Raw genomic sequence first — 72,089 nt, forward strand, 5'->3', positions numbered from 1 at the left:
AACAGTTAATAACACTGAATTTTCGGATATTTTTCAAAAGCACAAGATTTTATGATGGAGAGAAATCTAATTTTATCATTGAAAAAAAAATTAGTTAAACAACTTCATGGGCCGGGTATGGGTCTAATATCATATTTTCTAGCGGGCCTGGATGTTAAAAAAATTTTCTTAATGGGCTTGGGCTGGGTTTTGGTCTAAAATTATTAAATTTAGGTTATTTAAAACAGTTGCTATGTTATTAAGCAAAACAATAAGATCAAGTAATTTTTTGACTGTCAAAAAGCGAGCACCACGCAGGGTTGGGCAAATTTTCAGAAAATTGTATTCGGATACAGATACAGATACTTTATAAAATTTTGTATTTAAGATACAAGATACTAGATACTTTAGAAAAGTTTCAATAAGATATAAGATACAAGATACTTGTTTTTTTTTAAAAAAAGTATCTAAGATACAAGATACTTTTAAAAAACTTTAAATAGTCAAAATCAAAATGTATAAAGCTTTATTTTCTTATCTATAATATAAATTTATAAAAAAATATTTAAAATAAATTGTAGAAAATAACAAATTTATTATAAAAGATAATGCGATATTCCATTTAATAATTATATAATTAGTAAATAATAATAAATCAGCATCATAAATCAGCATTATTTTTTAATATTATTAATTTTTCGTTCAATCTTTAGACGATTTGGTTTATTATCCATATTAGCAAAGCTAAATAATCTTTCAACGGGGGCTGAGGATGGTAATATTGTGTTATATTTAATAAATATTTCTTTTATATATTTATAACTATTTAACATATTTATACTCCGCCTGTCATCTTTCATATAATTTAGGACCTCTATTTCAATATCATTTATTGAATTATTAGAATTGGATGTGGTACTTTTAAGGCAAAAGTAATCATCATCTTCATCAATTGAAGATTTTGTTGAAGTATTAATTTCAATGTTATTTTTAAAAACAATTAAAACTTCATGTAATAACAAATCCTGAAGGTATTTTTTTTCTTTTTCACCATCAATCCAACGATTTTTAAAATAGGGATGAGAAATAGTTGCCAAAAATGCACTTTTAAAATTGTTATCAAAATCATATATATTTTTAAATCTTTTATTCAAATAATTTTCTATGGCAACAGCTAATGGTTTGCAAAATTGTAGATTGGTTTGAATTAAATTTGTAATTTTTTTTAACGACATTTAAAATTGGAGCTGATTCTTCATAATAGCAGTTGATTTCACTCTGTATTTTGTCAATCGCTATAGCCAATGGGGCCATTATATTGCAATATTCTTCTAAATATTGAATTTCAATATCTCTTAATTTAGGAAATTCTAATTTTTGACATAATTTAGGAAGTTCGCCTTTAAATTTTAATAAACTATGAAGACTATCATACAAACTATTCCATCTAGTGCAACAAGGTGTAACTAATTGTTTTCCTAAAACTGCTTTGATAAGTTCTGCAGTTTTAGGCCTATTATTTGCATTCCATAGCTTAGTACATTTAGTTATTGCAGGATGATGAATTTTAGAAATGTTAGGATAATAGCTCTCTCGACATCTGTTGTGGCAATTAGACTTATCGTATGGCCCAAACAACGAATGTGTTGAGGCAATGTTATTGAGGCTTCTTTAGACCCTTAAATAAACAAAAAAAATTTTTTATTTGAATAAAATTTTTTTACTAAATTTACAATATCATAATAAATTTTAAAGAAGTATTAAATAATACTTTCAATGATTTCGAATTCTATACATTCATCATCATTGATGTCAAAGTCATTCTCTACAGCTTCCACAGAATATCCAAACTCCTTGAAAGCTTTCTTAAAGTTAGAGCCGTTATCTGTAACAGTTGCTATAATTTTTTCTTCAATACCAAAGTCACGATGAATTTCTTTATTATGATCATCTTGAACTACTTCAAAAAATTTGCCATTAAGTATGTTTAGTTTTTAAATTTATTGTTATAATTTTCGGTTGAAGAATCATCTGAAGACGAAGATAAACATATTATTCTATTTTCTTCTTCTATATTAAAATAGACAGATATAAAACGATTCAAATATGGTAGTTCTAATTGTTAGCAAATTTCTATATGACATTGGACGTCATATATCAAAAATTATCTTAAAATATCTAAATTTTGATTAAATTTTTCATTTAAATCTTAAAACAATATCATTTTAAATTTTAATACTATTTAAATTAACCAATATAAATTTTTTTTAAAGTATCTGTATCTTTTTGAATACAAAGTGGGTTAAGATACAAAAACTTTTAAATAATATGTATCTTAGATACTGGATACAAGATACTTTCCAAAATTTTAAAAAAGATACAGATACAAAAGTATCTTGTATCTTAGATACAAATATCCGCGATACTGCCCAACCCTGGCATCACGAGGTATTCTTGAGATTGTAGGCATGAATGGATTCGTCATGATGTTCTGGATCCAAAGGGGTTGAGAAACATTAGTGGGTAAATGTTTATTATCATCAAGGTCATTATTGCTTATTGGGTCGTTATTACTTAAGGTTGGCAGAACAGGATTAGAGAATAAGGCTGGGAAGCTAGAAGGTGGTAAAGATGGATTAAGGAAGAGAAATCCAAATGCAGGACATCTTGAAGATCTGGGACCATGAAATAAAAGTTTACCTGATTTAGTAAGGAATGATAATTTGCCACAAGAGGGGCATGAAACATAATTAGAATATGTTTTACCAGGATAATACTTTATAAATAAAATTTTTATCTTTAATTATGTATGTAGACTTATAATCCTATAATGATAATAATAATTATCAGCTGATTTTAAATTCATAGTTAAACGCTCCTAAAATGATAATATACATTATCAACTGATTTTGAATTTATAGCTATACAAAGGCAAATACCTTTATCAAAATATGAAAGTATTAATGTGGCTTTAGAAGAAATTTTTGTTACTTATCTATATTTAACAAGTGCTTTAAATAAAATGTACTTAAATTAAAAATTTAATATTTGCGTTCCATGAGATGAAATTATTTACATTCATTCACCCCATATTATGTGGGGTCCGGAAAAAATAGGCTTTACTTCTAAAAAGGCCAGATTTTTGTCGAGGATGATTGTAAAATGTTTTCACTTTTATCAAAATTTTTATTTATTTCCATAAAAAAAATCTCAATCAAATATAAAATTTTTTATCTTTCCATTTATTTTTAGTTTTTTTTCTTCTAAACAACAGGGAATTAGATTTGTCCATATTTTCTAGGTTTTCTATTTTTAAATTTCCCAATACGATAATATCATTTATGTATAAACGAAAATAAAACGCTCAAATTGATGTTAATGTATAGTATTAACCACGATTTTCCTATCTTAGGTGAGTTTTTCCGCTATAAATTTTATTAGGTCTTTAGACCCACTTAATGTAGACCTTTGACTATGTCCTTCACTTTTTTATATATAAAATGTTGTTTTCTAAAAAATTTGAATTGTAGTCGTTACTTTTAAAAATTACTAACTATTACTTTTTTTCTAAATTTTTATTTATAGTGGTATATTGTAGTGATCTGCATCGGGCTTAATTTTTCAAGCCTGTCCCGGCCCAAAATTTTTTTAAAAATATTTTGCCGGCCCGACCCGAACCCCAAATATTTTTAAAAAAGTTTTGCCGGCCCGGCCCGAATTAATTTAAATATAGAAATTTAATTTTATAATTACTCAAAATAAATGATATATGTTATATGGCGTTTAGTTTCTATAAATAAAATCAAATACTTTTATTTTACACTAAAAATTTAACATAAAATTGATAAATTTAGATATAAAAAAAAATTTCTAAAGACAAACCCGATTCAGCCCGAATTTTTAAAAAATATTAAGCCCAGCCCAGCCCGAACCCAATATATTTTTTAAAAAACTACTTTTGCAGATCCCTAGTATATTGTTTACATTTGAGGGTGGGTGTATTGGGGATAAATTTTATTAGCTTATAATGATATTTATGAAAACAGGCAAATTTCGAATTGGGAGGAGGATAATTTCCCGCTTTCCTCCCTCTTGGTTATGCGCCTGAAAAATTTATTTAAAATATCATCCATAATTAAAAATTTAATCTTTTTTGTGATTTCCCCAATGTTTTAATATTTTGTAGATATATTTTTATTCTCCATAATGAAGAAAAGATCCTCTCATTTGAAGGCGCGTACGCAGAAATTTGGTCTTGGGGGGTGGGGGGCTAATCAATTTTTTAAAAAAATATTATTTTTTTTTAAAAATTATCAGTATCACGCATAAATTTATTAGAACTAATAACTATTTCTAATACACAATTTTAAATTTATGTGAATTATAAAAAAATTATATGTATAAACCGTCATCATATAAAAAACTATAAAATAAATGTGAATTAAAAAATATTAAACGGATATAACTGGCGGTATAGAAAAACTATAAAATAAATGTGAATTATAAAATATAAAGTGAATATAACCACTATATGAATCACCTAAATGACCCAAAATAGAAAATTGAATTTTTTGAGCCTTTAAAATTTATATACATAAAAAATTTAAATGTTGGAAATTTAAATTAATACACAAAAAGTTTCTTAGGAATAATTGTATTTTTTATGTTATATATTTACATGTAAAATCCAATATTCGTTGGGATTGAGCTAATTTTTCAATTATCTCATCCTTGCTTGTCGTCAAATGCCTATGAATATTCAAAAGATTCAAACCTATCAATCTACTTTCAGAAGTTGTACTTCTTGATATGTTTTTCAGAAACCTGCAGACCTGGCCCCCGGGCCGGACCGTATTTTAATTTTTTAAATATACCAGGGCCGGAGGCCTGAAATTTGGGCTGGGTTGTGTATTTTAAAACAGCCTATATTTGAAATCGTTATTATTAGCTATAAAAATCAAAAAGAAAGATTTTCTTATTTTAAAAAATCTGGGCCGGGCCTGAAAATTTTTTTAAAAATCCCGAACCGGGCCGTAAAAATTTTTTAAAAAAAATCCGGGCCATGCCCTGCTAATGGTACCTCTGCAGGGCTCTGTTATAAATAAAAATGAGAATGTTCTCTCATTAGTTTACTAATGGGAAGAGTTGCTAATATATATAAACCCTTTTAAAACATTGGGAATATAATTTAAATGTGTTTAAAATGCAAAGCATCCATAGCATTTTTTGGGACTATATCAACCATAGCATAGTTAATTTTATAAATATAGTTATTCAGCTAATAAGGCATCATAAGATACTTTAACATTTTCATGATAAAAATCTAACAAATATTTTTTTTCTATCACCATCTGAAAAAGGTTGGTAAGGCTTTTGTGGAATTAATATCTGCAGATAAGTGCTACATGATGAATTAAAAACCATTCATTTATTTGGGTTATAAATGTATCTAAGAGAGGAAACATTTGTTATATAATACTCTTCTACTCATCCTATATTAATGTTTTAACGATGAGCTTGCCTTGATGCAAGTATAAGGAGACAAATATTAAACACATATAGCTCTGCTTTTGACTCAACAATAACATATAATATGAAATTCTTTATCAATATTAGCCCTAATTTCCTTGAGTTTTAATAAAATGCTCTCCGCTATTCTCATCTTCTTAATCAAGTCAATGTCATGTTTTTGAAAAGTATTACATAAAGTTGTATAATTAAATAATACATTCGATTGAGAAAAAAAATAAGGAATAAGCATTGTATCCAATAATTTTCTTGCTTTTGAGGAAATATTTCCTTCAGGCCATTGTGATATTTAAGTAATAGTAAATAATCTCTCCTAACTCCATAAAAGATGTTACTGCTTGATGGCGAAGACTATCTTGTTGGACAAGCTTGCAATTTCTTTCTCCCTGTTGGACAAGGAGTTTCAGAAATAATTATTATTTGACTAGAAATTTGAAAATGGTAGATAAATATTACACCACTAAAAATTTGAAAATAATAAATAAATAACACGCCGGAAAACTTGAAATCGAAATTAATCTATAAAATAACTTAGTAAATGAATATGATAAATAAATGTAATTAAATATTTAATATGAAATAGGAATAAATTAACAAATATAAATTATTATAAACAATAATATTTTTGAAAAATATATCCGGCATCTGCATTTTTTGGCTTTAGGAGGGGGGGGGGAGGATTTGTCTCCCTGCTCCCCCTGCTGCGTACGCGCCTGCTTATTTGTGTATGTACCAATTGGCATTGTTCCCAAATTACGTAATTTTAATATATTTGGAAAGAAGTCCAAGATATATTTAAAATATGTAATACTTCCATGACGTTTCTTGGAGGATTAGCTACCAAATCTTTCATAACAAAATTTGAATTCTGATATTAATTTGCCCATTTAGAAAATGGTTATAAGACGCAATTAGAATTATAATTTACAAGATTCTCTTCTGTCAAATTATATCTATAAGGATAAAAATAAATTCTATGGTAAATAACCCTTCTATAGACTAGTTTAAATAGCTATCAGTATATATGCAATATAAAAAAAATTAAAAAATAGTCAGTGATACTTATCAATCTAAAAAGAATTAGGATATCAAGAGGTTCAAATATCTTTTCAAAAATTAGGTGCAGATTGGGTACTCTATTCGTGGATTTTAAGGATGTAGTTGGGGTTCCTTATAAGAATCATAATTAGTTTCTAGCTACTCTAAATGTATAAAGGTTAAAACCTGTAGTTGCACCAGCAATAAAATAAGATGTCCTTGCCAGTCGAGGTGGAATAGGCATCGATATTGATATGATAAGAATGTTTGCATAGAATAGGGGGGGGGGCGGGATAAAAGAATTGTATTTTCTATTAGTAAATTCCTTTTAAAAAATGATATAGATCTGAGTGATTTTAATTTTATAAGAAAAATTAAAAGAAATTCTGAGTAGTAGAGACCGGGGAGTATGCGAGTCCTAAAAGGTAAACGTTAAAAAAATGAAAACGAATTGATAATATCTCATTTTATTTCATTTATTTACTTTTATGCTATACCTATATAATAATATTTTAAAAAATTATACAGTTTTAACAATATTAATTTTTCCGAAAAAAGTATTTGGGAGAGGATAAGCTATATCCGGTGAGGAGCTTTCCCGTGAGGAGCTTTTGAGCTTCTAATATTGATTATTTTTATATAAAAATGATATATATTATTGCAACTACTATATTTATAAAAATAAGCCACAATGTAAAATAATTATAAAAATTGTTAAATATATTAACAATGAACAAATAAAATTGCAAAAGGATCCATGCGAAAACAGAGCATATACGTAAGACAAATACCCATAAACATTTTAGATGTTATTAGATATGTGTTTAATATAGTTTCTTGATATTTCTTAAATAGGCTTGACGTAGACAATTTAAAATCCCCTAAATTTGCTTTCTCCATAATGGCTTGCAGTTGCAAGGATGGATTTTAATGTTAGTGATTTCCTCATTTGTTACTTGTTTTTTTAAAATATAATTTCTTACCATATTCAAACTTCAATAGGTAAAAATAAATTTTAAAAATAAGGTTCACAATGGTCATATGAACCTTTGAAAAGCAACCCCAGATCCTCAATATCTTTAAAATTTATTTTATGGTATTGTTAATATATTTTTTGTTCAAATATAATTTTATATAGAATAGGGTTTAATCTTTTATATAAGATAGTTATTGGATATTTAAAATCTTTATTATTTTTTATTTTTGATAAATTGCAGCATTTAAAAAATTACTTTTGATGGTATGAATAATATATTTTGTTATAAAAATTTTATGTGATATCCGATATTTAAAAAAATAGCCGTATATGCATAATTTAGTTATACATATTGATTAAATCAAAATCAACCAATAAAGTTGAGTCTAGAAGAAAACCCCAAGGCTCGCAAGAACATCGGGTTCATAAGATTCCCGGTCTCCTTAATTTTACTTGCTTTAATAAAAAATTAAATAGATTTTAATACGAAATTAATTTATTCCAAATTATGGCATTTTTTCTATGTATGATAATTAAGATATTATACAACTATTATTTTTCTAATGATAACAATAGTTTTTGATATAAAATTAATTTATCCCCTTTATAATTTATTTAATTAATTAAACGCATATACTATATATAATTTATAATATAAAAATAGAAACAATGGTAATATAATGAAGACGACCTTGAAATTTATGATTTCAAGAGTAAAAAATATATATTATATAACCAAATTTGTATTTAATTATTTATATTTATTTTAAACTTTTATAATATTTATTTTTTAAAGATTCCATTATTTAAATGACTCCAACCAGTCCTTATAGAATAACTGTATTGATATTGTTGGCTTCTTTAACATGGGAAGTAGTAATAGCTGAATCCCGAACTGGATGCCAAAAAGGTTAATTACATATCAATAACTCGAATTCTACAATATAAAGAACAATTTTATTATCGGGTCCAGACAGGCTAACTTTTTATAAGGCTCTAATTAATACATATCAAAATTAACAATAAATTTGTTATAAATTTCGATTATGACTAAATTCGAAGCTTGGGAAATATATGTTTGGCTAAAATATTGTATAGCAGTTTTAAATAGGCTAAATTGAAGTTTTTAACAACCCTCTAAGGATTGCCATTTTCAATGAAAATTAACCACTATTCAAAAATAGTTATCTTACTAGCAAATATAATTTTTTGATCCTTGAATTATCCTAATAAAATATAAAATTAATCTTTTTACGAATTCTCTCCCTCTAGAGATTAATTGCCTTTAAATAATCAATTAAGTCTAAGTTTGATTAATCTCATATTATTTGAGAATTATTAATTTAGTCTTTAAATTTATTTCCATTAAATAGATGTGGTATACCATAGTTTTTTGGATATATCTTGTATGTGCCCATCTGGTGTGTATAAAATTGGAACAGGGAGCCAACACAAATCAATTTATTTCGAAATTTCTAAAGATGAATTTATCAAAATCAGGTTAGGTCAACATTTTAAACCTAATTTCAACTTAAAAGATGAAAATATGATAGAATTAAACTTAACTATCTTATCTATGGACGAAATCACTATTCTAAATAATTGGTTAGATCTCAACATAAATCTTTACGAAGTCGACATTGATACAGATTTAAAATTAGAAATCAACTCTCAGAGAAGTGTTAATCCATCATATCTTACAGTAAAGTAAAACAATTTTTAATATACTTATAAATTAAACTTTATTGTTGGTTACCTCAATCTTTAATTATTTAACCCAATATAAATTAAATCAATATTTTTACATGACAATATTTAATTTTTAATTTTACTTATCAAGAAAAATCAAAACTGGTTCTAAAACCTTTAGCAACATTTCACTAGAACTGCATTCCACATATGAAAATCAAGGTTTTATTTATAAAATAAGGACGTACTTATCTAAAGGAGGAAATCTAATGATTAAGTGTGAAACCATACCAATTATGGGTGGCATGGGTTATAATTTGGGCAAGATATCTCCTTGTAATATTAAAAACGTGGCAAATAGTGCGAAGAATAATATGGAAGAAGATTTAATTTCGAGAGTCAACAAAAATAATAATGAAATAAGGGGAGAAGTTGTTGATTTACTCAATTCCGATGGTAAAATAATTCTCCTAAGCCTAAATTTGAACCCAAGAGGTCATGGTGCCATGGCCCAAAACAATCGATGGAAATACAATAAATATAGCCTTAGTTTATCTTACTATTATATCAATATTTATGTAAAGAGTTGCAAATATTACAGTATACATTCATTTATTATTAAAATAGTTTTTTAAATTATGTTTATAATTCTTTTTACACTGAATTTAAATATTCAGATAATTTTTTCCATTTATCTAAAAATATTTATATAGCAAAGTTAAGTAATATATTAATTTATAGTTATAATTCATAAATATATTTAAACATCATTATAGATATTCATCCGGTCATTAGTCAAGTATCAGATTCGCGTAATAATAACCCACAATTTAAAATCTCGCGTAAAACTTTGTTAAAAACCGAAAGAACAAAATTATTTCTCAAAGCGACCTATTCTCCTAAAATTTCTAAAAAAAACCTCGAAGGTGTATGTGGAAGAGTCTCAATCACTGAAAATGATAAGGAAAATTACGCAAAATTGAACAAATTTTTAACCACAAATTTTCCACAAGGAAATAATGGTAATATATCTTTTAACAAAATTGCGGAAGGAAGATCCTTATTTAAATTGACATCTTCAAATTCAAACGTAGAAGAAACCAAAGATTTTGATAGTAATGAGAGCAATATCTATTATGAAAGAGCTTCTTCTAATTCAAATAGATACGACATTGTGAAAGATGATGAACTAGCTTCTGACATAGAGGAATATAGTGAGAAGTCTAATAAAGAAATATTTGATTATCTTTGGTATTACAATATTTCCAAAAGTCGATACGATACAATTAATAGTCAGAGAATAGTAGGAGGAATGCCCTCTCCTCCTGGAGCCTGGCCCTGGCAAGTAAGTATTAGAATGAGAGGCAGACACGGATGTGGAGGTTCGCTGATAAATGAGATTTGGATTATATCGGCTCAACATTGTTTTAACAGAGAAGATAAAATCAATCATGCAAGCATAAACAGAAAAAAGAGGTAGAAAAATACTTTGAATTACATTATGATATTTTATTGTTATATTCTAAAATTGATGGGATTTCAGGTTTGGAAAACAATCAGCACTGGTCAAGTATAGTAAATACTATAATAGTGTTATTTATAAATAATTCGGCTATTTATGAATATTAAGAGCTTTGAAAAATAAATTTTATTTTTGGCCCGATTCAGCTCAAGCTATTTTTTATCACGATCCTGGCTAAGTTAAAAAATTTTATTCTTATAGGCCGGAACTCTACTGGAAATTTTTAATTGAATAATGTAAATTAAATGTATTTTGATAAAATAAAAACTATGTCGATTTTTTTAAAAATTTGACCTTGGTCTAAAAAATTTTATAAGCTTGAACTCGGACTAAATTTTATATTTTTACGTAGAGTTCTACTTTTGGCCCAAACGAAAGACATATTTTTACTTATAGTTATCTTTACATTTATCAGAAACCAGCAGAGGTACTAATTGTATAGGCCGATCCTAAGTTTTTCTTTCTTTCTTTCTTTCTTTCTTTCTTTCTTTCTTTCTTTCTTTCTTTCTTTCTTTCTTTCTTTCTTTCTTTCTTTCTTTCTTTCTTTCTTTCTTTCTTTCTTTCTTTCTTTCTTTCTTTCTTTCTTTCTTTCTTTCTTTCTTTCTTTCTTTTTTCTTTCTTTCTTTATTTTTCTGCCCAGGTTATAATTTTAAGTCTGACCCTTATAATTTTTTGAAAAAAAATTTCCGACCCGGGTTAAAAATTTTCTTTTTTTAACTTAAAACAAAGAAATTTCGGTCTGGACTTTAAAAAAATAAGTCAGGAATATTCACAGACCATTCAAATATTATAATATTATTATCTAATATAAATATTTAGTTAATTTTGATGAATGATGTTATTGTTTTGCTGTAAGATAAATTCCGCTTGCGGATCACACATTTTGTATATGGCTGTAGCGTAACTTCAAAAAAATAACGGAAGTTACCTTTTCATTTATTTTTTTTGAGTGACGGTGATGCAAAACTTTACCCGCTACTTCTTTTTTTAAAAAATATGGAAAAAACATATTTTATTGCATTATAAAATTATTTTATTTATATTTTAAATTTTAAAAATAAACAAGTCGAGTTTTTAATTCATATCAACCACAAAAGTCCTTCATTTTCATTTTAAATTTTCATTGTTAAATTTTCAGTCAAGATTGTAAATCTAATTAATATTGCATCAATCAAAGTATATGTTAATTTAAATTATTATTCACTAATTATAATTTATTTTATTATGTCAGTTGTACATTTTCTTCAGATGAAGATGAGTTTAGCCTGCCCTGGTTCCAATGTGAAACATTTTTAACACTAATAAAGAAAACGAAGGGTACAAAGTTTACATTCTGAAAGTGTAAATTACCCACAAATTTGAATAATCATGCGATAAATCCAAATTACAAAGATTTTTTATGAATATTATATGGCTACATATATGATTTTATAAGTTATGGAACCTGTTTCTACGGCTCTCTCGATTTTAGAGAGAGAAGAAAAAATGCATTGGAATATCTCACTCCCACACAGGGTTGCCAGGTCAAAATTTTCAAATTGTGGGAGAAATTCGGTATTTTGTGGGAGTAATATAAAAATTATGGGAGAAATTTAAAAATTGCTAACCGGGATTTAGAATTGACTTAGTTATCCGCTTATTATTTTTTATAAATATAAAATCGAATCTATTTTCCAAAATAAAATAGGTAATTATTTTTCAAAATAAAATAGCCAACTATTTTTCAAAATAAAATAGCCAACTATTTTTCAAAATAAAATAGCCAACTATTTTTCAAAATAAAATAGCCAACTATTTTTCAAAATAAAATAGCCAACTATTTTTCAATTTTCAAAATAGGTAATTATAGTACGATACAAAATTTCTTAAATACTATCTTTATTATTAAAATAACATTGATTTATTATAATATATTAATTTTGTTTAAAAATAATAACCAACGATCTTTTTTAAATACAAAAGAATGTAAACAAGATAAAATTTTATAAAAAAATTGTAATTTTACAATGTAAAAAAATATATTTTATGCTAATATATAAATAAGATTTCATAAAAAAACAAACAATTTTAAATTTACAATGTAAAAAATAATTATAATCAGTGCGGGGAAGTTGTTCTATAGTATTTAGTTAATACAATGGGGGAAGGGAATATGATATTTTGAGGCATCAAAAATCTTCAAAGCATAAATCAGTACAGGGCAGTTTATCAACATCTATTGCAAAACAAAAATATTCTTCAAAAATAAGAAATAATACAGATGCAATTACAGTTGCGGAAATGGTAAATATCTATCATGCAGTACAACATTCAGAGAGCTACTTAATATCACAATGTTGGTAGAATCTTTCCCCATAATATTTAACGACTAATATAAATGAAAAGTATACTTTGTAGAACACAAATGAGCAAGGCTATCATCAATGTTTTAGGATATAAATCCAGAAGGTCAATTCTTGACGATTTGAAAGATGTGCAAACATATGCAATTCTAACAGATGCATCTAATAAGGAGATATCAAAACATTTCCCTTGATCCTCCCCTATTTCAACAAAATTAATGTCATTTCAATAAAACTATTAAAAATTTTTTCTCCAGATATGAAATATCCAAAGACATAGCTAACCATATATAATGGTAAATATGGCAGATTTGGCATTACCAATGTATTGCATGGCAGCTTTCTGATCTGATAATTCCTCAGTGAATTTGGCAAAAACCAGAGTGTATTTACAGAATTGAGTCAGCATAATGTTGGTTGACAGGTTCCTCCTAATACGCGCCATCGTAGAATTTTAAAATTTTACAAACCTTTAAAAAATAAATAGATTATAAAAGCTGTCCTAATATTTTGAAAAAAATTTTCAAAAATAAATTGCAAAAGTTTATTTAGGAATTTTACATATAGGAAATCTACTATATACTGTTAATATGCAGTTGCAATCAGAAGAATATAATTTAATAAAGGTTCACTAAATTATGCTGCAGAAATACCAAAGTAAGAATATTATTACTATTATCGGATAATTATTAAGATTTAATATGATGTCATGTTTGAGGAGATTGTAATGCTTCTTTATTTTTATGATTTGCCAAAATATTCAAAATACGTTCCTACATTCAACTTGCTTCCATTTCCCAGCTTATACCAAATTTCTTTTCTCTTGCTACCAATCACCAACAATCTTACAATTCAACAAAGAAAAGATACTTTCTGTTGAGGGTATCCAACAAGGTGACCCTCTCGGATCCCTTCTCTTTAGTCTTGGAATCAATGACATGATAAAATCAATAAACTCTTCATGTACTCTATCGCTCCACGCTTGGTATATTGATGATGGAATCTTGAGTGGTGCCAGTAGTGAAATTGCCAAAGCAGTCACCATAATTAAAGAAATGGGCACAGCCATTGGACTTTCGCTTAACCAGAGCAAATCTGAATTCTCACTTTTAAATTCTAATGCTCCCAACACTCACGATTTCAAATTCACATCAAGCGTTGAATTAACACATCTAGGATCGCCTGTTGGAGGACACGAGGCAATAAGCACCTTTCTTCATTCCTCACTTGACATACTCCTTAAACTGGAGGACATCTTTACACTTCTTCCATCACACAAGTCCTTTTTTTTGCTAAAAAATTTCTTTTTTATACCAAGGATTCTTTACGCACTTCGGTCAACTCCAATTTTTAAATATCCTATTCCTCTCCAAACTTACGAAAAAGGAATAAAGGACTTAACCGAAAAAATAGTAAATATCAGATTCAACGAAACTGCTTGGGCCCAAGCAACTCTTCCAACCAAATTTGGTGGTCTCGGCATCAGATCTCCACTTGACTTAGCAACAACTACTTTCATATCGAGTAGTCTCTTGACAAAGCCAATAACATCCGCCCATAATTCTAAAGAAGACCTTTCCTTAATCGTGGCTATGGATATTTGGAAAACAAGGATCAATGCTGATTCTCATCCCCCCACAACCCATAAACAGAAAGACTGGGATGCACCAGTGGTTGCTCGCTGCGTTGAAACTCTCTTATCTAGCATGCAATCTACCGACCCCACCCTATTCTCTTCCTTGCTCAATGGTACGCGACATGAGTTTCTTGAGGCCATCCCATCTACCAATCTTCAGCTTCAACTATCCAACAATGAATTTACCCATGCCATCGGCATTCGTCTAAATTGTTCCATCACTCACCCCCACATCTGCTCAGGGTGCAACTCGCCAGTTGACTCGAAGGGTAGACATAGTTTACATTGTCGATCCTGCAATGGACGATTCATCAGACACAAGCAATGTAATACAATCATCCAACATGCTCTGAAATCCGCCCAAATTCCTTCCACGTTAGAACCACAGGGTCTTTTTAGATCTGACGGTAAACGTCCTGATGGGATCTCTCAAATCCCATGGAGGAGAGGCCAACTTTTGGTATGGGACTATTCCTGTATTGACCCCTTGGCCCCATCCAACCACGCCATCAACATCCTTGACCAGAAGGAACAACTTAAAATTTCTAAATACACAGAAATAATAAACGATCATTGCTTCATCCCAATCATATCAACCACTCTTGGCACCTTCGGCAAACTCGCCTTAGCATTTTTCAAAAAATTAGGATCACAAATCAGCAAACTCTCAGAAGAACCCCGAGAGGGTTTTTTTCTTCGTCAACGATTATCCATAGCGATTCACAAAGCTAATTATATCAGTTTCTATGGTAGCCTTCTAGCCAAAGAGCTATCATAGACAACGCTTACGTCCCTTTTTCATTTTTGTTTCCCTGCATCACACCATCTCCGTTCTTTTTTTTAATAGTATTATTATATATTTTTCAAACATTTTTAAATATATTAAATTTATTATAAAAAAAAATTTTACAATGTAAAAAATAAATTTATTTGATTTTATGCAAATGTATAAATAAGATTTTATAAAATATAGAAAGTCAAATAGTTATAGTTAATTATATTTTATTTGAGATTTAAATAATGGAACTAAACGTTTACCGTCGTTATTAAGATATTTATAAAATTCCTGGCATGACATTTATTAATTTTGTTTAACCATTAACTCAGCCTCTAATGTTGTTAAAGCAATTCGATTTCTCTCCTTTCTCCAGGCAGTCCTCATCAGGCTAAAAATGCGCTCCGATGAGGCATTAGAATGAGGTAAGGAGAAAACATACTCGCAAATTTTTTCCAAGCATGGGGATTTATCGTTATTACGAAAAAATTCCACCCATTTCTCCTCTGCTTTTAGACCATCTAATATTCTGGCGAATCATAAAAATGGAAAAAATTACAATCTCTTCAAACAAGGCTTCAATGTCTATCGGTAATTTTAATATCTGTTCCAAGTTCATAATATTTATACACTTGTAAATAGAGTTATTAAAATCAAATCTTGATTGTAAATATTCCAAAATTGTCTTAATAAAAATATTTGCTTCATTTAAAAATACGTTAATTATAGTAATATTTGAATATTTTAATATGATATTTTTAGCAATAGCGCCATAAAATTTATTATCTATTTTTAACTGTAGAGATGAACAGAGCTGTAGCATGATTTTGTGAATCTTTATCAATAAAGAATCTTCTGATTGCAACTGAATATTAAGTACATGAAGTAGATTTCCTTCATGTGAAACTAATCCCAAATATGCTTCTGACATTTCATCCTCGAAATTTTTTTTTAGCAAAATAGAACATTTTATTACTTAAATCTGTTTGGTATATGGGATATAATATCCACTTCTAAAAGTTCTATTCTTCTAATACAAAAATTTTGAAAATGTCGAGTGGAGCACTGCAATTCTAGATAACGATATAAAATATATTAAGTAATTTAAAATATATTTATAATAATTATACATACTGTTCTAACTTCTATTCTTTCTAACACAAAAATTTTGAAAATGTCGAGTGGAGAATTGGAGAATTTTATAAAAAATATATTTTAGAGCGGAAAAATAAAATAAAAGAAGAAGAACTAGACATATTATATTTAAAATTTATTTTAAAAATATAAAAATAATCAAATACTGTCTCTCAAAATTATTATTTATATATTAAAAACATTAAAATGCTAAAAAAAAATTGTGGGAGAAATTAAAAAATTGTGGGAGCTTTTTGTGGGAGCTTTTTGTGGGAGATTTCTAATTGTGGGAGTTTTGTGGGAGTGAGATGTATGTGGGTAAACAAAAAAATTGTGGGAGACTCCCACTGATGGGGGGAGACATGGCAACCCTGCTCCCACATGATAACTATTATAATATTAAAAATTAAAAAAATGGTTTTGAATAATTTCATTTTTTACAATATATATTTTGATGATTATTTATTTCAATAGATGAGGACACATCTATAAAGATATATATATATTATCAGCAATAATTCACTCGCTATTTAAATCAGATTGACCCTGGTAAAATTAGATGTCAACGAAGGAAGGAAGCTTGAACTTATTTCCTGTTTGAGAGAAGATTTTGATAAAAAAGGCAGACTTGATTCCTTTAAAAAAAAAACACACACACACAGTTTATTTTATGATAAAGATAAAAAAAATTGAATGAGGATCTGAATGAAGATTCTTTTGAAGAAACTTTTTTCAAAATAAAGATTATTCTTTAATTTTTATTTATTTATTAAATATAATACACCCTCCCAACCTCTGCGTGAGTTTAACTTGTGTAAGCACAGCGAAATTTAAAATTTGAAAATCAATTGTTGTTAAAAATAAATAAAAATTTATTACAAACATAGCTTATCTTATAATTAGTGTTATTAAAAGTTACTTTTGAAACGCTAGTTGCAGTTACTAGTTACATTCATAAAAAGTAACTGGTTACAGTTACTAGTTATATTTTTATAGTGTAACTAGTTACTAGTTATGGTTTTATTTCAAAAGTATATAAGTCTTTATAAATCATTTATCTAACGATTCATTTTTTTATTTAATACAAAAATATCTAAGATTTACAAATCTTAATCAAAGGTATTTAAAAGTAAATATACAATTTATTTATATAAAAATATAATTATAACTGAAAAAAAATGAGGAGAGTAGAATATTTTTGCACCGAAATAAAATAAAAGAATATTATGTATATTTGCACTAATTGTAAATTTTATTTATTTGCCTTTAGCAATAAATTATTTTCAAAATTTCTTTCCAAAAGGACGCGCTTATTGTTCCTCTTCAAATAGAAGCCTCTCTAGACAGAGAAAAAGTCCTACGGGAGGACTTGGTGAAAAGACAACATTATATTTAATAAAAAGTAATAATTCCTCTTTTAATTAGTTAAGATGATGGCGCAGATTTATTTTGTAAATTCCACATAGGTTAGCATTTTGATATGGCAATGTTATATGATTTTTTATAATAATCATTTTCTAGAAGGATCTTGTTGGTATTTTGTGTTCCTATTAAATTTAATGCATGACAAAAACATATTCAGTGTCTAGAAAGGTAGTCAAAGTTATTTAGTTAAGTTAGTTTAATTTAAGTGATAATTCTATATAACATTTAGCTAAACAAAAATCTTGTTACATGTACATCTAACTAATTTTGTACAATTATTAAAGAGAAGTTATGTTAAAATAATCTTACAGAGATGTGTTTCCAAAGCTTGGCTGTGGAAGACTTAGATGCTGAAATATAAAGTTTCTTCTTGAAGGCATAGTGTTATTAAACAAACGGCATTTTTTAAATAACAACTATAATTCACAATTTAAAAAAAAAGACTGAAAACCCAAAATTATTTTTATAAAAATACAACATAGCCAAAGGCTTACAATAGATGGACCTACCACTAAAATTTATGGGGCTAATACCACATAATAGTGCTTACCCGCTCTCAAAATCCAGGCTACGGCTTAATTCTGTATCTGTCTGATTCAATATTAACTATATAAAAAGACCCGTATACAGAATCATATATTTAAATCAAAATTTTTAATTAATAATTTTAATTTAAAATTAATTCACTATAAAATTAATTATATATTTGAATATATATATAACAATATATATATTATTATTTTAAAAAACTAGTTACTTTTAGCAGTTACATACCAAAAAATATAACTAGTTATAGTTATTATTTATAAATTTTCAATGTAACTAGTTAAAGTTATTTTTTTTGTAAAAATGTAACCAGTTGTCAGTAACTAGTTACTTTAACACTACTTTTAATAAATTATTTTTATATTATAGGAAAACAAATTATAAAATGATCTTATTTTATAATATATTATTTTTTGCATAATTTTATATTTTATTTATATTATATGTAGGAGAAAAATTTATTTTTTTTGTATTTGTATATAAAATTAAATTTTTTAAGTGAGTAACGCCTAACGCGTTACTTTTTTGAATAGCCAATAATGCGCGTTCCTATTTTCACAAGGTAGCGAGCAATGGTAAGGCATTCTTTCGTTTCTTGTTTGAAGTAACATTTACAGCACCAATTTTGAATGATTTAATTAATAATAAAATCTGATATTCTAATTAATTTATAATTTCATTGATTTTACAGATATTTCCTTAGAATTTTTTTTCTCACCCTCCAAGCTATGAAGTTTGATGGGAATTTAAAAAATAAAATTCAAATTAGGGTTTTTTTTTTCTTTCATATCAAAGATTTTGCCTTTGAACATTCCAAAACAAATAATGATTCATCGCTGAAAAACGTTAGACCAGAGTAATACATCACAGATTTTATCCTTTTTCCATATTAGTCTTTTTTTGCTTTTGGAGGCTTGATAGCGGTTTTATTGGTCTTAAGAAATAAAAATAAGTAACCTATAAAAGATATTATAAATATGCATACTTTATAGAGAACTAATATTGATAAATTGCATGCAATTCTTTATTGCACTTTTGAAACAGTTCTGCCAATTCTAGAGTTTTACTTAGATTCTATTTCATTAAGGTTTAACAGTTTATATTCACCCACTAAGCAATCTACCATCTATCTTAATTGTCACTAAATGCCGACCATTTTTTGTAAGTAGATGTAGAATCGTTTTTTCTTGAGAACTTTTTAACCTTTTTATATAATTTCGTGAACCGTTTTCCATACTAATTGATATTTTTCAAATGTTCTTATAGTGAAAATGTCTTTATCATGTTATATCAGAATCAGTGGCGTCTGGAGGGAGAGAGCACACTGGGTCTCGAGCTTGTAGAAAATTTGAAGAGCTCCCTTAAAATTTGGGAATTTTTTTATACATACAAAGAGTCATAATCTAAAAAAAGAATCTAATTTTTTTAAAAAGTTGAGTCCCCTGAGATATTAAAGGCTAGTGATGCCACTGTTTAGAATTAGCTACAGGAGGAGTATTCATCCTTATATAGTTCAATTCAATTTGAAAAAATTTAATGACACGTGATTTAGGCACATTTCCTTCTAATGTTGTATACAAAAGAGGAATGATAAGTCCAGCAAATTAGATAAAAAATAGGTAGTACCCCATACGAGGAGCTTCACAGTAAGTTAGTTTAGTGTTTGAAAATCCACAAGTTGGTATAGAGGGCCATATGTACAAAGAAAACACATATAACTTAGAAATAACGTAAATAAAATTTTATAAGAATTGAGCTTGGAAATTTTAATTTAGTGATTAACCAATATGATTAGTACTATTACCACTAAATTTTCACAACCGAAACCAATTGAATTAAATATGTTTTTAAATATGTTTTTAAGCTTACCACTTAAAAAAATATTAATAATAATTATAGAATAGCAGATGAATGCTTTTAGCAATTAAATGTGATAGAACTTTAAACCCTTTATCATAAACTGGCAGACTTTGTAAATGTTAAAATTTATCTATGGGTTATAATATTTCTTTTCGATATTCATTCAAAATTAATAAAATATACTTTTTAACAAATATTATATACAATAAGACTTTCTAACATACTTATATTTACCAAAATCCTGGATTATTGTAAAAATATTGACAATATTTTTAACCTTTTAAAGGTATATTTATTTCAAATAAATATATATTTTTCAAGATCATTTGACTATACACGATTTACGATTCATTTGGGAACGACAGTAGTGGAAAGACAAAAACATGAAAATGAACAAATTAGAAGAATAGAGGATGTTATTTATCACAAAGATTATAGCTTAAGTAAAAACAGAGGCATCACTGGCCTATTTATTTAGGGATACAAAAGATTTATTTTTATATATGGGGTGTTGACAAAAGTGTTGAAAAGACTAAATTACATTTTTTATTTAGTTATAAGTGATATTAAATAGTTTAGTAACTTTAGATTCATCCAAATTTTTTTAAATCAAATTTAGGAAGCATGAAAATATAAAATTTAAAAGTTGCCAATTTTTCAATGTGAAGATGCTAGGCACTTCGCCCCCACCCATTTTGGCGCTTTTAAAATGATTAATAAGAGATCTATCACAACCTTTAAATAATATTATTAATCAGTTAAGTAGATAGGAATAGGAATCAAGGTATAACATTATTATATGTATTAGATAGGTTGTTAATTTAATTTTTAATAAATATGAGGGGAAGGTTTTGGATAACATTTGCCTCAAGATTTTTTTGCAGGTCCAAACCGATCTTAGATTTTTTTTGTTTCGTTTTCCAAACAATTGTAAGTTAAAATATTAAATAAGGCAGATTCCTTTCTAATCTGTGTTAAAAAGTTTGACCTGGTCTAATCTTACTTTTGATGGACCAAACTTAGACTTATCTCAGAAATGGACAGGTTCTTACATGGCTCTAATCTATATATCTAGTTAATATCTTGTAATTATGAAAACAAATGATTTGATGGAAGAGTATATAATAAGGAAGATGTTTATGACTTGTTATGGCTGAAATCTCGAAGAAGCCGTTAGGAATATCGAGTGAAGCAATTTATCAATATTGATCATTTGGCCTGCCTTTATTTTACCTTTCGTTTGAAACTCTATTAATGTTAGTGTCTTATTAAATTTCATAAAAAATTGATCAAAGAAAAAAAAAGTGCTACTTACTCCAAAGGCTAATTATGATGATGTGCTCACTTACATATTTTTAATGGAAAGAATATTACAAGAGGAACATTTATATTTAGTCAAATAAAATCATCTTATATAATATAATCATAGGCCTATCCAGGATTTTACTAGGGGTGGGGGAAGGACGGAGTTTTAGGGCTGGGATTTTCCCCACTATTGGACGTCTTTAAGTTCACATATTGCAGGCCTTTGGCTATGCTACATTTTAAAAATTTTGAATTATAGTAAATTATCTTAAAAATTATTAACTTTTGCTTATTTTTTTCTCACAAATGTTTATAGTGATATATTGTATAGATTTTGGGGGGAGAGAAGAATGGAGGCAAATGGGGGAAGGGTAGAATTATTTTATTAGCTTAAAATGATATTCAAGAGAATAGGGCAATTTCTGAAGGGTGAAATTTCTCTTATCTCCCCTCCATGGCTACGCCTATGATATAATGCTATATCAAATTTCATACAATATCATGATATAAATTAAGGAGAAAAAGAAATATAATAGTTCATATTTATTGTAATTAACATATAATTTTAAAGTTCAGAAATAAATGTAGGAGGAAAGGTAAGTCTTCTTCCTTCTTCATCAAACTAAACCCAAAACTAGTAAGGGTCTTTAAAACGCCTCTTATCCTTCCATATGGCTCGGATTTAGGCCATATTAATAACAATTTTCTTATCCAACATGTCCTTGCAGATTTGATAAATCAAAATTATTCGTGACCTGCATCTAATTTGATGGCCTGTAACTTCAAGATTGAGAAAAGGCCGATTCACGTTAAATAAGTAGGTCATTCGCACATTATATCCATAACATCTCAGTCTGCTCTTTTATCTTTCACGACAAGAAAGGTATCCTCATCTTCTTTCTTAGGATATCATCGATCATATCTTGGCTCCATCGGATTATTCGCCTTTTAGTTAAATCCAACATCCTCTTTTCGGATGGTCGTAATGTCCTAGCTTCACAATACAACAATACTAGTCTTACGATAGTTTGATAGACCTTACCTCTAAGCCACATTGGTATCTTCCTGTCTCAAAGCACCCTCTGGTAGACTCTTCATTTTTTCTAACTTTTCTGCATCCTGGGGTTGATTTCTCATGACAAATCCTCTTAATGTATCTTAGACCCAAGAGAGCTTAACTCTTCCAACTTTCGAAGATGGAGTAGTTTCATAGTTCCTTTACATCGATCGGCCAGCAACGATGGTTGCCAGATACACTATCTTTGAAAAGCTGACGCGGGGGTCATGTTTCGCTATCCTAACTGTCCAAACACTTAGTCCGTTGAGCTGCCATCACTTTGGTTTCCTCACATATCACAAAGTCATCTACATATATCCTTGATCATGGTGTAGGCCTTTGCATGTCCTAAGTTATAGTATAGAGGATTAGTATGAAGAGAAAGGGCTTAACTCTGACCCTTGATATAGCCCAACATATATGGAAAACGGCTTTGAGTCTCTGATCGCATTTCTCAGTAAAGTGAAATTCGTACAAACATAAAATAATTGCACATAACCCTCTTATACCATAGTTTTGCCTTTTATCTTTTGAATTTCAGACTTTACTTTATTAACGGTATAACAGCCAATCATGTTGGTAAACCTTGGAATTGGAACTTAATGGATCTCATAGATTTCTAACGTTTAGAAGACTTTAAAAGTATTTTGCCAAATTTCGATCCCCTCATGCTGCCGTTTCAGACTTATGTTATCTTCCTCTCTAACGCTGCATGATCCTTCCACTCGTTTTTTACCCCTGCCTTTTGCCAATTTTTAAATTACTTTATCTCCTCCTTTCAAGTTCAATTTTCCATCTCGTTATAGGCCTTGTTTTTGCCATTTCCACTACATTTTTGCTACCCTTTAACGCCCCTGGTGAGCTTTATTCGAATCTTGAGAAACTATCCTCCTTCCCCCAGAATAATTATTCCAATGCATTGATTATTGTATTATTATCCATTTTTTTAACCCAGATGAATTCCCAAATTTTAGGTAAGCAAATATTATTGAATAAAATGTACAAAATAATTGAATAAAAAATATATTAATTTGATAATAAAGAGAAATGGAAAAAAAATTTAAGTTTTGAAAAACATAAAACACTATTGTCTTTTTCCTTTTTCTTAAAAATCTAAATTTTATAAAGTAATTAAAATAACATTAAACTGCATATATGATAACTTATATATAATTTAATTAATTTTTAAAATTATATTTAAAATATTGGTTTTAAATGTTAGATTTCCGATCTTTTTAATAAATTTATTATTTTCAAAATTTTAATTTCATTTTTTTATATTTCATTTATAAAAAAAATAAAAATTAACTATATTTTTAAGGCAAAAGGTATGACCATGATATAGTTCTAATCAAAATGGATAAACCAGTAGATTTCAATAAGTTTGTATCACCCATATGCTTAATTTCTAATAAAACCACAATTTTGACATACTCGTTGTGTTATGTAACCGGTTTTGGAGATGTCCGAGGTAATTTACTATAATGATTAAATAAAATATTTTTTTGTTACTTTACTGCTAAAAATCAACGGCCTAGCCCGAGCCTATCCATTTAGAAAAATTTTCAATCCATCTAAAAAAACATTTTGCTCATGTCCCCCTCAAAATTTTCCAGCCGGACCCTTAATAACATTTAAAGAGAAAAATACTAACTGGCTGAGCCCAATCTATTCTTTTACTAGCGATCTTCGGGTTAGACCATACAAAAACAGATTGGTTTATGTTATTAGTAGGTCCATGCAATACAGGGTAAAATATTGTAGTTTACATAGTTATATCGTATCACATCATCAATGCAAAATTTTTTCCGCGAAATGTAATATCGCAAATGCATTACCTCGAATGCTTTGTCGCCAATGAATTATCGCTTAAACAATATAACGAATGCATTATAGTGAAAACATTACCACAAATGCCTTAAAGTGAATCTATTAGAAAAAATCTATTACCGCAAAATTAATATCGCGAATGCATTACATCGTAAATAATAATGCGTATGCATTGTGGCGAGTGCATTATAGCGAATATATTACCTCAAATGCTTTATAACGAATGTGGTACCGCGAAGAATTATAGCGAATGCATTATAGCGAATGCATTATAGCGAATGCATTATAGCGAATGCATTATAGCGAATGCATTATAGCGAATGCATTACAGTGAATGCAATAGTGATTTATATTTTACAAATGGTTGATATAATTAATATAAATTTTTAAAATACCTTTGCTACTTGTCCATTTATTTTATGATAAGGAGTTCTTCATTAATTTATATATTTTTTTAAATATTTCGGAAACTATAAGTTTGGTACCTTTAATTCTATTTCGTTAAGGAAATTATTTAGATTCTCTTCTCCTATATTCTTACCTATTTAGCAAGTTCAAATCTTTTCCAAAAAACTAGAGAAACTAGAGAACGAGCTTAATTAATGTTTCCATATTTATAACGTAGCGTTTTAAAATCTTTATAACTCTTAAATACGTCACTTGCTATTTATGAAAGTTCGTATTTTATTTTAAAAATATTAAGAATTTAGTATCCTCAATTTTTTTAATAATTAGATTAAGTCGTTTTTTAGAAAATTTGAAATACAAATATTTGACAAAAAATAACTAACCCTCATTTTTTATTTATTAATAAATTGTCAGACAGGTTCCCATTATACTAGTCTATAGTAGGACTTGCTTTTTTTCAAATTTATTTCTAAATTATAATGCAGAGCACAAAGCATACTTTGAGATCTTATAGAATTATTTAAATAATAAATATAATTAATGTAATATGTTAATCTATTCCCTTTTTCTTCTATAACACCTAACAATCAACGTCAATTTGACTATTTCTTACGAATTTAAGGGCCATATTTTACCAATTTTTCTTTCAAGTTTGCAAGATTAAAAAGGTAGTAGGCTAATAATTCTCCAGTATATGAAATCAATTTTTTGAGGTCTCTTTAAAGCTCATTGAACTTGATGAATATTCCACTTATTCCTAGGGAATTTAGCAATTAAACTTGGAGCATTTCAATTTTTCCTCTCATGGTATAATCTTATCATTATCAGATCTTCTCTTGATAAAATTTTTTTATTTAAAAAATTATCGTATAGGGTTTTACATTGTTAATAGGCCTAAAACGAATTATATGTTATTCGAAATTCAATTCAGTTCGTATTTTAGTAATAGGAATAGCACAATTATTAGATTCGAAATTTCGAATCGAATATGAATAATGAGGAAAAATTTCGTCGAATAGTAAACTTTTGATTATTCGATTCGAATTATTTGTATTATTCATATAATCGAAATTATTCGAAATTATTTATTTATAAATATTTAATTTTTTGTAAATATTTAATTTTTTCGTTAATATTCGTAAATCGTAAGTAAATAATAAAAAAGAAGGAATTAAATTTTCCTAATGAATATCATTTCATTTTACCTTATTTTATTTCCTATTTTTTATATATTCATAAATCATATCATAAGTTATATTTTCTGATGAAAGGGAAACTCCCCAACAAAGTTAACTAATAAATATAATTATTTTATTTTGATGGTTAGATTTAAAAATTCCAGCTAAATATATAATTCCCAATTGCCTTGAATTCTATTGCACCAACTTCTTTAGTAGAACTTTCATATTGGTCAGTATAGTTATTACTTATAATTTTAATTTTTTCATTGGTATGATAAATAATCTCTTCAATCATTTTTGGTGTTATGTAAAAGTCAAAACATTTTTCTGGAGTGTCTCCCATATTATTTTACTCCTGGCAGATGAATTAATTTTATAGGAGGACTTTAATAACTATACAAAACAAATTAAAGACCTTTTTTGATTTTATATCCTACTTTAAATCTTGGCATCCCTTTTTATGTTTCTTTATTAGAACATATAAATTCATTTGGCCGCGATTTCATAAAAACTATCAATGCTATTAACAAAATAGAAAATTAATATAACCAAACAAATATTGAAACCATAATATTAACCATATAAGATCCTAGAGTAAAAGTGCAATTTTTTGAACAATTACTTGCGTCATATAACATAGATACAACAAATCTATTACAAAAATTTAAGGGTATATATATATTGATTGCAAGGTATAATATAATATCGATACAACAACAATTAACTTAATAGTACAATCAAATATGGATAGAATTTTTAAACAAAATATCATCTCATCAGTATGTGAGGTTGAAACATATCTTAATAAATTAAGCATCACTTCTAATAAGAGCCCGCTAGAATGGTGGAGATTGCATGGGGATCGTTTTCTCGTGTTGTCGAAAATGGCAACGGATATATTATCCATTCAGGGATCTTCGGTTTCATGTGAGAGGTTATTCTCAATAGGTATAAATATAATAATGAATAAGGAAGAAACCATTAGAAAGACTTTATGCTTGAAAATTGGTTATTGTCAAATTCGGATCTAGCATAATTATATTTTTTCTGTATTATATTTTGATGATTATAAAATGAAATCAATGTACATTTTTAAAAATTTTAATAAAATTTTAATATTAGATTGATGAAATAATTTAGATATTTTTATAAATTTTTCTTAATTCAAAAATCGGGTGTTTTTGATCAATTTGTTTGGAAAACGTTATATGAAATCATTGGGATTTATTTCGTTTATTTTCTGTAAATTTTGATATGCTAATGACAATTAGTTTAGAGAATCCTTAAAAGTGTCATTTTAAAACATCCACATCTGTTTATAATTTTTTTTGCAAAATATAATTTCTTTTTTATAAGCTTTAGAAAAATTTTCGAATCGAATTGAATATTCAACTAATCGAATCGAATAATGATTTTATTATATGTATGAATACGAATCTCTATTATTCGATTCGAATAGACAATTTGGTAGGCCTAATTGTTAATAGCATTTAATAATGAGATTTGTTTGATAATACCAAAATATTTTGTGTTTTAATTTATAATTTAGGAGAAACTTTTAAAAAGGCGAGGTCAGACTACATTTTTTTTATCTTAATTTTCCGAAAACCGAGATAAAATTTTAAATATATATTTTGAGAATATTGAGATACACAACAGAATATAAAATTTCATAAAAAAACTAATAACGCATTTCAGTTGTAAAGATTTCAAAACGCCACGTTATTTTAGCCACTCGATGAATAATTTAAATTTTTGATCTCATGATAAACTTTCATCCAATAGTAGAGACCAAAGGTAAGCACAATTTTTGTCAAAATTATCATAAGCCTGAAAATAATTGTTGTATTTGAATTTTACATTAATAAATATTTTAAATTTTATAGATTTTTCTCAGCCTGAAAATAATTGTTGTATTTAAATTTTACATTAATAAATATTTTTAATATTTTATAGATTTTTCTCAAGACTGATTCTAGTAAAGGTGAATTTTTCCCATAACAAGCCTTAAATCCGGGGCTTGCAAATTCTATTGGTTTTTTAAGTCTCCTATAGGATAATTAATATTATTATTTCATTTTTATATACTAAGTTTTATTGTTATAATACACCATTTGTATATAAATAATTTATATAAAAATGACAAAATATGACATTTTATCAATTTTAAAAAATATTTAAAATTTTTAATGATTTTTTTTTCTAGCTCTATAGTCATCTGAGATACATTCACGATAATGTTCGCGATAATACATTCGCGATAAAGTATTCGCTCTAATCTTTTCGCGAGAATGCATTCGCTATAATGATTACGCGGTAATACATTTGCTGCAATGCATTTGCGATAATACTTCGGGGTAATATATTTGCTGTAATGCAATGGCTATAATACATTCGCAATAACACTTTCGCCATATTATATTCGCGCTAATGCATTTGCTATAACAACTTTTTGCGGTAATCGACATTCGCGGTAATGCATTCGCAATAATTTATTTCGCCCTAAAATTTTCGCTGCATGCATCCAATTTATATATACAATCATTATATAAAATCTATAAAAATAAAGGGATCAGTTTGAAAATTGACGTTTTCTGTTGATTTAAAGCAGATCAACAAATGCAAAATTTTCAAAATCTGTGATTTTTTTAACGCTTATAAATGTAACGCCTAACCTGTCCTTATTTATAATATTTTTAAAATAAAAAATAAAATCATCATTTATATGCTCTAAAAAAGGTAATGTTATTACAAATACTTGTTAATTTCAATTTAAAATTGCTTTCAAATTAATTTCTACTTATTGTTATCAAAGGTAAAGGAAAAGAATCTGTTCTCAATGAATTAAATCTGGCTATTTTAGACTTCGATCACTGTAACAGCAAAGATTATATGAACCATAGATTGTCATCTAACATGTTATGTGCCGGCGGTGAAGTCAATAAAGACGCTTGTGTGGTGGGTTTATTTCATTTTAATTTACTAAGAATGTGCTATATTTTGCCGAATAGAAACAATAAATATACTTTGTAAATTATCATATAATGGTTAAAAGGTATTTTTTATTATTGAATGATTTTAAGATTTTTATTTATGACATGTTTCAATCTAGTCATGAAGGTAAATCGAAAGCTTAATTTTATTTTAATATTTTATTTAAAGTACTAGTTATATAGATAAGTAACTTAAATTTTTATTTTAGCTACAACAATACTTTCACATTATTATGATAAAGGTTCATGCTTTTAGAATACATTTTTCATATATTCGATAACTTTTAAAGTATATAACTATAATTACAAAATCAGCGATAACTTATATTATCATATCATGATTATATTACAATGATATTTTTGAGACAACAAACCTATCATTTCATATAATTGATAACTTTTAAAATATAGCTAAAATCCAAAATCAGCAGATAATTTATATTTTATTTCATGATTATAGTACAATATTTTTGAAACAACAAAATTAGAGATCAATTAAGTTATTGAGTACAGTAGCATACTAGAGACTGGGGGGGGGGCACATGAGCTCTAGCTTCCTGAAAAATTGAAGAGCCTCTAAAATTTGGAATTTTTTTATACCACTAAAATAAAGAAGGTAATTATAGATAATGTTATCTAAAGGTAATTTTAGATAATGTTAGCTAAAAAAAAGGGTAACCCCCTGAGATTGTAAAGTCTAGTAACGCCACTGATTATGTATATTAATCATATGCAAAACCCTTATCCTGCATAGAAACATATTAAAAATTAAAGTTGATAATTTATTCTGGAATCCGATAATAGTACTATTATTTTTACTACAAAACCAATGAAATTATGTCATCTTCTTAAAATAAGATGATAAAATTGTTGACTAATACCTATTAAAATATCTTATGTAACCTAGTTGTAATAAATTTTCTAGTTGTAATAAATTTGTATTTATTATAAAATATAATAAAACGATATGATTTAGTCCTTGGTAGATTTCTAAATAGCTAATTATTAATCGTTTTATTAATGGTGACAGGTGGCATTCCTTAAATGGGGAAAATAATTTTTTTAATGGAAATTCATAAAATATGGCAGATAAAAGAAAATTGGCGGACTTATCGACTATTAAATTTGGTAAATTCGATAGAGAAATTTCGATATATCGTTTTTTTTCTCAATGGGAGGCTAGTTTTTGGTTAAAATATGTAAGCCCTACTGAATGTAAATATAAAGATATATTTTAAACATGTCTCGGCAATAAGAATATTGAGTTGGTTGACCATTCTTGTTATCCTGATTCGATTGAAACTTTATCATTTAAGGAAATTAAGTCAATATGTACGTCAACAAATTTTGCTTCTAGATTTGATTTCATTAGACTACATAAAACAACTGGAACCATAACTGAATTTGCATATAAAATTAGAACAATTGGCAAGCGTTGTCGATATCATTACGTGATCAGTTTATGGTTGGCAGGGAAATGCCGGACATTGTTTCTCTATCAAGACCGTCGAAATATAGAGTCCTAAGATCTCTTTTCAATCCCGGCATTTTCATGACAACCATAAACTGATCAAGTAAACTCTCTTCAATATCATTAAGATATTGACAACGATTGCCAATTGTTCTAATTTTATATGCAAATTCAGTTATGGTTTCAGTTGTTCTCCGTAGTCTAACGATATCAAATCTAGAAGCAAAAGTTGTTGACGTCTGTTTAATTAATGTAAAAATATTGACATAATTTCCTTAAAATATAAAGTTTCAATCGAATCAGGATAACAAGAGGTCCACCAACTCAATATTCTTATTACCAAAACATGTTAAAAATATATCTTTATATTGGCATTCAGTATTACGTATTTTAACGGAAAACTAATCTCCCATTGAGAAAAATAACGATATATCGAACTATCTCCATCGAATTCATCAAATTTAATAGTAGATAAGTCCGCCAATTTTCTTTTATCTGCCAAATTTTCTGAATCTCCATTTAAGGAATTATTTTCTCCATTTAAGGAGTCGTCACCTCGCACCACTAATAAAACGACTAATAATTAGTTATTTAGAAAACTATCACGAATTAAATTATATCGTTTTATTATATTTTAAAATTAACACATCACATTTTTTTTATCAATTAGCGTTGACCGAATAGTCCACTTGTTTAATCATAACTTGACTGGCATTCCTAAATTGAAGTCCCAAGTCAACTTTAGGATTGAATCATGGACCCCTACATATGGTAATAATCAACACAACTGGGGTAACCTTTTTCTATATGGATGAATTGGTAATTGCCAAATGACTGGTATCTACCTAGATGACGTAATTATTTCTAGTCGAAACGATGAGTAGCACATAAAAAAAATTGTGAATCGTGTTAGAAAGATTACAGATGGTTGGTCTAAAGGCAAAATTGACGATATTTAGATTTTTACAAAAATCGGTATTATTTTTAGGGGTAATTATTGATAAATTCGGTATATATCCTAATCCAGAAAAGGTGCCGAAATTCCCCAAAACCCAAGAATATACAACACTGATCTTTTCTAAGACTTGTGAAGTACGTTTTACTAGTAATCTACATAGTAAAGCAGCCCTATTACATAGATTAACGAGAGTGAAAGTAATTTGGTTGTAGACGAAAGATGAACAAAATTCCTTCGATGAGGTTAAAAAATTATTGTAATTCCTTATAACGCGCAGGCGCCAATAATTTTGAAATGCGATGCATCTGATTCAGGATTAGGGGCTATGTTGTTACACCAATTAGTACACTGAAGGATAAAACCTATTTCGTTAGGGTCACGTACTTTATTAGAATCAGAGAAACACTACGCTCCGATTGTTAAAGAAGCTCAAGCACTTTTATTTAGTATTGAAAAATTTCATTTATTTATGATAGAGAATTTTTAACACAAACCATTAGAACGATTATTTGGGGAGAAACGCGATCTACCTAAAATTCTAATAATCGTTGACACGTTGGGCCGGAAGATAGCATCTTATGATTTTATAGAATATAGACCTGGTAGTAAAAATGTAATTGTCGACGCATTATCAAGGCTTCTGATATTAGACATGGAAGAGATTCAAGATTCTAAACATGCTTTGGAGATTCGAAGTATTAATTTGGATGACATGCAATTGTCAGAAAATATTCTACGAAAAAAGTCGAAGCAAAATTTAATATTAAAAAAATAAATGCATATTCAGCAAAGTTGGCAAAACTTTGATCATCATAAAGATAAAGAAATTGTTAATTTATATAATCGACTGGAAGAGCTTTTTGCTGATCGTGATATTATAGAATGAAATGGGAGGTTGGTTATTCCTAATAAATTTAGAAACGCAGTGTTAGGAATGGTTCAATACTTGGGAAAATGTATTGAAATCTATTTTTAGATTGTATTGTTGGTGGCCCAGATGGGATATTGATATAGAATATTTTATCAAAATATGCTCTTGATGCCAGAAAAATCTTTGAGTTCAAGAATTATCTCTGTATTCTTGGACTATAGGTAAGGAATCTTGGGAGCTAATCCATATTGATTTTGTTGAACCAATGGATTCGCGATATTGGCTAATTGGTGCCAATTCCTATTCCAAATGGCTAGTAGTTGATCTATTGCAGAATACCTCTGATGAGGCTATGATTAAGCTATTAAAAAAATGGTTTGCTAAGTTTGGAATACCTAAGAACATAGCGTCAGACAATGGACCACAATTCATATTTGGGAATTCCGTCGGTACTGTGAATTAAATAATATACGTTAGACACCCTATCATCCTAAAACTAATGGATAAGTTGAGCGTACAATACGAACTTTAAAAGGTTGAATTTACGCAACGAGAGTCTCGATTTCTGATCTAGAAGAAGCTTTGATAAAGGTTTTAACAACCTATAGATTGAAGGAACATAGATCTACGGGAAGAGATTATGTTTGGAAGACAATTGAAAACTAGTTTAGACTGAATAAGACCGAATATAGAACATGAAATTAAAAAGACAAATGAAAGACAAAGTCAAAATCATGATTTACATTTGAAAGGGAGAGAATTCGAAATTTCGCACCTATGTGGTTGAATAATGAGAACACCAAAGGTTGGTGAAAGAGAGTTATTAAAGAAAGGACAGGGTTATATATTTATATTTTTGAAATTCCCGAAAGAACATTGCAGAAACACGCAGATCAGCTAAGAGATCGTTTAATTATTCCGACTCATGAAAGTTGATCGGAAGTAACAGAAATAATACAAATACTACATTAAGCTGTTCATCAATAAACCGTAAACTCACAAAGAGGTTTATTGAGGAAATCTAACTTAAAAATGTTTGGAGAAAATATAATAAATTTGTAATTATTATTTAAAAGTAATAAATTGTTATTGATTATATATTTAGTGATAATTTTAAAATGTAAGAAAACGATATAATTTAATCCATGGTAGTTTTCTAAATAGCTAATTATTAGTCCTTTTATTACTCTATTGACATTGATTTGATTTCATTTTCAAATGATTACCAGTTATTTGATACTCAACAAGTTGACTCAACCAGGGAATTGCCACATATTAAAATTAGCCTATTTCTGACTTAGATTGTCTCAAATTTTTAACATCCAACTTTATGCCTATTATTACACAACACAAATCTCAAAAGCTGCTTTTAAACTAATTTACCTGTCTACATCAAATCCCATAGCAAAATTATACAAAACCTAGAAGATCAAAATTGGAAATTTTTTTCTTTTTCCCAACTTTAGTATTATCAAATACTCCAAAGGGTAATTCAACCCCACTTTGCAAGTCCATTATGAAGAATTGAAAATTTTGACATTAATTTTGAAAACTTATGACCACATCCTGCCAATAAATCTTCAAGTAACTCCTCACACAAACTAATACATAATAGCCTCCAAGCTTTTGCAATGAAAATTTGTTGGCAAAATGACAGCATAAACACGAGAAGTTAACTTTTAGAAAAACATCTTGACTCATAATATCTCAACCCCCCCCCCTCCCACCACCAATACTGCCTATAATAAATATACAAGTTTAAATATATCCTCGGCAGAAGTCTTAGCGCCTGCTATCATTTGTTACTGACTTCATGGATTTGGACACTTCTGAATTTTTACTCAATTCATTAATAAAAATTTTAATTTAATTATCAATAGGAAATTGACATAGTCTTGCCCTAGAAATCTTGGGTGCTTGATTAATTGTACCAGCTGAAAACCAAGTATACGTCCAATAGCTGTTGGAATCTTCTACCGTCGAGCTATTTCAAAAACTATTTGTACTCGCATTAAATCGGCTATAGCTTCAAATTTAACCCCTTACCAACTTGGGTCAGAGTGAAAGGAAACTGTGAAGCCGCAGTAGTAACCAGAATATATTGTAAAACATGAACATATATCATTGCTTTTTCAATTAATAGAAGTAATGTGATTGATGCCTTCTCAAAAACATTATCTGATACCCATCTCAGCTACGGCACCCTTTCCTTACTTAGGTAACGATTTCATTATTTAATCGGCTGGGGGCCTTTAGCAGGTAGAATTATTTAAGACCCCTTTTTTATTACACTTTTAAACATTTTATTTGTATAGTTGAATTACAATATTTTTAGCCATTTAAGCCTATTTCTAGCTACCTAAAAAATCGGCTAAACTAAGTTTTTAGCCGAAAATTATCACTTTGGCCTTGGGGGTTTTCTTAAAAAGATAGCAGCGTGCTTAAATTTGAAAGAAACTAATATAAATTAAAACGCCTTCGACATGCGCCTGAAGACATAGTCGAATTAGTCCACATTTAGCTATTGCCTAAGTTATAGTAACATCATATTTTGATCAACTCAATTTATTCTTAAATATCAAAAAATAAGAAATTTATCTATCCCCACATCCTACTAACTCCTCATTAGATAATTTACCCCTGCGAGATTTTACTATAATAAGAGCTCCGTTAGGAGATACAGAAGAAGTTTTCATATTTTCAAATAATTATCTACAATCATTATTCCTCAAACTACCCGTTTTAAATAAATTATTCATCTATCAAGTTTATTTTATCCTCAAAAATGCCATTTTAATTCCACAAATTCAATATTGTTTAAAAACATCAGATGATTTCGCATTTGAATCTCTTTTAAGTGAATACGAACAAAACATTATAAGAATAATGCAAGAGTTAATTAGATTCTAACTCATAGCTTTAGACAACTCTTACGCAAATCGGGAGGCTTAGGACTGAGATCTGTGATAATGATTACTCTTATTTCTTTCATATCTTCTACAAAATCAGTAAAACACATTATTTTCCAAATCATTTCGATTGATAATGATAGTTTGAAGGACGAAGTAAATTGCTGGAACATAAATGCCTTGCCAAATACACCTCAACCAGATACATCAAAGCAAAAAGACTGGGATCTAGGATAGGATTGTTATCTTGTTTTTTCGCTTACCTCAACTTGAGAGATGGTTATCAATACAAATCCCTCCTTAGAACGTTTAATTTCGACTCTTTTCGTCATGCAATCAGTTTGCGCTTGGGCATACCATTTTTAAACCAATACACTTGAAATAAATAATCAGCGCAGGCGTTTTGGGCGCCATACGATTCATTGCAAATTCATATCAAAAATTAATCTACACAACAAAATAAACACACTTATTGCTAAATTTCTCAATAAGACAAATCTCCCGTTCATTCTTTGAACCCATATTCTGCATAGATAAAAAAAACACCCTGCTGGTATAACTATAGTCACCTTTGTATCAGGAAAACCCTTGATCTGGAATTTTACTTGCATAGATCCCCTTAAAATGCCAAAAATAACCTACCTGATGAGTGATTACCACTTTGTCCACAATGTAGCTACATCATCCTGCTCCTTTAAGCAAGCCGCTTTGAATCTTTTAAAAACTGTTTCGAAATCTTTAAGGGAAAAAAACTTATATTTCTCCTTTTTATTAACTAAGAAAATCATTACTCACAATAATTCGGTCCAATTATTTAATGTTTAAAAATTCTTGGCCCGAATCATTCACTTAGCATTCTCCTTTTTAATTTTTTTATTCGTTTTTTTTAAATTTTTTAATATATTAGTATATTTTTTAAATATTTTTCTCTCTATTTTAATATAGATTTATATTTAAATTTTGAATATAATATATATTTTTTAAAAATAAATATTGATTATTAATAAAAATATTACACATCATATAAATATTAAAAATTATAAAAACTAACTATTTGTAAAAATATATAAATTTACTAAATAAAAAAAAATATATATATATAAGTATCGAAGGCTCAAAAGAGCTTAATTTAGTAATGAGTATGTTCCTAAAAAACAAGTATAATTATGTTTAAAGGTTTCAAGTTGAAGTTTTTGTCTGAGAAATATAGATTCGCGGTATTCGTTTGTTATTTTAAATATTTTCCGCTATAAAATTTTTTAAAAAAGGTATGTTGATTGGGAAAAATTGGCGTAAGTTGGACTATTGGCTGAAATATAAAATTATTGAATTTTGAATATTTATTAATTTTTTTATTTTCCCCGGTAGTTAGAGGGTTAGAATTAATTGAGGAAAGAAAGGAAGAGACGCTGGTTGCGTACCAAATAAGGAATTTGTCGTTGGACCAGGGGTGCAGGTTAAACCGTCGGGTCTGAGGCCATCCTGTAATGAAAGGTTAGAAGGTTCGAGGATGATTTTTGCCTTGCGTTATGAATGATTTTGTTGATTGCTTTATGACGGAGATGTCAACCTTGACTACTGGTGCAGTTAAGGCTGTGTCAGGCGTTAGGATGCACGGGTATACATTGGTGGCATGGTGTGGTTGTGTAAGTGAGCATCCAAGTCTATATCCTATATTAAATTTCAGTTGTTCAATGGTTAAGAGATTATCTAAGGTTTGCGAGCCATTCGTCCTCTACGTATTTATCGTTGGATAGTAATAATTGTACATCGTTTATCAGTTAGATTAAGGCTATTTTGTAGGTTCTTAATTAGGGGTTCAATAGTAAATTTGTTAGATTCGGTTGGGGTCTGGGATAAGTTGATTCCAACGTTAGATTGCTGCTGTTAAAAATCATCATTGGGCGTTATAAATGATGAGATCTCTAAATTGAGGATGCGATTTGAAATAAATAAAGATAAGTATAATAGTTCTAAAGGAATCATGTCGATACTACCTAATTTAGCAGGTAACTGGGCAAGGTGCCAATTAAAGAGCGATAATGAGAGGTTGAGGATTCTTTCTATAAATAGTTTATATATTTTCATCATTGAATGAGGGGCAAAAACGTATAATCAGTATACGGTTAAATTTTAATTTGCCCACTCCTAAAATATTTTCTAAAAATTGACTCTTTAGCAATGATAATAGTTAAAAACAGCATTGATTTCAATGGTAAAATATTTTTTTGGCTAACTTTTCCAAAAATGAAAAGAGTATTTAATACCTTATATGGGTGCACTGGGCGCTGTTTTTTTGAATAATATTTAATTTATAAAATTATCTCATACAACTAATATAGGACATTTTTGAAAATACTAAATATATTTATATGTATTCATATATACGTTTTATAAAAACATACCTAGATTTAACCTGCTAACCCTTAAAATATTTTACCTACCGGAGCCTATAAACACAAATGGCTCCTGCCCACCTCTCATATAGACACTGTAATACTGTAAAACATCTCATAAGCCCATATTAAAAGAAAATTTTTTATTATTATGTCCTATCCGCACTTGTATTATATTACCAATTTTTTAATAAATTTTTGTGTTATAATTTTTTTTAATATTAATTAGATTTTGCCATTTCAGCTATCTAGCTCTATGCTTTAACATTTTTCGAAAGAACATAATTTTCAATTAAGAAGTTTATAAGGATCAGACTAGTTAACAAGAATTCTCCACAATAACTTGGCTTTAATTTAAAAAAAATAGGTTAGTAAGTAAAATAAAGCGTTAGCGTGATTGGCCATAATCCCTTAAGTTAATGCCATGGGCCCCTCCGAAGATATAACAATATTGAGATATAATTTAATATTTTTAATATATTTTATATTAAAGGCAGACAGTGGCGGTCCATTAGCCTGTTTAGACGAAGGCGAAAAACGCTGGGATTTGGTAGGCATCGTATCATGGGGAATTGGATGTGGAAAGAAAGATAGACCAGGCGTATACACCAAAGTGATTAATTATGTCGATTGGGTCAGAAAAAATATTGCAAATTAGCAAAAACGATTTAGTCACAAAAGAATAATTTTTACAATAAATAAAAAAATCACATTTTATCATTTATATGTATAATCTTCAGCAGTATCAACATCAATAAGTTTCCTTTACTAAAACATAATTATTGAATATTTAGACATCGTTTCACCTTATATGAATAAGACCCTTATTTTGGTAGATTTTATTTATGTCTGGCTTTTACGAGGATGCCAACAAACCTTGTTACCCATAACAATTACGCTATCAAGGGCGGCTCTAAAACCCTTCCTCTTTAGGTATTTATTTTTAAAAAATTTAATCATTATCGAATTAACTACTCCATAACAGTAATAAAGTTTAAAATACAATAAAACAATAAGGAAGGTTGCAAGGCTATCAAAACACTCACTCGTTACATGCTCATAATTCTGTAATTTTTATTGTATCTTTTATTATATTAATTATTCAATGATTATATTATGCTATTTTATTTATTAATTTTAGTCATTTTATTTCCAATCTTATATGATTTTTCGAATATTAGTTAGTTAATATAAGAAGTAATTTATAGTTTTACTTTGATTCTAAGTAGATCTCCGACTAAACATGAGTTTATGAGGTGGTGTTACACTTGTTCCCAAAATATCTTAAATTATTTCCTATTGTTCCTATTTATGCTATTTGCCATCAGTTTCATAACACTTCCGAACCAGCTTATTTTGCAGTATTATATGTCCGATATTTCTATACCTAACTTGTTGATAAATCGAAAGGATGTTGCGATTTCTCAATTGTACTAAATTACATGTATTATACGGTTAGTATGATTTTGTGATATAACTGAAATATTTATTTACAAATGTTTGGGTCTTACTATGTTTCATCCTGCCAAATAAAAAATCTTTTTTCTCAAATGTATTTCTAATTGATGCATAGCCAAACTAAGATTATAAAAATATTGTAAAAAATCAATTATTAGTCATAGTTTCTTAGTAATTTATATTAAAAATTGAAGCACGGAATTTATTAAAAATTAATAATAGAATGTAAGAATTGATCCCAAACTCCGAACACGGTTAAAAATCTTTGACTTGTTTGGCTTACCATAACCTATGTTTGATAATCAGCTCACATACACAACCAACTTTCCTAACTATTTTCAAAATATGATTTAACTTGATCTCACTACAATCATTTGGGGAAATTCTTAAATTTGGATTGCACTTGCGTGTCATCATTTCCTTAGAGCATTAATTTGAATCTTTTCCCTCTGACCGTAAATAATATAATAAATCATTAAAAACAAAAATTTAATTTAGCTAATAGAAGGCTTGCAAAATATTTTTCTGGATTAAATATTGAGTTAGAACTGCCTCTAAAAATAAATTGAAGGGTTTAGCTCTTCTTGATATACATATGGAGTTGATACCAGGTACTAATGAAATCATTATAAAATTAACTGAATCCTAAAGATTAAATTTAACATTATAAATTTATAACATGCTTCTTAATTATATTTTTTCTCATTCATTTATATTTGAATTTGTGTATTAGAAATTTTCATATAGTCACTAATACAAATAAATTTCTGAAACATGCGATATTTTAAATAACTCTTAAAATAATTTTAAATTTTTTAAAATTATCCCCAGCCCCACCCCCACCAAATCCATGCGTATGGACCTAAGCAAAGCTGTTTACTTCCTTTTTAAAAGGAGCTAGCTTCTACTCTTGCTTCTATCATTTCAAAAGAAGAGCTCCCGCTACTTTTTTTAAAAAAAGGAGCTAGCTCTCGATCCAAATTAAAAAAAAATGCGCCGAGCTCCTTTGATATTAATTTTTATAATAAAAGCACATAAAACAAAATCATATTTTTTTGTCTATATTTTTTAAACCAAAGAAATTGATGCATCAAAAGTATTTATAATCATTTATTTGCTTTTAACAGCATTAAATTTTCTAAAAAATTGACAAATATATTTAATGTTTGTTAAAAATTGTCTATTATATTATCTTCCTGATAATCAATTTTATTAAATCCAAAAATATCTTCTAAATCTTTGGAGGGTATTTTGGTGTAATTATAAATATTTTTGTGTTAGTAAATTGTTTTCTTATAAAAATGATTTATTTTAAAATTCTTTTTGTGCCTGCTCATCCATGCCCAATTCAATTTGAATGCAGAATGGATAATAGCAGCAAGGATATTATCATTATGGATAGTGAAGGTCACGGTTCGGTTTTTGGGCTGGACCAGGCCAATAAACTTGGATCGGACCGGACCACGGTCTTTAAAAAAAATAAATCCACCGCGGTCCTAAATAAAAATCGGTCTAGAACCGGTCTTTTATTATTTTTATTTTAAAAATATTTTTGTTTACCTAATTTAATTTTTGTTTATTGGGACTATAAGTAAAATACTTCATTGACAAACTTATTGTTTTCATATTGCAAAATAAAAATCAACTAAAAATTCACAAAAACTAAAATAACTCCTTTAGAAAAATAACACAAATAAAATATACAAAAAAATTAAGTATAAATTATATAATTGAATAGAAAAGCAAACTTAAATATTAATAAAAGATAGTCCGGATCAGTGGCGTAGCTAGGAATTTTCCTTAGAGGGGGTCCATACATATAAAATCTGGGGGGAAGCTTCGGCCCTTTTGCCCGGCCTTCGGCCGGGTTTATCTTACAAATCATAACCATATCTTCAATAATATATAATAAATATATTTTTTAAATGCATCAATAATATGTTATTATAATTTAGTATATTCTCAATGACTTTATAATAATACTATCCAGAATAATTTCAATAGTAATATAATATCCTTCCACAAACATCAAAACTAGAAAAATATAATTCATGTAAAATCACTTTTAAGTCTTTTGAACGTATAATCTCAAAAAAAATTTTGCTCTGGGAGGGGTCCAAACCCGAAAACCACCCCCGTAGCTACGCCACTGGTCCGGATAGTAGAAAATAGAAAACCTATCCGGACTATGGTCTATAAAAAGATATATCTGGTCCAGTCCCGGTTTGAGACCGATAGGATCGGACCGTTGACCTTCAATAATCATAAATAGATCTGAAAAGAGTAGTAATTCACAATAAAATTATAGAGGGAGCTTATAATAGTAAATCCCGAGATTCCATGTGACAGCTTATTAATATCTTGCCACCTGATGCAATTATTGTAATGGATATTGCATCTATTTGTAAATCCCATTTTATCGATGCCAACAAAGATAAATGAATACCTACCGTCAAATTCACACCAGCTCAATCCCATAGAAATTTTTTTTGGGTGCATTCAAAAATAAATTTCGAGCAATTACTCCTCGACCTAATTCACGGGATGAAATTATTACCAATATTATTGAGCTCTTTCGTGGATTCATTCAATATGATTTTACAAAATTTTACAACATATGCAACAATATCTGGAGTTGGGTTATCGCGGACAGCCAATTAATTAGGTAATCCCTTTTAATGAATTTATATTAATAATTTTAATTTACTGTTTTATATTCTAAAAAAATATCATCTTCGAAGTCGAAGGATTGTATATTTTACCTATTGTTTTATCGAAATTATTATAAAATCAAATATATATCATATTTTCATCTAAATAAATTGATTTCTAAAGAAAAGAAATCCTAAAAAATATTTAAAATTTTAGGAATTAAATATTTATTAAATTTAAAAATTAATATTTTTTACGTAAAATATTTTTTATTAAAAAACAATTGATGTTTGTTTAAACATTATTTACCCCTAGAAATCTGCAAAGTGATTTTTAGGCGGTTCAAGCTCAAATTATATAAAAAAAATTTGTGCGAGCTCCTAACCTGAATTCAAATTTTTCAATCCGACCCGAAACCGACTAAGTTATTTTAAATTTGAGTGTGAATATTATGATATCCAAAAAACAATTAAAAAGTTATTGGAAACATATACCTTTTATTCAGTTTAGATAGTAAAAAAAGGTTAAATACAATCGATTTTAAAAATTATTGAGAATATATAAAATGTGTATGATATAGATATATCATTATCAATAGTATCTATCACATCGTGAATACTGTGATATATAAATAATGAGGAGTCGAGTGCCACTAATTAAACAAGACCTAATATCTTGAAAAGCCCTATCAACTGCTGAAAGGGTTCTTTAACTGCTAGCCGAGGAAGCAGGGATGACCACGAATTTAAGGGCTAAAACACATTAGGAAAGTCTTTTGTTAAGTTTCAATTTATGATTTGGTAAACTATTTTTAATATTGAAAATTTGAGGCTATTTAATATGGATATTAGATAAATATATTCTAATCACAAAAATATAACAAAATAGTTTGGTAAACGGTTATTAAAATGACATGTTATTCTGATTGACATTTTAATGATGTAATGTGTTAGATTAAAAAAATGACGCATAATTTTAATTGACATTATGAATTAAAATGATTATTCAGGATATTTATATTATTTATCAAGTCGGGTGGGACTTCGGACAACCCGTGCAGACCTCTATTTACCGTTTATTTCATTATATTCTTTATTAGAATAATAAATATGCTTTGTTTAAATTTTTTTTAAAAATTAATATATTACATATTTTTCAAATAATAATCAATTTCTAGAATGTTCTTTTGTTTTTTAAATAATATTTATTACATTTCCTCTAAACATAAGTTAAATTTTCTCAATAAGCTTCTTTGTTAATTTACGGTTTCTTGATGAACAACGTAATGTAGTATCCATAGCCATACCTTCTTGCTACAACTATTTCTGTAACTTCCAATGAACTTTTATGAGTCAGAATAATTGAACCATATTTTAGCTGATTTAGGTATTTTCTCTTTCGATTGTAAATCATGATTTTGACTTTATCTCTCATCATTTTCTATCTCATAATCTATCTTTGGTTCAGGTTTTCTTTCTATCACTTAGAACACATTTTGCTATATTTACAATATCAATATACCCGGGCAACCTACAATACCAAAAATTGATATATTACATTTTCACCAGAATACCCCCGATGAATTATTTCTTCACATCATTCGTTAATTTATTGGATATCACCAATCTCCTATTCCATTCTGTGATGATTTATCATGGTTGACAGATGACAACTACTAACAATTTCTTTATTTTCATGACAATCAAAACTTCGGCAACTTTGCTGAACATGCAGTGCAGGCCGTATGTTATCACATAAATTATCAGGATCTTAGAGTTTATCGCTTAATATTTTATTATAGAACTTTGGGATATAATTTTAATTTTTTCATTTTCAGCTTTTACCATATCAACTAAATGATATTTGGCCGACATAAAAGATATGTTGTGGTAGAAAATCATAACTTCTGATCTGTTAATCGGTATAATTCATAAGTTGAAAATCTTTATTCATTTTCAAAACTTCTATGCCCAAAAATTCTGCCTCTTTTAAAAATAATATTTCTTGTAGGATGGAAATATTATTTCAACTATTTCAATATCTTTTAAATTTGTTAATACAACGATATTGTTGGAATAGTATTAATTCCATGTTTTATCATAGATAATTATTACACATTTTTCATTGATTATCATTTTATTTTTAAATCATAATTTAAATTTTATTATCTGATATATTACATATTTATTTTCAAAGATCAATTACATTTTTTTTTTCTCTTTATATATCTTTTTTTTAACAATAATAAAAAAAATAACTCATACAAATTGATGTATAAAAAAATGTTAAAATAAAATTTTCACCGATTAAATTTAAATACGAAGTGAATAAAAAAATGTCACATTAAAATGATATATATAAAAAAATGTTAATATAAAATTTTGACCGAAAGGTATAATCATTATTATTTAACATTCCACCTTCCAAAGAAATTCGGCTTACGATTTCATGTTCATAGCATGGTTCGTATTCAATTGAAAATCACGATCTTTGTAATCAGAAGATCTATTGTAAGTATTATTGTCATTTTTGTACTGGTTGGGCCTCGACGAATATTTCGGAAAACTATTAATATTTTGAGGGTTGTGTGTCTGTGCTGACCACGACGAAGTTGATTCAGTTATCACCTCTATAGCAGTCATCCCGTCGATCAGGGCTTTGATGATGGTCACAATGAGAGTCGTGGCGATTGCCATGGCGTTGTACACGCTATTGTTGTATCGATCGTCGTAGTAGTTATCGTTGCGATTATCAAAACGGTTGCAATTATAGTGACAATTATCGTAGCTTTGATCAAAACGATTGTCGTGGAAGTTGCTGTGCTGTCCGTTGAATAATTTGTTGCGGTCGTTGTCGTAGCGTCCGTTGAATCGTTTGTCGCGGTCGTTGTCGTAGCGTATATCATAACGTTCATCAAATCGTTTGTGAAGTCAATAGTCGCAGTCTAAATCGTAACGCTCATCGAAATGCTGTGCGGGGCGATTGTCATTGATGAACTGGGGTTGCTTGATAAGAGATTTACCATGTGCGTGAGTGTCCTGAATGGGTTTTGTTGTTACGTAACTATTTTTGACTCTGCCCATGTGATTAACCTCTTGTACACCAGGTGATTCATTCAAATGTAACAATTTCATCTCGCCCTTGATGCCACTTGGGTCCGCGGTGTCTTCTAGACCTAGATTATAAATGTCTTCTATGGTCATAGAGCTCTTGACCGCTTTCCTGACATCTTTGGAATACGAAGATACTCTCACTTTCTCAATAATTCTCTGAATGCTATTAAATTTACATTTTATATTGAATCGTACTACGCGCGTGAAAGCCGAGAATGTCTCATCCTTGCCTTGAGTTGCAGCATAAAATAATGATAGTTTAGCGTCGGTCTTCGATGGATGTTGTAACTTGAATTTACCAAGCAGGGCGATTGTGTCCTGGAAGTCTACCTCAGTGCAAATTGCCCCAATATTATCGAATTCGTCATCAGGAAGACTTCGGAGAAATAAAGCGGCCTTTTCTCAGTTGGAGATCTTGCTGGTGTTGAAGAAATTCTGCAATTTCCCTATGTAGGCGCTGTCATCGCTACTAATGGGAAATCCAGCTTGACAAATTCAGTCATATATGTGGAATTGTTCAAAGCATCCATCGTAAGAGAATTATAATCGATAAAGGCATGAAATAGAATAAATGTACATTGCAAAATCAAGATCAAATTTTGAGATAGTACTTACGCAAAGTTAGGACCTAGATTGGCCTCCATGTTGGAATGGTGTTAATTCCATGTTTTATCAAAGATAACTAGTAGATAGCCCGTCAAAAATGACGGAGAATAAGAATTTTATTCGTTTTTTTAAGATGTTAACTTTTATTTAAAAATCATATCCAATTTATATAATTTTTAAACCCCCCCCTCCCCATTTATGTCAAGTCCAAGCAATGAGATTGAGTCCAACCCATTAGGACTAAGAGTGGAAACTATTATTTGAGTCAAAATATATTTAAATGAGCTTGTACCCAATACCAAAATTCTTTGTAAATATAATACTGGTTACATAAGACTAACATTTAACATTAAAAAATTTCAAGCCAGGTCCAAGCTCATAATATTTGGAAAAAATTTCCAAGCGTTCAAGACCTTATAATTTATAAAAAAATTCTCAAGCCTAGCTCAACCCATAATAATTTTGAAAATTTTTTCCTAGCCCGGCCCATAATAATTTGTATAAGATATTCCCAAGTCAGGTGCAAGCAAATATAAATCTTGAGGAATATTTTTCAAGCCCAGTCCATCCCATATTAAGTTTTAAAACTTTTTCCCAAACCCGGAGATAGTTAAATTTCTAAATATTTTATGAATGACATTATTTTTTGATAAGCCCAGCTTTCGCCTAAAGTGTGTAGCCTAGGTAGGGAAATAAGAGAAAATTAAAGGGAAAGAAAATAGGGAAATTAAAAGGAAAAGGAAGGTAAAGGTAAAGATAAAGAAAATTAAAAAGTGAAGATAGGAAAGGGAAATGATGAGAAAGGGGAAGGTAATAAAAGAAATTAAAAGGGAAAGAAAGGAAAAGAGAATTTTAGTATTTTTTAAATTTAGATATATCCCATATTAAAGACTGTTGTTAAAATAATGAATGTATGATATCTTTAGTAAGGATACATATGTTGTCATAGCATAATCAGTATACATTTTGTATGTTACTGAAAACTATTCTTTAAGTTAAAATATATATCTTTATAAAAATATTAACATAAGACTAACATTTAACACTAAAAAATCCCAATCTAGGTTCAAGCCTACAATATCTGGAAAAAATATCCAAGCATCCAAGACTAACCTTTAACATTAAAAAATCCCAATATAGGTTCAAGCCTACAATATCTGGATAAAATATCCAAGCATCCAAGATCTTAATATTTAAAAAGATTTTCTCAAGCCCACCTTCCCTAATAATTTTGAAACCAAGCCCAGAGATATTAAATTTATAACATAAGACTAACATTTAACATTAAAAAATCCCAATATAGGTTCAAGCCTACAATATCTGGAAAAAATATTCAAGCATCCAAGACTAACCTTTAACATTAAAAAATCCCAATATAGGTTCAAGCCTACAATATATGGATAAAATATCCAAGCATCCAAGATCTTAATATTTAAAAAGAATTTCTCTAACCCACCTTCCCTAATAATTTTGAAACCAAGCCCAGAGATATTAAATTTATAATTAATGAAGAGGAAATATCTAATTTACCAATTATTCTACAGGTAAAATATATTACTTTATAAAAATAATAACATAAGAATTAAAAAATCCCAATATAATTTTGAGAAATATTATACTTGATAAATAAGAGAATGTTCTATAAAAATATTTTCTATAAAAAAAATAAAATAAAATCAATAAAAAATAAAAATAAAATAAAAATAAAAATAAGTACGTACCAAAAAATCCCAATATAATTTTGATAAATATTATACTTGATAAATAAGAGAATGTTCTATAAAAATCAGAGACCTGCAGGCCCGGCCCTAAGCCCGGCCCGGCCCAGGCAGGGCAAGGCCGTATTTTAAATTTTTTAAACATATCCGGGCCGGGCCTAAAAAATTTTTTTTAAAATATATCCGGGCCGGGCCTTAATATTTTTTATAAAAATTTTTACATTATGAGTTAATGGTTATAAGATTATATTATATTATAGTTATGATTAATATAATATTGGGTGATAGTTAACACTACCTAACAACCCACAGATCGATCTAATTATTAATTTCCTGCAATTTATTCAAAGTATTAATATATTTTTTTATAATTCATATCTAAATTTTTACAACATATTTTACCAAAACAATCAAATAAAGGAATATCTTAAATAAGCCCCAATATTCAAGTATTATTAATATATTTTTTTATAATTCATATCTAAATTATTAGAATATATTTTACCAAAACAATCAAATAAAGGAATATCACTTCTTAAAGTTTGTAATACCTTTCATAACGAAAAGGAGAAATAAAATTGATTTTACTTAATATAAAGCAATTTTTAATTGAAAAATTTGTTTTACACAAGTATCATTTTATTTCTCTTTTTCTCTGTCCCAAATTCAAGCAATTACGTATGTAGTCAGGGACAGATCGCAAAATGACGGAAAACTATATAAAAGATTATATTAAATTACAAGAGGCTCAGGAAGTAAATGAAATACCATGGACCAGTCAAATTACGACTGTTGTTAAACAAACTGAATCGTTTTATGACAAATGGGGCGATGTAATTCTGGTAATATGTCAATACCCGATGATGAATATTATAATTACATAAATAATAGATAAAACATTTAAGGTGGATAATTTGTTAGAGTGGTGGGCGGCTCATCAAATCGAATTTCCAATTTTAGCAAAATTGGCAATTCCTGCTTTAAGTGCAAGCTGTGAGCGGAATTTTTCCACTACTGGGAGAATTCTTGAAGAAAGAAGAAGTAATCTTCAACCTGAAAAGGTAGATATGCTTCTCTTTCTTCATGATAATTTGTGAATTTTTAATATCTTTCTTGAGTATAGGGTTTCGTCAATCATGCTGGTTTTTTACTTTGCAAACTGTCAAATATTTATTGCATTTATTATATTTACCTTGAGTCATGAAAGTTTTTAATCCAACATTTTTCATTATTTTTTTTTACAATATTATATAATACAATTATCTTCTTTTGTTAAAAATTTATATTATAAAATAAATTATAATAATATTGTGCAATTAGATTATATTTTCAAAATACTATTTATTATACATGCATTTTTTTAAATAGCGATTTATTTTTATTTTATAAATTAAATAGTAAATTAAATACAATATATTATATTCTCAAAATATTTTCCATTTTTATAAAATAAATATTAGTTTTATTTTTTTTAAATGTAATATAAAATATAGTATATGACAAATATTATTACCATTTTTATGAATATTAGTTTTATTTTTATAAATGCAATATAAAATATAATATATGCTCAAAATATCCATTTTTATAAATAACAGTTTTATAATTTTTATAAATTCAATATAATATTCTCAAAATATTAGCTTTTACATGTATTTTTTAAATAATAAGCCATAATACTCGCTGAAAAATATGGTAAAATACCTTATAGGTGAATTTTTGTATATACCAGGTCGAATATAATTTTAAAAAATTCCGAGCCGGGCCTTAAGTTTTTTTTTAAAAAATATCCGGGCCGGGCCTTAAATTTTTAAATCCGGGCCGGGCTTAAAAAATTTAAAACCTGGCCGGGCCGGGCCGGGCCGTGCAAATGGTACCTCTGCAGGTCTCTGATAAAAATATTTTCTATAAAAAAAATAAAATAAAATCAATAAAAAAATAAAAATAAGTATGTACCGATGACATGATGTAGCGATGACATGACGTAGCGATGACATGACGTCACGATGACGTAGTGAGGACATCGGAAAATTATAATATAGATTATTACACATTTTTCATTGATTATCATTTTATTTTAAATCATAATTTAAATTTTATTATCTGATATATTACATATTTATTTTCTAAAATCAATTACATTTTGTTTTATCTCTTTGTATATCTTTTTTTTTAAACAATAATAAAAAAAATGACTCATACAAATTGATAATGCTAATATAAAATTTTCACCGATTCTTTTAAATACAAAGTGAATAAAAAAATGTCACATTAAAATGATATATATATAAAAAAAATGTTAATATAAAATTTTGACCGAAAGGTATACTATTATTTAATAGATATCCTACATGGTTTATAAGTATATAATTAAATATAAAAATATAAATAATATAAAACTCGGTTGAATTTTAATTAAAAATTTCATAAATTTAAATAAATATGTAATTTTAATATTATTCAACCGTATTAATTACAATTATATTTGAAACAATAAATAAAATTAAAGGAATGGAAAAGCGCTCCTGCGTTCCATTCCTTAAATGAACCTCCCGCTGAGTTTTGAAAAATAACGGCGCTCACTCAGCTTCTACATAAGCGGGGGTGTAGGAAGAAAAGCTTGCTTCCAATTTTTTTGAGGGTCGTAGGGGGTAGAATTAATTAATTGGGGGGGATATCTATTAAATTTTTAGATGAAATAGGGCAACATGTATTTCTGTAAATATTAATACTTTTATTATAGATCTACTATAATAAAATGGTATTGCTAAACATAGACCAAATCTATATTGTATACATTCATATACATTATTTTTGTAATAAAACTTTATGCATTTTAAATGTTAAAAGGGTTATACATTCTCAGGAAACTCATATTCATGCCAAACAATATACTCCCATTTATTATAAATTGAGGGGGTTTTTAATTGAATATATGTTCTAAAAAATCATTTTTAAATTCACAATATTTTGTACAGCATTAATAATTTAAGTTATTCTTTTTAAAATTTATGAAGGGAGTAACAATTAAAAAGGAATCATTAATAATGTGGATATATATAGTCCCGGAGGCAAATATTTTAAGAGGATAGTTAGAGGTTTTTGAGGGAGGTTTGCTACCAGTACAATTCCTGTCATATTGAGGATTGCGGTGAGACAGGGGTTTTTGAATGTAGGGGCTCTCCTCGGGGGGGGGGCTCTCTTTGACTACTCTGATAATATAGATATTCGTATATCCAACATTTTTCATAGCAATTTATTTTTGATATGAGCCTTAGGCGCAGGATTTTTTTAAGGGGGGGAGGGGGGTAGGGGAATTAAATAATTACTGGAGGCTTCGCCCCCAGACTCCATTTTGGGAGGGCCTTCGGCCTGCTTTTGCTCAGCCTTCGGCCTGGTTACCTTAGTCTATATATAGTCATAAGATATTTTTACAAGATAGGAGATTAATTTTAAAAAAAATTAAGCCAGGAACAAATATAAAACATATTTTTATTAGTTTATATAAAATATAATAAATTACTTGTATAATACATTAACTGCATGATTATTTTTCTAAATTAATTTTGGATCCAGTATTTTCTTTTCTTGGCCTGTATATACTTATGTATTTTTGGTGTGGGTGTTATGCTTTTTCCATGCTATAGGATGTGATGGCTATAGCTCAATAAGTCTTAATTTTCTTGTGGTCTTAGTTTTTGGGTAGTTACTTAGGTAGGATTTTTGATTTCATCCCACTGCAGTAGTTCCGCTCTCCCATATTTCTATTAAATGAGGGCAAATAGGTAGCGATATTGTTATAGATGCTATTTATTTTTTGGTTTTTCTGCTGTGATATTATCTGGCCCTGGAGCTTTTGCTTTTTCTTAGTGTTTTTTCATTAGTCTTTGTTCGCTTGTTACATCATTTATGGAGAAACCAGTCGACAGGGGGGTGGCGAGGTTTGTAAATATGTTTTGCTGGTAGAGTTTTCCGTGAATGATAGACTATCATATAACAATCAAGCCAAAATGCCTTTTGTTAATCCTGGACAACAATTACTTTTCAATTTCCTAAAACTTACGGAGCTGGCTCCTATTTCTGCGTCATAGTTTCCTTTCTCTCATATCTTTATCATTATCAAAGACCTTTTTCGCTATATAATCTATCTATCACTCCATAGAGTTTTTTGTTTCTCTGGAAAAAGGAAAAATAACCGTTTGTTGTGTGGTGTTCGTTTGCTGGATAGTCATAAACCGATTACTGACTAGTTTTTGCCTATTCACTGGATTTTTCACCTTTTAAACAATTTGTGGTAAACCCATTTTAGCTTTTCCTTATTTTCATGAATAAATTCTAATCTCAATTGATATGAACACATTCTCAATTATTTGTTAGTAACTATCAAGGCTTACATTAGATGTTAAACTTAAAATTGGCCACCACCCACCCTTAAAGTAATTAAATTATTTAGGCAGTTCATGGGTATAGGCTTTTGTTTTTGCCCATCTCTTTTGTTGATTAGTCTATAGACGTTTAAGCGACAGTTCTCGGACTGTTGCGCGTACAAGTACGTGCGGCTTGCCCACAAACGTGTGAAGGGCTCCTCATTTTTTTTCCTCCCCTAAATTAACTATCCAGTTTGATGGATTTTTTGAGGAAAACCTAGCGTAGCTCTGTTGTATCCACAACCAGAGGGCGAAAACGCTTTTATCACGTATCACGTATCTGTCAACTGTCATGTCCCGTTACATGAAATACTCTGTAATGTTAGTTGTCAGGTTTTAATATTCTGATTTTCAAAATTTCATTCAATTTATAAAATATTTGAAGTAATGGCTGATATTATAACTTCGCAAAAAATGGAAGTGGATTATTCAGATACTGTGGATAAAATATTACCAGAATGTTTAGAATTAGTCAAAGTATCAAATGATAAAAAAATATTTTTTATTTAATTATAAGGGTGGTCAAATAAATGAAGCTATAAATAAATTATTAAATTTGGAAAAATTAACAAGGACATCTTGTGATATGATATCTACTTCTAGAATTTTAATAAGCATCGTTAAAATTTGTTTTGATTCACAAAAATGGGATTTGCTTAATGAAAACTTGAAAGCATTAACTAAGAGAAGGAATCAATTAAAACAGGTTTAAAAATAATCTTTTGATATAATCATTTATGATATAAGGCAATCACAAATTTAATACAAGAAGTATGCACGTATGTTGATAAAATTGAAAACCAACAAATTAAATTAAAACTGATTGATACAATAAGGGAAGCTACTGCTGGAAAGGTTTGATCATTATTTGAGTATAACAATTGATTAATGTCTAGCTCTATGTTGAAGTAGAAAGGGCTCGTTTAACAAAAATTTTAGCAGATGTCAAAGAAAAACAAGGAAATTTAAAAGATGCACATGAAATTTTACAAGATGTTCAGGTATAAATTAAAATTTTTCTTATTATTTTTAAGTATTATTTTCTTCAAATATTTAATAAATTAAGCAAATAATATTTCCCTAGTTATAAATTTTTCTTATAATATTTAGTTAAACATTCTTTTAAAAAAATATATTGAAATGAGTGGAATACTATTGAACTTTTTCAATAAAATAAGGATACAAAGAACATATTATAGTAATATAATTCCTATAAGAAAATATTTGCATTAAAGGTAAATGGAGTCAAGTGACCAAAGGTTGATAAAATATCAATAATTAAGGAACCAAAGGGATTTCAATTGTAAATCAACAAAGTGATTTGCCTCAATAATAAAAAACAATTAATATTAAATTTAAATCTGACAAAATTAATTATACATTTAATTAATTTCACAATTACACTTCATTTTTTCTAATAGTAATTATAATTAATTACATTTTCAAATATGTAATTAGGAATCAGCAGTTATAAATAATAATTACATTTATAATTTCTTTTCTTATTTAATAAATTTTTGTAAAATGCTTAATAATTTTTATATCATTTATTTTTTTTACAATATATTAATAATTGCAATATTTCTAGGGCAGTGCCGATATTAAATATCGGATTACAGATATTTATCATTTTCCAAAAATATTGGATTGGGCCGATACCTGCAAAAAACTGATCCAATCTTTTTACTTATCTTTTTTTTGTTATTTTATGTTATGTCTATTTATTTTATATTATACTATTTTCTAAATAAATTTTTTTTAAACAATGCTATGCAAATACACAACACCCTCTAAATTTTATTTCATTTTTAATTAAATTTATAGTATTTTAAAAGTTTTTTTTATAAAAATAGAAAGGAACACCCAAAGTTTTATTTATTTTAAATCTTTTTAAATAATAACGCCAATTTTATTATTTATACTTTAAATAAAAGAAATTTTTGGTTTCTGAATTATGAAAATATTTTACAAAAAACAAAGATAATTTTGCAAAATGTATTATCTGCAGAATCTGAGTCTTCCTTCAGTACGGCTAGACCTGTGCGCCGATGTCTCAATTGACGGCGGCGGTTTTTTAAAATGGTGGCGGTGGCGCGATATTTATTAAAAAAAATTTTTTAAATAAATTTAATTTATAAATCAATGTATTACATTTTTTTATAATTTGGCGCTCTTTTCTAACACATTGTTAACATAGTTTATTTCTTAAATTATTTCCTGTCTCACTTCAATTTAAATTCATGTATTTTCTCATTCTCAGAAATAGACTAAGGAATTGCATTTTCACTCAGATCAGAGTCACATAAACAACACATATTAGTAATATTCTATAGATTTTTATTATAACAAATATATATTTGGAATGCAAACAAAATATTAAGTAAGAAATATAATAAATCAGAATTCAGATTTAGCTAAATTATAATTATCATGAATAAATAAAATTTTATCAAGATTGGTGAGACATAAAGAAGTCCTTTTTTCATTGAGTATTAATCCAGAAATGGAAAAAATTCTTTCGCTGGGTGTACTGGTTGCAGGTATACAAAGAACCTTCCTAGCTAAATTAGCAAGCCTAGGAAGTTCCAGTTGCTTTTTCTTCCAAAAGGTTAATGCATCCTCTTCTGGGATATTATTTTGGCTTAGCAAAATATGGCATTCTTGTTCTAAATTACTTATATTGTTATAATCACTGCCTGGAATGGAATGTTTACGAGCTATTTTGGCGATATAAGAACTGGAAGTCTCCCCATTATCTTCAACTTGGATTTCACTTTGTGCATTTTTATCATTTTCTAAAAGTTTTAAATGTCTTGTTAAAAATTGCAATGATGTAGTAGAATTGAATTTAAATATTCTGACACAATTTTCATTTAAATCTGGGATCAAGGAGAGTCGTTAATATCTAATGTTCAAAATATAATTTTATTAATAAAAATATAAAATAACTTGAAGTTCAGTAATGGGAAACCTATGGTCAAGCTTTTTTTGCATATTTTCTTTTAAACAAATAATATCTGAGGAATCAGATATATTGATCTGTATGTGAGTTTCTATTTCACTGGGAAATAATAACCCTAGATTTATAGTCGATCCCTTTTGAGAGGAAAGAAATTCCACCGACTCTCGGAATGGAATTAATGCGACATAAAACTCGTCAATCATATCCCATTCACTATTAAATAGTTTTAAACATTGTTTTCCTATTTTATTCAAAACATTATTAATAGGATTTTTGTTCACGCTACGAACACTTTCTAGCATAATTAATATGCTGTGCCAGTGGGTAGGGCAATTTAATTTTAACGTTTTTGTATTATATAAATTGGCTGGTGTAATGACATTTCTATTATCCGCTTTGTTATCAAAATGGTCATCAAGGTATGGATCAGAATCATCAATATCCAAGATATGACCTGTCTCATAAATTGACTGGAGACATTTACGATGCTCATCTTCAATTTCACATTCCAAATCAGCTACTCTATATCTGAGGGCTGTAATAATTTCTCTAATTTTTTTAAGGAGATTATCAATTCTGGCAACTTTTTTTATGCCATCAACTGTAACCAAATTATGTAGTCCATAACCTAAGCATAAATGATGCTCATAATCCCCCAATCTGACGCTTCTTTTGACATTTGCCCCTGCACCAGTTACCATTTGTATTATTTTGGCTTTTAAATGAAACTCCTCTTCGATACCATCAATCTCCGATAATATGGTTTCCCCAGTATGCTTTTGAGTCACATTTCGGGTTGCCAGGGTAAAATATTTTAAATTAAAATTTTCATCTAAATGATGAAGACTAAATGTAATATAATTTCGCCGCTTGAACTGATTGGTCCATAAATCAAAAGTAATGGAACAGAATTTTGGACCAGCATCAATAAGGTTTAAAACATGTGCCTTTATAGAACAATAAACATCATCAAGTGCTCCCCGACTAATAGTTGTCCTATTAGTTCTGATGAAGAATCAATTATCTTATATTTCTATTTTTTTAGGCAATTTATTTAATAATCATTTTATTTAAATTTTAAACCTTTAGAAAATCTGTCATCCCATTATTGCTTATAGAATCAAATGGCAATAAATCTAAGCAGCACATCAAAACATAATTTCGCCCTATTAGAAAAAAGATATTTAAAAAAGAGAAACAAATAAAAAATTTGATTTAGTTTTAAAGTTTTACATAATTATTTTAATAAATTATATATTAAGTTTATACATTAACAAGATCTCAAAATAGAGCTGACAATAAACAAACTAAAAATTTATTTGTTTTAAAGTTTTACATAATTATTTTATTAATTTAAATTATACATAAGTTTATGCATTGGATCTCGAAATAGAGCTGACAATAAACAAACTAAAAATTTAGTTGTTTTAAAGTTTTACATAATTATTTTAATAAATTATATATTAAGTTTGTACATTAAAAAGTTCTCAAAATAAGAGCTGACATTTAGTTGTTTTGAACAAATAGAGCTTAATAAAATTAATTTAACCAACCAGTTAAAAATTTAAAATGAATATTAATAAACATTAATACTAACCTAAGAGCCATTTTTTATCTTTTATATTCTTGCTACATGTTGGCGTTGGCTTTAGAAACATTTTTAGAGTAATGGATTTATTATTATTAGTTTTTTCTGATATTTTATGCACATTAATTAAGTGACGAGAAAGGTTACTCGTATACTTATATTTTTGCTATAACATTTGATATCATAACTAAAATATAAATTATATATAAATATAAGTCTAAAATTAAAATAAATTACTGTGAAAATGGATTATTTTTATCCGAATCTTCCTCATCTTTTTTCCCCAATTTTAAACAAGGTTCACAATAAATATAATCAGTCATTATCATGCTTTTCTTATTCTCATTCTTCAAAATAAGATTTCCAAAGTACTTCCACACATAACTTGATTTTTGATTAGTAGAGAGAGTTGTTATTTCATAATTGTATATAGGGTGGTTTAAAACGCGCAAATCCATAAAAATAATTAATATAGCCGAAATGAATATGGTGTATGAATGAATGTAAATGATATACACTATTCTATTATATAAAGCAATAGAATACAATTCATGTTTTATTATATTAATGTTAATATTCAAATTTAAATAATAATAATTTAATATATAAATATAATAAAACAACATTCTAAATATTATACACGCCGCGCCACCGCCATAAGAAAAATCGGCGGCTAGCCGGCTCACGCCGCTGATCTCAATCGGCGGCTGTTCCGGTGTGAATAAAATTGCCGGCTTGAGCCGGCGGCGCACAGGTCTAAGTACAGCATAGGACATAGTCCATAAAGCTTATTGCCTGAAAATCTAGAAGCTCTCATACAGAGTTGGGCAGGTCCTCCAAAAAAAGAATCTAGATACAGATTCTTTATAAAAAAATGAATCTTAGATACAGATACTAGTATCTTTTTCAAAATATCAAAAAGATACAAGATAAAAGATACTTGTATCTTTTACTAAATTAGAGTATCTTAAATACAAGATACTTTTAAAATATCAATACCGATTAAATTAGAATAGTTTATAAAATACAGTTTTTATTATTTATTTGTGAAGAACATAGCATACACATATAAATATAAGAATGAATATTTGCAATAATTAAGAAAATATTTATTAATGAATTAATTATAATAACCAGGGATTTTATTATTAGTTTTTGCCCTTTAATAAGGTTATTTTCTGTTTTGTTTTAAATATAGCTTGTATTCTGAGTATATGGCTTAATGGCATCTCTAAAAAAAATATACTAGTTATTTTATCATTATCTTTAATAAGTATTTATCATTACTTGTTTGTGATATTTATGTATTTTTTAAATTAGTTTATTTTCTAATATGACTTATTAATTCTTGTGTTTGTAATTTCTTATATATAAATATCATTTAAATCTCTTTTCAAATTTTTTTTGAAAATTTGCAATAAGAAAAAAAATTAAATCATATGATTTATTAGAATTTGCAGGTTTCTGTTTTATTTTAATTATAGCTTATATTCTGAGTATATGGCTAATTGGCATCTCTAAAAAAATATACTAGTTATTTTATCAATATCTTTAATAAGTATATATCATTACATGTTTGTGATATTTATATATTTTTTAAATATCTATATTTTCTAATATGACTTATTAATTCTTGCGTTTGTAATATCATATATATAAATATCATTTAAATCTCTTTTCAAATTTTTTTTATATATTTCTTGCAAAATCATTTATTATATATAAAAAATATTAAAATAATGTACAACATTATATTATAATTATTAAATACATAACAATTTTCTTTAATGCGTTTTAAATTAATTAAATAAATACTGTAATGTAATTTTACTTATATCATAAATAAATAAAAGTAATTAATAAAGTTAAATTCTACCTTATTATAATTATTTTATTAAGAGCCTTTTAAAATTATCTAATTTTATATATCAATTGTAGCTTAAATATTTCCTCTAATAAGATTGCTAAAATAATAATATATAAAATATATTAGGGATGTGCCGATATTTTTTATTGGATCGGGCCGATTTTACCCATTTTTAAATATTGGTTATCGACCGATATTATAAAATTTGATCCGATATAAAATGGCTTCTTTAACAAAAATAAAATTTTTATAAAAAGTTTTATCTAAAATCACTTATTTTTATAAATAAAATCTAAATCCATTTTTATATATATTTATTTAATAATAATTAATTAATTAATAAACATTCTGCCATATTGTTATTTTTTATGCGCGTTCTGTTTATAAAAGTGTGCGATATTCTCGTCAGAATCTGTTTTTAGCGCTGGTGATATTGACAGTTACTATCGCCACAAGCTGACCTCTGATAAATTGGAAATATTGGTATTTCTAAAAAGAAATCTTCGATATATTAATGTTAAATATTATTTTAAATATTTATTTCAAATTTCATAATATAATTGTTTATTACTTATTATGTATATAGATTAATGTTATTACTTATTAAGTATTTTAACAATAAAAATATTTTATATAATTTTAGAATTGCAATTGAATTGAATATAAACTATAACTGATCATTATAATATATTTAAATGACATAAGTTACGGTATAGTTAAATTATAGATGCTATACTAATAAAAAGTATATTAAAAATTAAAACCATTGGTATCTTTACAGAATACAAAATTAGATATGAGATCGGATCGGTAATCAACCGATATCAATTCAATGGATCGGATCGTCCTCTAAAAAGTGGTATCGGTACACCCTTAAAAAAATATATCCAAAATGATTTTAATTTGATAATCAAGCATCTTCTATAAAAATTTTTAATAACAATTATCTAAGAGGGACTTAAGTGTAGGTATTATTATGTTATTAATAATAAAATAAAAATGTATAATATACTTTAATATGTTTAACAAAGTTTGTAGAGGAACTTTATTGAACTTTAATAACTTTTTTACTTGTGCAATTTTGACATTCAGCTTGTACCTTGTTTATTTTCACATGAATTACTTTATAAAATTTTCTATCTAGAATTTTAAGATTCGGATTTGATTCAGGAGAACCTGTCTCCATAATTTCATCTTCACTACTATGATTGTTAAACATTCTACAAATTAAAAAATATTACATATAAAATATATCCTTATCTTATTTAGTTTTGGTGTTGTTATTTTTAATCTATCTATCTTTGTGACCTGTGAAATTTCCAACTAATTTTCGTTATCAATATATTTAAAATATAGCAGGAAAAAATAAAAAAATAATACAAGATTTCACGAAGAAAATTAAAAAGAATCTGTATCTGTATCTTTTTAAAGAAAATGAAAAAGATACAAGATTCTTCGAAATAAAGGATCTTAGATAAAGATACAAGTATTCGCTGTACTGCCCAACTCTGCTCTCATATTTATTAAAAAAAATCTAATATATTATAATTCATACCAACATAAAATGAATATAATATTAAATATATTTTTTTAAATTAGTCTTAATTGTAAAAATTAAAAAATTAAATAAAATGCATAATTCGATTTTTTTTCAAAAAAAATATTGATTTCTTAATTACATTTGGTTCAATGGGGTGTGGTGAAAATTCAGTATAAATATCAGATTGGATTTGAAGCAATATTGGATCAGATTGGTCAAAAATATGTGGATCGGCACAGCCCTAAATATTTCATTCATATTTTTGTTGGAAACATAATGAGTTATTCTGAATCTTTAACTTTTACTTTGGACTCTGACAATAACCAACTCCGATAAAGCTCTTCAAATACAATTTTACTTTTGATAAATCAAAATCATCAATATTCAATCAATTTTTTTAAAAAAAATAACTAAAAATGATAAAACCACAGGCACTGTTTCTGCACTCTGCGAACAGATAGTAAAGGGAGTAAATCAAACACATGATGGTATATAATTATTAACTTTAACTTTTTATCCCTAATCTTCTGTCGTTAACACAATAATCATTAATAAATTTTTTACTAAATCATCAAAAGCAAATATTCAACAAACTTTACCAGAATTTTTTCTGTCATCAAGTGGCTAATGATTTAATTGTATATTTTGTTACAAAAAGTCCAAAGCATTGTTATCTTCATCAGCACCCATAGAAGGACATTTAGCTTTGCAACATTGCTAAATAAATATTATAAAACACATTTAAATAACGAACTGTTTGAGAAACAGATAAATTTTTTTAAAATATTAGTTAAAAATATATTCAAACCATTTGTTGATTATAGTAAAAAAAGGGGGCTTCAAATGTTAATGCCCATAATATCTTTTTAAATTTTGATGACATAAATGATGCTCTATTTTGTAACACAGAATTTGATTTGCATTTCTTAACATCATATATATAAATATAATCTTTATAGTAATTAACATACAATGTCATATGATATTATACTTTATATTGAATCAGTTATACTTTTATATTTTTCAAACATTATGAATATATGTTATATTCTATTTAATAAAGTTTCTGGTTATTTTTTATGATTTTAAGTTAAATCTTCTTATAATCTTGCATTTGACTAGAAAAGGAATTGTAATATTGTAATTATAATTACTGTATAAAATCGCCATTATATGTAATGAATATTTTAATACTTTTAAAGTCAAAATTATTTGAATGGCCAAAATGTACTTGAGCAGGCTCCAAAAATAAATATGGCTGGACTTTGTCAAAAAGAAATTTAGTTCCCAGAAAATTACTCCCAGGAAAGTATTTTTTCTGAAAATAACTCCTTGCTAAAAAAATCGAGAAAAATTCCCCATTTTTTTAGATTCTAAAAAATTAACAAAATATGTATGGCTCTGCCGATTTTTATAAATAATTTCATAATAAATTATTGAAAGGATAATATACAATTTATCTGCTGTGTTTAAATATGTAATTTAAAATTTTACACTATTTTTTGTTATGTTATATTATATGCAAAAGAAAAGGATAAAACATCTAATGAGTCACATTTAGTTAGTATTGCTAGTGGATCGATTTACCCAATTTTAAAATCGATTAACTCAAAATTTTAGCCAAGAGTAAATTACCCATGCTAATTGATTATTCCCAAATATCAGAATGGTTTGGACTTCTATTGGCGAAAAGGGCAATAATATTTAAAAATTTTGATTGGCTCTTTTTAAAAATCAAATGGAGCTCATTAACAACATTACATTCACCTATAAACATTGCAAATATTTTAAATGAAAATATTAACTTATGAAAAATAAAATACACTTAATCATTCATAAAGGTTAGTTAGTTTTTTTAAAGTAAAAAATATTTATATATTATGAGACGTTGACACAAAGATTGATGGTAAATAAAAATCAATATAAATATACTAGCAATAACCTGTCAAGAATGACGGGGTTGAAGGGGTAATTAGTTAGTTTGTTTATATGGTATTAAATATGATTTATTTTAAAATTTAGGAGAAAAAGAGGTAAAATTGTTGCAATGTAACCTGTGAGCATTAAGGGTATTAGCAATATCAAAATTTAAATTTGTGATAGGAATCATATTGGGTAAAATTAAAAATAAAGATGCTTCAAAATTTTTGAATTTTAAATATGGGGTAGACATTGGCCTGAAATTTTTTTTGCAGACATAGTCAGGCCTGATCAAAAAACTAAATCCCATGCAACTTTCATAAAATTTTGTCATTTATTTCTATTGTAATTTAATAACAATGTCTTAAATTTAATTTTATATTCCATTTATTTCTATTGTAATTTAATAACAATATCTTAAATTTAATTTTATATTTAGAATATAATTTAAATTTCTGATAGAAATCATATTGGGTAAAATTTAAAATAGATATGCTTGAAAATTTTTTAATTTTAAATATGGACCAGACATTGGCCTGAAATTTTTTTTCTCAAACCTGGCCAACCCATAATAATTTTGTAATTTTTTCCCAAGCCTGGAGATAGGTAAATTTTTGAAAACCATATTGTTGGGAAATTTCTCAAGCCCGCCAAAGACCATAATAATTTTGTTAGTTGAGAACTGAAATAGAATATATAAAAGTTATAATTCATTTAAAAATAAAATCAGAATATGAAAGTTGCATCGGTTTGGTTTTTTAATCAGGCCTGGCGATTTCTGCAAAAAAATTTTTCAAGCCAATGTCTAGCCCATATTTAAAATTAAAAAATTTTCAACCATTTATATTTTACACAATATGATTTCTATCACAAATCTAAATTTTATTCTAAATATAAAATTCAATTTAAGACATTTTTATTAAATTACAATAAAAATAAATGACAAAATTTTATGAAAGTTGCATGGGACTTGGTTTTTTGATCAGGCCTGGCTATGTCTGCAAAAAAAATTTTCAGGCCAATGTATAACCCATATTTAAAATTCAAAAATCTTAAAGCATCTCTATTTTAAATTTTATCCAATATGATTTCCATCACATAAATTTTGATATTTTTACTACATGTCACTGTATACATTGCAACAATTTTACCTCTTTTTCTCCTAAATTTTAATATTTCTATAAAATTTATTAATAAAGTATATTTAGTACCAAAAAAACAAACCAATTAATTACCCTTCAACCCTGTCAGCTAGTATGGTAATAAACGGCAAAATTTTAAAAATATCAGCTATTAATTAATATATATATAATTAATATTTTAAATTTAATTATATTCAAGTTGGTGCATGCTTACGCATTTGAAACGGGAGGTTTGTGGTTCGACTCTCGTAGAGAGCAAAAAAATTACACTATATAGTCTCCTTAAATTTTAAATACATTAGGAAGATACGAAAATGATCATGTTTTGATTATGGAGATTATATATATTAGATAATTGGTGAAAAATTTGTGAATCAGCACAGCCCTAAAAATATGAATAAAAATTCTCCTTAAATATACACCCGAAATAAAATTTCCCAATTAAAAAATTTTTGTAAAATATATCCCTGAAAAAGATTTCTTATATAAAGTTGTTAATCAAAATTATCAACAATTAAAATTAGTTAATGTTAAACTTAATCTAAAGAAAGAATATCATAAGAAATACCTTTATATCAGTTTTTTTAAAAAGAATATTTATTTTTACAATTTTATAAATTTTTATAACCTATTTTTTTTAAAAATAATTATGAAATTATTAATCATTCTGGAAATTTTTCCGCTTGCCTTTGAAAAGAAAGTAGTGAGGGGGCGGGGTAAAACCTGAAAATTGCTACCTCTGCAAATCTCTGATATACATTATATTAAGTTAGATCATATGATAAAAAAAAATTTTTGTTCTCATTTTAAATAAATTTTTTATACTATATGGTTATTTTTTAATTTTATTATTAGATAAGTATTGTTTTTTAAGAAAGGTGTTAAGTGGCGTAGATTTTATAACTTCCTAAATCTTATTTGTTTACTACTATTATATGTAAATACATACTTCTTGTTCTATATATAAATAAATTAATTATCTTATATTTATTTTAAACAGATAGAAACCCTGGGTTCGATGGATAAACGTGAAAAATTTGAATTTATATTGGAACAAATGAGATTATGCCTTTTGAATAAAGACTTTTTAAGAATGCAAATAATAAGCAGAAAAATTAGTTCTAAAGCTTTGCATGATCCTAATTTTCAAGTTTGCCTTAAACTTTTATATTCATTTTTCTGAAAATAAACTCAGGATTTGAAATTGAAATTTTATGAATTGATGATTCAATTAGATCAAAATGAAAAATCTTATTTTACTATCTGTCAGCATTTCAAAGCAATTTATGATTTAACAGAAATACAAAACAACGAGACCGAAGCTCTCATTGTAAATTTTTATTTATTCATCATAACAACTTATATTTTATATTCATTTTTCAATAATTATTTAAATTAATCTACAACTTTATATAACTGTAATATAATTAGAGATTAAGCCCGAATAAAACGGGAATATTTTTTTTATATTCTCTAATCTCTATTAAGTTTGCAGGGCATCTTTACTTTTTGCCCAGCCTCGCCCATTAATTTTTTTCAAAGTATTGCTGCATACCAATACTACTAACTATATTAGGTATTTAAAGATTAAATAATAAGGCTGCCACAACCATGTAAAAATTTTGATGGGTGTCTAAAGATTTTATTCCTACATGAAATTATAAAATAATATCTTATTTACATTATTTATTTTAGTGGGTTAATTTAATGATATCATTTTAGTAATATGATTTTTATAATACTAATAATTGCTATAGGGAGGGTATAGGGGCTCGAGTCTGTTTTGAATTTTTTTAAAATCTAAAAAAATATGGTAATTAAAAAAAATGTTCAAGCACCTTGAGATTGTAAAATAAGAATTTTAATTATATTTGACAAAAAATATTTAGATATTGGCAAATATAGTGGTTTATTTAATCCTGTCGCCCTATTCATTAGAACAAGTTGATATGATTAATAGGATCCGTCAAGATAAAAAGATGGACAAATTACCCTTATACAAGTTTGATACTATTATATTGATTCCGGTTAGAATAGGACTGTGAACCCTCATTAAAAACCAGGGTTTGGATTAGTGATAAATCCATAAACCAGGATTCGGGGAGCAGTTAAGTTAGGGCTTGGGAAATTGATTTAAAATAAAAAATTAATATATTTATTTTATTAGAATCTTGATAAACATAATTTATTTGTTAGTGTTTACTAGTTTACATTTGTATTTTAATTATAAAAACATGTATCTTATATTATACCTTTTCTTGAATAGTTTCGATTTGTATTTTATTTTGATGATATACTGTTATCTAGATATAGCCTTATAGAAGGAAATTTCAGAAATAAAAAAATACTATTGATATCATTTTTCTATTGAAATATGTCTTATATTTACTTCGGAACACAATTTCAGAAATTCTGGAAATAGAAATATAAACTAGTAAATATTGGGACAATTCCAATTTATTATCATAAGTGAATTTAATTTTTTAAGATTTATAATACAAACTCTAATATTTTCATAAAGTGACATCTATTTTAGAGGAGAAATCTTTTTCTACATGAACCTAGTTAAATTTTAAATATCTAACATAGTAAACCGACAGGGTATTACAAATTCCAATGCATTAACTTGTGAGGCTTAGTAAAACTATTTTACATTATTAATTTCCTTTGATCATATTTATTTTATTAATCTAATATTCAAACAATAAATATTCTTAAAATATATTAAATTCTTATCAGTCGAAACCATAGAAGGGGGATAGCAGAGATCCTTCTGATTGAATATCATCAATAGTTTAATCATAATTTAAAGATTATTTTAAAAAGGGCTAAAAAAATAAATTCATTTAAAAAATAATGGAATAAATATTATTGAAAATTAGCAATGGTTTCCATAATATACCACTTTAAATTATAAAATAAATTATATATGAGATGCACCTTCAATTTTAACTGATAGGGCAATGGCCAAAGTAATAGTTAACCCTTATAAATTAAAAAAATAAATGTTTAAACAGATAAGAAAAAAAGCATTTTTATTTCTATTTCTTTTCACAAGTGTTGTTAAGAGGCTCTATTTGAGCCTATTTTTAAAAAAGGCTAACTCAATATTTTATCCAGAACAATGGACATCTTTTAACAAAATCTTGAGACTTAGGCAATATTTTTCTGGCTATAATATTATTTAACAATATTACTTTTCACTTAATAATTTTGTTGAGGGATTAACTTTATAATGAAGAATCATTCGATATTATAAATTATGACTACGAGTTTTATTAATATTGAAAGGCATTTTTGATGATTTTTAATAATCAAAAAATATTTTGAGGGACATTGTGACTGGAAAAACTCTTATAATATACTTTTTTTCAAATAAATTTTTTTAAAAATTAGTTTTCATAAAAAAAATTGGTATCGGCAAAAAAATGACATCTCTGTTAGTCCTTGTTGTTGGTGTCTAAATTACACTAATATATTTATGTGTTTATATTCCATAATTTCATCATATCTTTCTCGATTTGACTTAGGGCTAGGAGATGGATAGGGAATTTCTGGGAATATGGATTTTGATTTTATTGGTGGTGATTTATAATATCAGTGGGTATTGTATATTTTTGGGCAGCTGTTTTGGTAATACCCTGTGGTTCCGCAGTTGTAGCTGATGAAATTGATTTCTTTGATAATTTTAGCTAGTATGGAGAATACTGAGTATAGGCATACTTGATGAGTGGTTGATTCGGGTAGCAGTATATATAATTAATTGAATTGTTATTTCATATTTTTGTTGGAAACATAATGAGTAATTCTGAATCTTTAACTTTTACTTTGGACTCTGACAATAACTAACTCCGATGTGATATCTTTAAGTACAATTTTACTTTTAGTAGAAGATAAATCAAAATCATAAATATTCAATCAATTTTTATTAAAAAAATAACTGATGAAAATGATAAAACCACAGGCACTGCTTCTGCACTCTGCGAACAGATTGTAAAGGGAGTAAATCAAACACATGATGGTATATATAAATATTAACTTTTACTTTTTATCCCTAATCTTCTGCATTTAGAGAAAACATCGTTAACACAATAATCATTAATAAATTTTTTACTAAATCATCAAAAGCAAATATTCAACAAACTTTACCAGAATTTTTTTCTAAGTCATCAAGTGGCTAATGATTTAATTGTATATTTTGTTACAAAAAGTCCAAAGCATTGTTGTCTTCATCAGCACCTATAGAAAGACATTTAGCTTTGCAACATTGCTAAATAAATATTATAAAACACATTTAAATAACGAACTGTTTGAGAAACAGATAAATTTTTTTAAAATATTAGTTAAAAATATATTCAAACCATTTGTTGATTATGGTAAAAAAGGGGGGCTTCAAATGTTAATGCACATAATATCTTTTTAAATTTTGATGACATAAATGATGTTCTATTTTGTAACACAGAATTTGATTTGCATTTCTTAACATCATATGTATAAATATAATCTTTATAATAATTAACATACAATGTCTTATTATACTTTATATTAAATCAGTTATACTTTTATAACTATTTTAACATGCAATTAAAACTTTTTTTCTAATATTTCAACAGTTATATCCGTCATCACAAACATTTACAAAATACAATTTAATAAAAAAATATATATAAGCAAGGGTTTTTGAGGCATTATTTAGCTTATCCAAAATCATCAAAAGCCCAATTTAATAAAATTTCAACAACTATTTAATTTTTTATTTAAATTTATTTTATCTAAAATATTGATAATTATTAATTCCGGCAATATAAAAATCGATATATCCAAGATTCATGGTCAAATTTTTTTTGGTGAATTAAATAAAATAAGTCGAAAAGTTATTAATATTTTTTTCCTTTCCCACATTTTATACAGAAGATTTCAAATTTTTAGAGAAATCAAAGACGAAATGTAAAAAAGGTAAATACTTAAAAGCTGACGAGTTTCATAAATTCAATATATTTGAGGAAATTTTTATAACGATGAAAGGGTAGATTTATTTTTTTTAAAAATGTATAAATTATTGTTTATATTTAGTTTTGTTAAAATTCATAAAAGGGTGTGGTGTATTTAGTGGCCCCCGAGTTAGATTTGGAGTCGCAATAACAGACCCGGACACTAATAAATATATTGAAGAGGAAGGCTTGTGCAATCCATTAAAGGGTTAGCCGAAAATAACCGGAAAAAAATTCCCCAATAAATATTCTTAGAAAATAATTTCCCGGAATTGATTTTCTCAAAATTTTTAAATTTTATTTGAGAATTTTTATTGCGTGGATATATTAATAGGGAATTATTTCTCCTATTTTATTAATTTTGTAATTTTTAATATCTTAAAAAACAGGAATTTTTTTTCCGGGGAATTATTTTCCTAGATTCCCATAGTTAAACGTCTATAAAATTAATAAGAGATTTTTTTTATCAAATGATGTTTTGTTCGTATTTTTTTAAATAATATTCCACTATCTATTGTGAAAATATAAGATGCTTCCCCTCCCCCTTTTAAAATATTTAACATGTAGTACTTATTATTCATAACATTTTTACAGCTTTTTGAATTAATTTTCTAGGATGTAAAGATAAAATTTTCTACTCCGTTTAATGGAGATTTCTAGGTTAGCATAAAAAAATTTTGAATTAAACAATAATAAAATACGAAAATGTTGGTTAAATTAATAGAGAAAGTTTCACTTAACTGTATAATATTTCTTCTGTTGGATGAACCGAAAGCGAAAATATTTTTACTTTATAGGAAAAAATGGTAAATTTGTAGTATAAAAAATATTGAAATTTGTTATTGACGATATTTTTTAAGAAAAAACCGTGAAAACCCCAATAAGTTAATGGGGACGAGAGTAAGGGAGTGGTGGGCATTAGGGAAATATATTATTAGAATACATAAGACTTTTAAGAGTTTAAAAAAATATTTTACAAAAATTTGCTTCAAAGATGCAGACGTGGAACCAAGTTTAATATTGAACCATGTTGAAACCGAAAATAACAACTCCTTTGGGATATGCCAACTAGAGGATCTTTTTAATTTATTCGAACCTAAATCTCTGATTATCATATACTGCTGGATTTGAATATTTATAACTTCGTTAACAGTCAATTTTATATAAAAATAAAGTATTTTATTTTTTTTCACAAATTTTTACATTATTATGCCTTATATTCAGTACACGTTTGATTTTTCAATTTACGAACTTAGGCTTTTTATATTATAAAATAAATAAATTTATGTATTGTTCAGAGATGCATCAATTCAATTATTTTTTTTAAAGTTATATGCGCATTAATTTGTTAAATAGGCGATTTTGCCTTATATTTGATAGCCTAACCCGTTATATGCATTGATTTATTATAAATAAAAATTTATCTTAAAATTTAATTCCGATGCATTTTTGATAAACAAAATTTTAATTATTTTTTCCATTTAGGGTTGTCACATGCTGCCTCTCAGATATTTTTGGTCTAGTTACACCTCTCATGCTTATATTAAATGAAAAAAAATATTAAAAAGCCATGAAATCTAAATAAAATAAAAGGTTTGGGTTCACAGCCCTAGTATAATATATTTGGCACATTAAGAACTATTATTTTTAATGACAAGTTAATTTTTTTGTCTATAAATTATATATGAATATACCACCAGAATAAGTCATGAAATTAATTGCAACTAATAATTTCATTTAATAGTTATTTGTATTTCAAGCCTATATTTAAGGTGTCTGTAATTAATTTATTAGCATAAAAGCCAAAATATAGCATATATTATATAAATATATTCATAGAATACTGATAAAGTGGTTTTTAACGCAAGAAATTATTAACTACAAAGATTTTTTAGTGACCTTCGAAAAGGAGATAAAAGCTACTCCGAGCTTTAGAACGGTTCCTTCTTGTTTTTCGAATCTTGATAGATGGCAAGTTGACTTGATCAATAGGATTAACGAACACGTAATATTATGCAAATTAATTATTATTTTATTAAATATAATAACTTATTGCAGAATATCAGGATAATGTCCATTTATTATCAACGTATAAACTTGTTGAGAATGTCAGAATTATTGAATATGACACCTGAGGTTTGATACGTGTTAATATATATTTAATTACCCACCTTAATATAGGAATGTGAAGAAATTTTAAGAAACCTGGTCGTGTCAAAGATAATTCACGCTAAAATGGATCGAATTAAAAGTATTATTGTAAATTAAGCTAAGAATTTATTATATCGTTTATATAGACATAATAACATTTCATCAAATCAAAAATCAAAGTCCCGAGGATATTTTGAATGAATGGTCTCACAATAATGACGCCCTCATGAATTTGGTCAACAAAGCCAACCATATTATTAATAAAGAATTTATGATGCGAAAAATCAAGACACCATCTATCGCTGCTTAATTCCCCCCCCCCCCAACTTTTCATATTTATATTTTATGTTAATTTTTTTTATAATAAAAGAAACATTATGTGTTTTATTATATTTGAAACTTTTTACCTTTGATTTAATAAAGGGACATATAAAAAATAACCACTGTACTATAGTAAATTAGATACTTTTTCAACTTTGATAAGAATTTTTTGAATTATATTTTGTTAGAATGGCTGAGCGATCTAAGATTATATATCTCCGTAAGAATTTAAGATATACAATTCATTAATTACACTATTTATTATGATAACATTCCATAAATGAGATAATAAGATATAGGGGTGTACCGATACCACTTTTTGGAGGCCGATCCGATATTCCCGGTATCAAATTGATATCGGCCGATTACCGATCCGATATCATATTTAATTTTGTATTCTGTAATGATACCAATGGTTTTAATTTTTAATATACTTTTTATTAGTATAACATTTATAATCTAACTATACCATAACTTATATCATTTAAATACATTAATGATCAGTTATAGTTTATATTCAATTCAATTGCAATTTTAAAAGTATATTAAATATTTTTATTGTTAAATTACTTTTAAATAATAAATAAGTAATAACATTAATCTATATACATAATAAGTAATAAACAAATATATTATAAAATTTTAAATAAATATTTTAAATATTTAACATTAATATATCGAAGATTTCTATTTAGAAATACCAAAATTTTCCAATTTATCTGAGGTCAGCCTGCGGTGATGGTAATTGCCAATATCACCAGCTTCACTAAAACAAATTCTGAAGAGATTATCGCACACTTTTATAAACATAATGCGCAAAAAAAACAATTTGTCAGAATTTTTATTAATTAATTATTATTAAAAAAATTAAACATAACAATGGATTTCGATTTTATTTATAAAAATAAATGATCTTATAGATATAACATTTTTGAAAAATTTTATTTTTGTTAAAAACGCCATTTTTTATCGGTCGAAAAATTTCATAATATTGGACGATAACCGATATTTTAAAATGGGTGTACTAATAATTCTTTTTCCCAACATCATCCTGTAACATTATATATTGGAGTGAAGATATTGCTTTAATTCTATATAGGGTTAACATTTAACTTAAAATCTACTAAAAAAGCTCGCATCTGAAAACCACCTTTTTCTCTTAATAAAAGTTTTAATAGTTTAGATGTTATTCGATTTGGGTTGGAAATAATAATTTTGCAATATTAGGAGTTAGTGTCCACAAGTACATTTAATCTCAGTAAAAAATGAATCAATAGGAAGGAAAGATTTTTTTAACTGCATCTTTTTAGTTAGATCTCGCATTCTTAAATATAGTCGCTTAATTAGGGTTATAATTACATCGTTGGACGAAATTGAGGTAGGGTCTAAATATTATTATCGAAGGCCTCCTTCACCTTTATGTAAAACATCAGACGACACGGTGTTTTTAAAATCGCTCCTTATAAATTTCATAATTGAGAGGTTATAACCTAATTGGAGCGATTTTTAATTAAGCCACTATTTGAAAATTAACATTGAAACTAGAATAACTGGAAGGATTATATTGGAAATTGAGGCAAATATAGATGACGAATTTCATAAATTATATGACATTGTTAAGTCAAAAGCAGACCTCTATGAGTTAAAATTTGACTACCTCAACTGGCACCAAAGCAAGTATATCCTTCCAATATTAATATAAGGTCAGTCGAAGAATACTATTAATTAAATATCTATCACCCTCTTGGATACTTTTATAACTCAAATTGATGAAAGGTTCTTAATTAATCTGGCAGCACTTAC

General features: G+C 27.2%; 2 protein-coding genes across 10 annotated transcripts; both read left to right on the top strand.

Moving 5' to 3' along the window:
* The first annotated feature begins 8,288 nt into the window (after positions 1–8,288).
* Positions 8,289–49,478, top strand: LOC135923629 (uncharacterized). 8 transcript variants are annotated; one of them, XM_065458478.1, is made up of 10 exons: positions 8,289–8,432; positions 8,896–9,229; positions 9,363–9,811; positions 9,988–10,687; positions 10,755–10,786; positions 17,924–18,022; positions 24,135–24,284; positions 29,048–29,190; positions 38,324–38,443; positions 49,327–49,478. In XM_065458478.1, exons 1-10 carry the CDS (start codon positions 8,333–8,335, stop codon positions 49,342–49,344), a joined length of 2,145 nt encoding a protein of 714 aa, XP_065314550.1. In that variant the 5' UTR covers positions 8,289–8,332; the 3' UTR covers positions 49,345–49,478. The 8 variants fall into 8 exon arrangements, with proteins under 8 accessions (XP_065314550.1, XP_065314553.1, XP_065314552.1 ...); XM_065458481.1 differs by having other exon boundaries at positions 29,048–29,194; positions 49,327–49,462; XM_065458480.1 differs by lacking the exon at positions 49,327–49,478 and having other exon boundaries at positions 29,048–29,194; positions 38,324–39,225.
* Positions 49,479–52,144: 2,666 nt separating this feature from the next.
* On the top strand, positions 52,145–70,405 carry LOC135923706 (26S proteasome non-ATPase regulatory subunit 12-like). 2 transcript variants are annotated; one of them, XM_065458610.1, is made up of 11 exons: positions 52,145–52,281; positions 52,322–52,510; positions 52,552–52,659; positions 52,701–52,805; positions 63,824–63,973; positions 64,019–64,153; positions 64,713–64,825; positions 69,654–69,819; positions 69,873–69,950; positions 69,996–70,065; positions 70,112–70,405. In XM_065458610.1, exons 1-11 carry the CDS (start codon positions 52,192–52,194, stop codon positions 70,273–70,275), a joined length of 1,368 nt encoding a protein of 455 aa, XP_065314682.1. In that variant the 5' UTR covers positions 52,145–52,191; the 3' UTR covers positions 70,276–70,405. The 2 variants fall into 2 exon arrangements, with proteins under 2 accessions (XP_065314682.1, XP_065314683.1); XM_065458611.1 differs by having other exon boundaries at positions 52,152–52,264.
* The last annotated feature ends 1,684 nt before the right edge of the window (positions 70,406–72,089 follow it).

This window comes from Gordionus sp. m RMFG-2023, chromosome 2, assembly GCF_954871325.1.
Source record: "Gordionus sp. m RMFG-2023 chromosome 2, tfGorSpeb1-WG-v2, whole genome shotgun sequence".
Lineage (NCBI taxonomy): Eukaryota > Metazoa > Nematomorpha > Gordioida > Chordodea > Parachordodidae > Gordionus > Gordionus sp. m RMFG-2023.

Coding starts and splice junctions, on each gene's coding strand:
- LOC135923629 (XM_065458476.1), top strand. CDS start 8,333: ATGACTCCAACCAGTCCTTATAGAATAACTGTATTGATATTGTTGGCT. Junction 10,787..17,923: donor ATCAGCACTGGTCAAGTATA/GTAAATACTATA, acceptor TCTTTCCAAAAG/GACGCGCTTATTGTTCCTCT. Junction 24,285..29,047: donor CGGTTTTGGAGATGTCCGAG/GTAATTTACTAT, acceptor TTGTTATCAAAG/GTAAAGGAAAAGAATCTGTT.
- LOC135923706 (XM_065458610.1), top strand. CDS start 52,192: ATGGCTGATATTATAACTTCGCAAAAAATGGAAGTGGATTATTCAGAT. Junction 52,511..52,551: donor GAAGGAATCAATTAAAACAG/GTTTAAAAATAA, acceptor TTATGATATAAG/GCAATCACAAATTTAATACA. Junction 69,820..69,872: donor TCAATAGGATTAACGAACAC/GTAATATTATGC, acceptor AACTTATTGCAG/AATATCAGGATAATGTCCAT.